The sequence below is a fragment of the Phycodurus eques genome, chromosome 3 (genome assembly GCF_024500275.1).
Source record: "Phycodurus eques isolate BA_2022a chromosome 3, UOR_Pequ_1.1, whole genome shotgun sequence".
Lineage (NCBI taxonomy): Eukaryota > Metazoa > Chordata > Actinopteri > Syngnathiformes > Syngnathidae > Phycodurus > Phycodurus eques.
The window spans coordinates 21,807,330-21,879,418 of record NC_084527.1 but is presented as its reverse complement, the minus strand read 5'-3'; the positions used below and the strand labels follow the sequence as shown (position 1 = coordinate 21,879,418).

The 72,089-nt window shown below is 41.5% G+C and overlaps 4 protein-coding genes and 1 non-coding gene across 10 annotated transcripts in view; 2 read left to right on the top strand and 3 right to left on the bottom strand.

Moving 5' to 3' along the window:
* The window catches only part of LOC133400160 (spermatid perinuclear RNA-binding protein-like), an 18,905-nt gene extending 13,705 nt beyond the window's left edge, over nucleotides 1-5,200 (bottom strand). Inside the window, 3 exon segments of the mRNA XM_061672483.1 lie at nucleotides 989-1,115; nucleotides 4,285-4,450; nucleotides 4,968-5,200. Coding sequence (XP_061528467.1) covers nucleotides 989-1,115; nucleotides 4,285-4,450; nucleotides 4,968-5,200 — 526 coding nt within the window.
* A 24,640-nt stretch (nucleotides 5,201-29,840) lies between these two features.
* LOC133400152 (SH2 domain-containing protein 3C-like) lies at nucleotides 29,841-58,377 on the top strand. Its single transcript, XM_061672472.1, is given in 13 exon segments — nucleotides 29,841-29,930; nucleotides 32,060-32,585; nucleotides 33,664-33,703; nucleotides 34,113-34,223; nucleotides 34,547-34,639; nucleotides 34,641-34,900; nucleotides 37,996-38,069; nucleotides 50,489-50,826; nucleotides 52,598-52,713; nucleotides 54,289-54,460; nucleotides 55,119-55,230; nucleotides 56,643-56,873; nucleotides 57,803-58,377. Coding segments are annotated over 13 exon segments (2,256 nt in total). The 5' UTR covers nucleotides 29,841-29,911; the 3' UTR covers nucleotides 57,967-58,377.
* LOC133400171 (UDP-glucuronosyltransferase 2A2-like) lies at nucleotides 38,850-44,180 on the bottom strand. Of its 2 annotated transcripts, XM_061672549.1 has the most exons (3): nucleotides 44,104-44,180; nucleotides 43,103-43,182; nucleotides 38,850-40,991 (listed from the first exon to the last, which is right to left on the bottom strand). In XM_061672549.1, exon 3 carries the CDS (start codon nucleotides 40,974-40,976, stop codon nucleotides 39,393-39,395), a length of 1,584 nt encoding a protein of 527 aa, XP_061528533.1. In that variant the 5' UTR covers nucleotides 40,977-40,991; nucleotides 43,103-43,182; nucleotides 44,104-44,180; the 3' UTR covers nucleotides 38,850-39,392. The 2 variants fall into 2 exon arrangements, with proteins under 2 accessions (XP_061528533.1, XP_061528534.1); XM_061672550.1 differs by lacking the exon at nucleotides 43,103-43,182 and having other exon boundaries at nucleotides 44,104-44,150.
* Nucleotides 54,989-55,060, bottom strand: trnae-cuc (transfer RNA glutamic acid (anticodon CUC)). The gene has a single exon. It is a non-coding gene; the product is annotated as a tRNA-Glu (tRNA).
* Nucleotides 58,378-63,133: 4,756 nt separating the features above from the next.
* Nucleotides 63,134-70,902, top strand: tor2a (torsin family 2, member A). Of its 5 annotated transcripts, none has more exons than XM_061672654.1 (6): nucleotides 63,134-63,341; nucleotides 65,900-66,165; nucleotides 67,480-67,655; nucleotides 67,941-68,068; nucleotides 69,647-69,902; nucleotides 70,296-70,902. In XM_061672654.1, the coding sequence occupies exons 1-5, from the start codon at nucleotides 63,221-63,223 to the stop codon at nucleotides 69,889-69,891; spliced, it is 936 nt and encodes a 311-aa protein (XP_061528638.1). In that variant the 5' UTR covers nucleotides 63,134-63,220; the 3' UTR covers nucleotides 69,892-69,902; nucleotides 70,296-70,902. The 5 variants fall into 5 exon arrangements, with proteins under 5 accessions (XP_061528638.1, XP_061528637.1, XP_061528639.1 ...); XM_061672655.1 differs by adding an exon at nucleotides 63,994-64,099 and having other exon boundaries at nucleotides 63,260-63,341; nucleotides 69,647-70,902; XM_061672657.1 differs by lacking the exon at nucleotides 63,134-63,341 and adding exons at nucleotides 64,369-64,381; nucleotides 64,532-64,660 and having other exon boundaries at nucleotides 69,647-70,902.
* Nucleotides 70,903-72,089: the final 1,187 nt, after the last annotated feature.

The window sequence follows — 72,089 nt, the reverse complement described above, 5'->3', positions numbered from 1 at the left end:
CAACATACAAGTATTAAGCATTTCCAGTGGAAAGCTTAAGTTGGGGATGAGTTTCCGGTGTCCATTGAATTCAACCTACTGGGACGCAATCTGGCAGAAAAACAAACAAATTCTTTAAATGTGTGGTAACGTGGGGCTGTGTAACAGGTATATTCAATAGCTCGGTGCTAGTACTTTTCCGAGGTAGAAAATGTAATAAACTCTTTTTACTTTTTAAAGACAAAGTTTAAAGTGCCCGTTATGTTTATTTTTGATTCACTTTTTACTTTAAACACATTTAACAGTGACCCGCTTCTACAAAGGAAACGGTCAAGTTAACATTTCCCGAGAAAATGTCATCAGCGCAACAACAAGAGTCTCGGCGGACAAAGCTCCACCCCCTCTTCCTTTCTCTCCCCTCGCTCAGGATTGCTTGGATCCAGCTGAGTAAGTGACTGCCAGCCGTCATGGAGCTCCGCTCGCTGGTGTTTGAGAAATTCTCAAGCCATTGTTCATCCAATATTGTTATTGTTTTATTATTTGTTGTATTTTATGTTTTCATAACCCCGATTTTGTTGTATTTGCGCCATACAATGACAATAAAGTCCTTCTATTTCGTATGTTCAATCGTTATGTACAGCACTTCATTACAGCTCTGTTTTTTTGTTTTTTTTAAAGTGCTCTTAAACGTATCATAACTGGAGTGAATTGTATGGTATCTCATCGTAATTGGATGGAATCTCATTCTATTGCAATGTTATTTTGAGTAAAACGTAACCCACCCTTATCAGACCGAATCGGATTTAATTGTGTCGTAATTGGAGTGAATCGTAACAAGGTCGTGGCTCGGTGAGACAAGCTGAGCGGGCGTTTTTAAGCACAGTCAGCAGCAGTTCTGAGATCAGTCATTGGCGACGCAGCACATGAACGAAAATGAAAAGAAGGAGGGGGGCGGCATATGTTTTACCAAGGAAACGTTGACAAACAATCTGGAGAGAAGGTACTGTACCTGGGGCCCTCATGTCCAAGGAGGTGAGGGTGATCTTCAGCGTGAAGCAGGGGGATTCGGTGCTAGACACCAGGATGGCCCCCTCGTCCACGCACGAGCGCACATCGTACTTGTCCTCACTCAATGCCTGTGATTTAATTATACATCATCATTCATTCCCTCTTTGTGTTGAAAGCAATTGTATACTGACAGTCCATGTTATTGGAGCGACCCGCATCAGCTGTGTGAATGCGGCTTCTGAACAAAATGACAATTTCCTCAACTTTTTGGGAAAACTACTTTTTTTCCCCACATTCTAGTAAAACTTGTTTTTCTTTTTAAAATGTATAAAAAAACTTCACCGTTGTACAGTAAAACTGTTCCGGCATAAAAAGGATCCAGAGTCTCCATTCTTAATGACCTAACAGCTGAACAGGACTGGTTTATTTAAACAACAACAATTGTTTTCTCATAATGTTTCTCTCACACATTTTCAAATTCTGTTTTTCCCCCACACATTCAACCCTTTCCTAGCAGTACAATTAAAAACAATTTAATTCTCAATATTTATTTTCATGTAAATTTTTCTAAATTCTCACTAATTGAAATTTTGTAATCATATATTTTTTTAAATAATACTTTCACGCAAAACATTTTTTTTGTTGCTGTGCAAAAAATTCTTCTCAACATACCATCTTTTAAAGCAAAATGACAAATTTGTTCAGGTAAAATTAAAAAAAGAAAACATTTTCCTTGTAAAATTACAACTTTTCTGAAATTACAATTACTTTCTTCACAAAATTAAAACTTTATTAATGTAAAATTACATCTTATTTCACATTCCGCAGTGTACAAATGTATTCTAATATTCAGTGTCTTCGCAAAATTATATTTTCTTTTACGTAAAATTACAGCTTCTCTTATATCATTGCAGAAAATGTGCGATTAAATTCGATTTTTTTTCTGCTGAAATTATTTTCCATTATTATTTTTTCGCAAAAATGATATTTTAAAAATAAAATCAGAACTTCTTTGTCGTATAATTTCAAACATCCGAACTAGGGCTGCACAATAGTGGCTATCGTTGGAGCATCGTCATCACGATGTACATGTGCGCAAATTAGTGATGGGCAAATGATAGCGAGGCTTTGGCGCTTGTGACACAGCGGAGTGCTTCGAAACGCTGTGTCGGCGCTTGTATCAAAACTCCAGCGTCTCGTGACCGATGACGTTTGAAGCTTCGAACATCATCGCTGTTTCTCTTCGCCCTTCATTCCTTCAAAATGTTTCAAAGCTTTTCATTGGCTCATGGCGTTTCAACGCATTCTGAGCCAATGACAGCTTGACAGGTTTGACAGATTTGAGTGATTTGGCGCCATTCTAGCAATGTAAGATGCATCATTATGCTTCAAAATGGGGCTTTGAGGAGACAGATTTGGAGAGTGAGAGTATTGTGGCAAGTCAACCATACAAGTCCCCAAATGGACAAACCATTATCTTTAAAGGGTTTTCTTAAAAACACCGCGCACACACACACACACAAAAATGTTTCTGAATTCACACACCATGATCATTTGCAAAGTCGGAATGATCTCTAATCCTGTTAGGGACTTTTAGTACGGTTTTTAAATCAAGCTCAAAGATTTAAATAAACCCTTAACCACATTTAACTTTTAATATAATTTGCATGTATTCTTCGGGTTAATCTGGAATGTGTTTTAGAGTCTGGGGGAGAGCATCTGCATATTTTTATTGTTATGACGATATAATCATTATTTGGTATGAATGAACAAAACACTTGAATGACCCTGCCGACTTTTCGGAACTTTTATTGCTGTCATGGGAAACAGTGCCAGTGCTTCAGTCGTGCTCTTTAGAGGTTGCTATGGCTTCAGTTGTCCACCAGATGTCACCGTCACTGAAGCCTTGAAGCTTTGAATCTTTTTCGGCACAATTGTTAGGAAAGCCTCAGTGCTTCATGACGCTTCACTTGCCCACCGCAAGCGCAAATGTCACACATCACGGGGTCCAGCAATGTTGGTGTATTGATATGCAGCAAATCAACTGTAATATTAATAAGCAGGGGTGAACATAATTATGGTCTGGTCACTTGTGTGCCCCTGTTAATAAGTGACCAGCAGAGGGACCGAGTTGGACATGCTCGTAAGACTAGCTCCGATGTTACGTTAAATTATAACTAGGCTTTACACGATCAGGATTTTTGGGGCCGATCACCGATCAGCGAGTTTAAAAAAACGATAACCGATCCGATCGCAAGATGGAGGAATGTGTCTATTTGAAAGACCTGTTCATTTACTGTATGTACTTGTGTACTTAATTGCTCAAAAAATTATATTTACAATAAATAATGTATCTTTGTTCCTCTATTTATGCCAGTGAGGCATAGTGAGAGACCGAACAAATGAATGGTCTTCTATTAGATGGCAGGAAGTAAATACAGTAATTAATGTATCCACTGTAGTAATTAAATTATTTTTAATGAAATTACTTCACCCACACTGAAACTTTAGAGCACGAGTCGACAGAACGGCAGCATGTTTACGTCCAACCGTTCGTGCTACCACTAGCTTGCTAGGCTACATAACACTTTAGTGCCTGCTTGCGAGCCGTATCGTATTAAAAGTACGTGAACATACCTCAAGCAAGCCTTAAACGAACGTCCTCTCCTGTCCTGAGCACTGGTCACCACCAACACACGTTTTCCCCCATTTTGTCCTTATAATACAGTCGGCGCGATCCACTCTCGTTGTCGTCGCCACGGTAACAAGTGTATCCGGTCACATTTGAGTTGACAAGATAAAGCCCAATGATTGTAAAAAAACGGGATGCGGTGAACGTAGGTGTACACAACTCAAATATATATACTAATGCATTGTAAAAACATGTGTAAAAAAAACTGATTAAAACAAATGGTGTTAGGAATGTGCTAATGATTATACAGTATGACTGGTAAACTGAAACCTATAACCTGCTTTATACTACAGTGCATTTACAGTATACAGGTAGATGTCATACAAATTACTCAGTACCCTTCTGTGCTCTACTGAGCATAGTTTCTTTCCTGCCGAAGCTATTAAACTATTCCAAATAATACAGAGAGCGAAAAACTGAAATGTGTGCAGGTCTCCACATCACGAGTATGTTATCCTGTGCTTTTTTTCACATCTCCATCTATATTGCAGCGTTAAAAACATTTGCAATGTCATTTTTTTCCAATATTGCGCAGCCCTAATCCAAATTTACCAACCATGCTCCATACTTGAATCTGTGTTGAGAATGGTCCGTTGTAATGGTACCTGTATTCTTTTGGGAAGGACGGCACAGATGGTGTAGAGCAGAAGCCGGGTGGGCTTCCATTGACACATGAGCACTAGCTCCAGGTCTGTGTCGCCCTTGATCAGTAAACCCTTGGATAGCAGACCCACTCGTGTCACGCTGCACAGTGTCGATGCCGTGTCCAGCCTGAGGATGTATGGATAGCACCGTCAAATCACGTCAACCCACCATCATATGGCAGTCAACCTGCCATTGACCTACCCTCAGTCCACCATCAATCCACTGCTAACCAACCATAAACCCTCCGTCAAAGCACAGTCAACCCACATCAACTCACCATCAACGCACTCCCAACCAATCATCGAGCCTCAGTCAAAACACAGTCAACCCACCATCAAACTACTGTCAGCCCACCATGGACCTACAATCAACACACTGTGAACTCACTATCAATCCACCGTCAACCCACCATTAACCCAGCGTCCATCAGCCCATCATCAACCACCAGTCAACCACCAGCGTCCAGCCTTAGGACCCACTGACACCACCATCAGCCGACCCTCAAAACATCGTCAACCCAACGTCTGTCCACTAAGCATCAACCCACCAGCAACCTACCATCAGCATATTTTTCACACACACAGCAACATCCGACTTTGCTCACCAGTTTATTTGCTGTGTGAAACAGGATACGGGGACTCACTTTGTGCCGTCAACGGCGTAGTGGACCACTCGGTCCGCACAGGCTTCGTCGATGGCAATGCTACCGGGGGAGCTGTTGAGCCCGTTCAGCCAATCGGAGACCTTCTTGAGGGCGGTTTCCACCGTGGACACCAGAGTCTGGATTGCCTCCAGGTTTTCAGGGTCCGGGTAGATGCTGGCGTGCTTGGCCATGACATAGCGGTCGTCACTGGCAAATGATCGCTGAGTAAACATGTAGTGTGCTATGTTAGCTTCCTAGCTGTTGACTGACTCACTGCTTTGCGTTAGTCACTTTGTCACACAAAAAGGTCGTGTTTTACGTTTTTTGTTTTGTTTTTGTTTTTACCGCCGACATTATCTTTATTGAGTTTGCAAAACTCGCAGACCCCATCTGTGTGAGAGGCTCACCATGTTCAGGCAGCATGTGTTGGTCAGGGGGTCTGGGTGAGGACTAGGGTCTCGCCACACGCTCTCGTCATGCAGTCTGTTTTGTTAGTTGTGTAACTGCAGCAGAAGTAGAAAAGAATGACACTATAATGAGTAAGACACGAGTCATTGGCATTGATCATATCACTTCAAAATGAGCATAAAATGGCTGCTTCAAATCAAAATTGTAGACTTTCTGTTTGTTTTACAGCACGGTTTCTTAATGCGTTATTAGGATTCCCACATAGTATCCAGGCAAGACACATCCAGCTGCAACATGATTGGCTTCTGTGTCGCAGGAAGGGCAGGCGACGCAGATGTAACAAGATGACCATCCCAAACGTATCACATTTGTACAAAATGAAAACAAGGAAGTTTGTTATGGTTTAGGATGGGTCAGGGTTAGTTGGACACATTAACGCCGCCACACTTAAGTCACATGCTTCTTTTCCCTTCTGGAAGCAGTAGCGCGTGTTCTGTCGGGATACTGTTGCCGACATCCTTTGTCTTTTCGCGCATGGATTCCTGTGACTTTTGGATCTACTCATGATAGACATGTCTACCACAGTTTATGTTGCCAAGTAAAAGTGGCTTTAGGGGCTCAATTTTCAAAACAATTCTGCGGGAGCAAGGATTGCTGGAAGTTACCCTTAAAATGGGTCTACTCATGCTAGGTGCTGTATGCCTACCAACTTCCACACTGTTAAGAAAAACTGTTTTTAGGAGCTGAACTTTCAAAGAACTAAGGAACAAAGAAATTTCAAGAGCAGGCCATGTGAAACGTTCAACATGCGAAAAATAGTTTGGTTTTTTTAGACCTTAACCGAGCTCCTGCAATTCTGAAAGGCTCTACGATTCCCTTCTTAATGTTAACATCATAATTTGTTTGTGACATTCAATAGTAATAAACCAAACGCCTTAACGCCAGCAAAGTGTGCTTAAAAGTCATAAAATGTGTCACTGCGCTGCTGTTCGGCGACATTTTACACGTTTTTAGTGGTAAAATGAGCTCGTCTCATTGGCTTTGCATCACACATATTTAGTACAGCAACAAGTTTTTCTTGGATGCTGGTACATCGATCACACCTGCTTCACACCATCATTTTGCTGAGTCATCAACATGAAGCACTGATGTTTGTTAATGGCTTAGGATGACAAGGTTTTGTTTACTTTTAAAAATAGCACTGTTGTCTCCCAGTATGCTCAGCCTCGCAATTTAGCATTATTCATCTGTGTCTAGTATACGCGATTCAAATCTGGTACCAATCGGACAAATATTCTAAGATGGAAGGAGTCCATCTTAGAATATGCTGGTATAGCGTCTGGGGACTTTTTTGTGGGTGCTCTCATGATAGGCATCAGAGTCCGACATGAAGCATTTTTGAGTGATGGCCAAGTTGTGGTTGCCCTGCTAGAACCAGTACCGCCCCCATGTATTCATGAAATACGTAATTTGTCACTAGGTCTTAGTGATTATTTCGTATTTGGCTTCTTTATATAGTACTGTATTATTTAAGCCCTTTTAAGAAATGATTAGTACAATTGTATTAATGGTTATTAAAATATTTACTTAGCACTGACATTCCAACAAGGCACATTATATATTTTTTCTTTTATTAAGGCAGTGGTCCCCAAGCTTTTTAACAACATTGTCTTCATGTGAAGAGATAGTTGTCATTGTTGTAGCTGTAGTTTACACCATAGAAATAAAACAACAACAACATTATATTCAATATCTATCATTTACACACGCCGGCCGTATGCCGTATTTCAACAAGTGTTATGACATTAACGACACAGTGCCGTAAAGTGTCATGGTGTTGGTGCCCGTTGTCTTACTTCTATGATGAATAGAGTTCTTGTCAACACGCTGTTGTTGTCCGCCAAGTATTGGACATAATAGTCTGGCGATGAAGCTTCACTTTGTGTCTCTGCCCTTGTTCCTCGCCACCATTTCATGGTCCTGTTGCCGCTGGTATGAAACTATTAAGGCTAGACAAGTTGGTCTTGAAACGACTCCTGAAATGTCCAAATTTACTCTAAAATGGCAGGCGAGCAGGTGTCTTTTAGGCAATGGCTTCCTGAGACTTTTTTGCGGATGTACTTATGATAGACGTCTCTCTCGTAGCGTATCTTGGTGTTGGATAAAACGGAATTTATTTCAGAAATAAATCCGCCGAAGGTGAACACCTGCGTTCACTTCCGGGTTAGATCGATTTACGGTTTAACGTCACAATCAAACTATCTTTTGTCTCGTAAAGGGCACCACGTCTCTTTTTTTATATGTGTAAAACTGATGAAAAGTGACGAAAAACGTTATCGGCCTCATAATCTGAAGGTTGCTACATTTATGAAATATGAGTCCTTGATTACAGAGGTTTCTTGTGACTCTTCTTGAGACTTAAAACACACACAAAACACAACAAGGAGTGGAATTTTATAGACTATTTAATGAACTCTATGAGGGATCTAAAGGGAAACACACAGAGGAGTGTAACGACAAAAAGAAAACTACTAGTAAGGCTAATAGAAAGAAACTGGCATAGGTAATGAAAGAAGGACATCGTGTGTGGCTGGAATAAAAATGAGCGTGAATAATTTATACCTTGTTGAGCTAGTACAAAGTTGGAACTTGTGTGAAGCTGCTGTTTTACCCCAAAATTAGGAACTAATTTTGTACATTCTGGCAACGATTGTTGTGCTACTCATGACCGTAGAGCAGCTGGTCTTTGGGGACGGTCTTTCTCCTTGCATCTCAGAAGTAAAACGAAGCAGGCTTGGTTGAAGAAGAAGATGCACAAAAATAAAACAAAAAGGCGGGAGAAGAAAAAGGGAAGTTATTCGTCACGCTTTCGGTGGGAGAGTACGACCGTTCCTCTTCCTGCCTTTTCTCGGGACCCGCAAGTAATTTCAGAGAGATCACGCTTGGGTGGAAGCGTATCTGGTACTTTTAGAGGCAACTGCTCTGATTGCCTAGCGGTGACCCACGTAGTTCGGGAAGCCAAAAGGGAAGGGGGTTGGCCGAGGCCAGCCCCGCCCCACAGCGGCTGTGTGGTTATATATTCATATAAAATACTCCCAACTTTGTACACTGACTCATAGATCAAGGATGTAGAATGATTGTTTAAACTTTAGTCTTTAGTCTATTGTTCAATACAACATTTCGTACTGTTTGGCTTCAAATCAAGACGAACAGTTCTCAAAGTCTCGCAGCTGGACCTGTGAAGCTGAAACAATGAAACAGACATCAAAGCACACATTTGGAATATTTCTGCAGAGTTCGTAAAATATCAAAACAGACATTTATCTTCAGTTAAAGAAACTTAGAATGAAGAGTCCACAGGTCTGCAGTAACTCTCAAACGCCAGCGGGTGTCGCCTGTGTCCCAGCAATTGTTCCTAGTGGGCGTTTGGCGGCGCCTTGCGTGCATGTTTTAATATTAAAACAGATAGTTCATTGCTGTATTTGAGTTCCTGAAAAAGGCAGTGATTAAACTTAACTCAAGGACCAGGTGTAATAGTTCAAGCTATGGCATAACCAACTAATAAATCTATCGTTGTCGATCTGTTCCAGCTTGGTCTTTTTGGAGAGGGAATCTCCCAACCTTTTGGTCGTCGTCAGTTCTGCACATCAAAAGGGTCTTTGATGTCTGGAATGCCATTCGACGGGGAGCTGTTAAGTAGTTTAGGGCCCAGCTGACATACACCATGCGTCCTTTGGTGGCAGTCTTGCACAGCGGGTCGGCTTGGAAGAATATAGTTTATCAAGTTGTTGGTGGCGTTACTGTGGCAACATATATCGCCAGAGCGCCTCCGCTACACTACCAAATTTCATTTCACTAAGGTAAAATAGCTTAAGTGGCTGAATTTTAAAAAACAAACCAAAAAAACCCACTAAACTCTCTCAGTGGAAAGGTAGAACATATTAGTCCCCGACAGTTTCATCAATTGACACTAAATTACATGGTCAATGCCTCATATTGAACAGAAAGTTGGCCCTTTTCGGTTTGAAGAAGCCATTTTGAGAGAATTCCAGGGCTTGGCAAACTCCTACTTGGGAATTCACCCAAATCGGAAGCAGATAATTGACCGATGGACAACGGGGCTAAATTGAAATGCATTTTCCCCCCAGCCGCTGGTTTCACAAGCAACAAATGGACTCAGCTGTAAATGTTTTAATTTAATATATTAAATTTAAATGTCATTTAATGTAAGACATAATTACACTTACTAAAAATGTTCATTTGGAAAAGGGAGGCGTTTATTTCTTAAGAATGACAAATTGATGAATGGAGTCGATTAGAGGCCATTATTTGTGGAAATTGGGTGCAATAAAGGGTGCGCGTTTGGAGGTTGCCTTAGTAAAAAGAAGCAGTCTTAGAATTAGTCTTTCACACTGTGCTACCTCCATGTGAAGTCCTCTCTTAGAGCATCAGAGGTGTATGCATGCTGGGAATTTTTCAATGTTGCCAGCGAACAAAACAAAGTCGCAATCGTTGCCAGTGTCAACATTTTTCCAGGAGCATTTGAAGTTTTTTTTCTTTTTCGTGTGAATTTGGTGGAGAGTAGCAGTGACGCAAGCATGTGTGCGGAGGAGGCAGCACGGCGCGTTCCCACTGGAAAATGCATTTTTCCGACACACTCTACAGTCCGACATGCATTTTTATTACCACGCTCAGTTGTAAAAGATGGGAAATAGGCCATAAACCAACATTAAAACCAAAAGTCCTTCAAACCAAAATGGCCAACTACCTGTGCGTTTCACAGTGCACATTCAATGTTGTTTTTCGTGCGTCCTGTCATGACGAACGTGTGCCGGATTTTGTGTCAATAATACCCACTGGTGCCAGATGCTAATATTTTCTAACACTCCAGTGGGGGTTGGGGCATTTCACGGTGAATCATCCAATCCCCAACTGCGAAAGTTCACGACATGCCATCTGTCTAGTACACCCAGTTAAAATTTAGTGACTGTTGAGTTTTCAGGTGGGACTCCAAAATTCCAGAAAAACAACAACTTTGAATCAAAATGACCGACCACCTGAGAGTTTCACAGCATAGCTACTTTATTGATCCTGTCACGTTAGATTAAAACCTGACAGCTCTTAGCATTTCACACACACATTTCTATACGCAGACATCTGTTTTCATAGCTACCTGTGGCAAAATCATCGTAATCATCGCTCAACTGGAAAGGACCGACTGATCGCCACAGAACGTAGCCCTAAACCGACAACTACGATTACAACCTGATAGCTGTTAGCATAGCTACATATTGACAAACACGTGTCTATTCTCCGACATACACATGGCATAATCATCGCTCGTCCAAAACAGCTAGTTGATAGGCACAGAATGCATCCTTAATAGACAATTCCCATTCAAATCTGATAGCTTTTAGCATCTGTGTTAGCATAGCTGCAGCCTACTAAGCAATACCAGCTGTGTAGTGTACAACCCATTCATAATTATCACGATGCCAAATCAAAGCGATGATGGTGGTCCTGAGAGGGCGTTAAACGCTACATGCTAACTCAAGAAGCACATCAAAGAAAGCGCCCTGCTTTGACCACGGACAACGCCTACAGGAGCGCTCCCTCGTTAAGCGCTAATGAACAACAAAACAGCAGGCCATGTTTATGCAGAGATTCATCATTAAGGAGGTAATCACATTCATACGCCGTTATGCAGCTGTTGGGCTTTGACAACAAAAGCTACAAAAAAAGTGGGTTTTTTTTCACTTTTACTGTCACATCTGTGCATTAAGTGCCAATTATTTGACACCAAACAAACATTTTATGAGATTATTCATGGCTTCTTCATTTGGGAAGTCAAAAAAAAAAACTAAAACATGATGGGGTACAGCTAGGTTAAGCCAAGCTTGTTGTTGATGTTTTGAATTGTTGATGTTCACTAAAAAAACAACAACAAATAAGTGACGTAAAACGTGCCTTTATTGCATTTTATTTTTAACATTGCATGTGGTGGACACGCATGTGGCAACCTAGTCTGCACAGAACCAGTACAAACAACAGTACCAAACAACAGAGTTATCTTCTGCTAACAATATATATCCTGATATATCTTTCCTTAAAATTACATGAAATTAATGGTAATTTTCTGTGAGCGTTTGACAGTATGTACTTTATAAGACGCTTTTTTTTTTATATAGACCACACAATTAAATGAATAAAAGATTAATAAAAATAAAATAACACATCCAGTGGCAAATGAATACCGTTCAAAATACAGTATCTGGTAGTGCAACCACTTTTCAAGGAATGTAGCAAAGTGGAAAGAATTAAAATAAATACAATACAGTGCATCACGTAACATTCAAGTGTGTCTACCGTTTATCCAGCAAAAGTATTATTACACGTACGAAAAGAAATGACAGCGTTCCCTAGGTACAGAAAATCTAACAGTATAAACAATAGCCGATTACATTGTACAATAGGCGTTTTCTATCCTATCTACGATATATGTCGTTCCGTTGAACAGCTCTAACCAGTACTGGTAAAAAAAAAAAAAAAAAAAAAAAAAAAGAAAAGAACCACCACCAAGCACAGCAACACCCGCCCCAACACAGATACCAGTACAAACAACAGTAACAGCACAACACCATCAACAGTACCAGTACCAATATTAGTACAAACGCCAACACCAGAACCAGAACCAATGTCAATACCAGCTCCGACCCAGGACCCAGAAATCAGAGGATTTGGACAATTTTAAATCAAAACAATGGCTCTAAACGATGACTTGATGATCAAAACGGTTGTTGATTATAATCGATTAATTGTGACATTAATTGTGATACAATCACAGTACCAGTAAAAAAAGAATACCAGAGCCAAGTACCAGGTTCTTCTTTTTTCATGGAAAATATGCCAAACTCAATTCCAGACGCTTATCATGTGACCAAAAACACATCACGTGACTCAAAAATGACCCCCGCCCCCCACAAGCACGTGTCACAAAGTGACAGGATCAACAGACATACAACATATTTCAAATGTATGCCAATGAATAAGTAGACTGCACAGTTGCTATCTGAGCAAATACATCCATTTTGAAACATATTTTTGAACCATATTTGCATTTATTGAAATGTCGTCAGTCTCGATCGTCAGGTGACCTCACCGTTCAGGTGCATGTTTGCTGACAAAAAAAGGCTTCATTTAGAGGATAAAATGGGACGATTGAACAATATTTTATGTCATTTACATCTTAGACTCATATCAAGTTGAAAATCGGCAGCAAAACATAACGTGAACTCACCTTTGGCGCGGTCAGGTGAGATCCGAACTTCTCTGAGTCTGTTCCCCCCCCAATTTATTCTTACCATATCGTCAACAAATTGAATGGCATATGTATTTAAAAGGAGAATGAGTTGAGTGGGGGGATTAATCCAAGCGAGACACGCACACGAAAAGGAAACTATTTTTTATTTGATTAATATTTTTTGTTACCTTCAACCAACACGGAGAGAAACAGCCACCCTTTGCTAACCTCGCTCTGGTTCTGGTACCGGTTTGTGTTCGCCGGACGAAGGAAGAGGACTTGGCCCCGGCGGGTGCTTCTCCTACCTGCCGGCTGCTGCTGCTGCTGCTGCTGCTGCTGCTGCTGCTGCGGCTGCTGTCTCCTCACCGCGGCACGCTGAGCTCAGCTGAGCTGGTGGAGGTGGGGGAGCGGAGGACGCGTCTGCGCATGCGCACAATTGCTGAGGATCCAAGATCGTCTATATGTGAAACGGGAGATTCTTTTTAGCATGCGTCCAACTGCTTGCTGCGTGCCTGAGGAACGAAGATCGTCTACGAAAAAGAAGTCTGTCTCGCTTGACTGTTGCTCCCGTTCAGGTAAGGACAACATTTTTGTGACGATACATACCATTTTCTGGTCATATGTTGCATTTATGTGTGGAAACTACGACCTACCAAGTATATTATATTTACGACAATATAGGCTACAGTACTTAAGAGGTTTTTATTTTTTTATTTTTTTGTAGATATCAGCTATATTTGCTTTGACTTGCAAACAGAATTTTGAGGTACTAGGCGCTGTATGATGCCAGTGAATTCAACTGAATTCACAACAAGCAGCAGTTTGGCAGATAGTGAACAATTCTTTAAAAGAAATAGGCTTCGAGCTGTTTATTGCCACTCCCAGTTGAAGTTTACTATCCAACTAAACATTAAAATAAAGACAATTATACACAATGTATTTCAAAATTCATAGCTTTGACTGATGAAAGGTTCGCTTAGCTTAATGCTAACAAACAAGTCAAAACGCTATAGACGGCCTAACGAAAAGCATCAGTGTCGCAGTCTTACAACAACAGATGTTTGAATAGAAATCGTGGAGCAACACATGTAGACAGACAAAATGCATGTCTGTGTCCTTGTGGACAAGCGGTGAGCGGTATTGATTGATTTTTGTGTTGCTAATTAATGTAAAACACTTTGGGTTGCATTTTCTCAATGAAAAGCACTTACAAATAAAGTTTCACTGATTGGTTGATTGATATTCTCTATCCATTGAGAAAAATGACTAATATTATTGCAGTTTAGCAGTTACAAAAGTGCTCTTCGTCTGTCTCTCTGTCTGCATTATACTGCCCCCAGGTGGCCAAGAAGCAGCATACTGGCCATTGAATTGAAGCCAGAACTGTGGAATTCTTTACATTCTAAAGAATTATGTCAGTACTGAATGGTATTTAAGGACAATATTATGGATTGCTATTTTCTTAAAAAAAAACTTTTTGCAATTTTATTTATTTTTGGGGTGGACCGGAATGGACTTATGGCATTTTCATTCATTTCAATGGCGAAAGATGATTTTGCGATGAGTGTACGAATGTCGTCACAAAAGGAATTAAACTTGTTCCTCAAAGCAAAACAGTATCGCATTTTTGTGGTTAAATATAACCTCTGTGGTCAAATGTTGCATTTCTGTGGGGAGACTGGCCAAATATTTTATTTTTTATTTTTTTTGGTAACTGTGTGCCACGTTTTTGTAGCAAAATGTTACTTTTTGTGGTGAATATTGCATTTTTTTGTGCAGAAATATGGCAGCATGTTGCATTCTGCTGGAAATCTATTTTGTGTGAGTACCATCCCATCATTTTAATGGCAAAATATTTTGGGGTCTAATATAGGCTTTTCCCCAACAATACAAAACACAACATTTACATAGCCTAATATAGCCTTTTTGTCATCAAATGTTTTGTATTATGGAAAAATCTAACATTTCCATGGCACGTTCCTAGCCAAATATATATTTTTTTGTGACAATCCATGAAAAAATACTACTTTTTGTGGTAAGCTGTGGCATTTTTGTGCGCACATATTGAAATTCTGTGGCCAAATAAAACAAATTTGTGGCAAATAGCACTTTCTTTGGAAGTCTCTCAGTTGGCATTTTCCATTACCACTGAGGGCGGTAATGGCAAAATATACATATTTTAGATTATAATATTTCTTTAATGTAAGAAAGCCTTTCGTGAGCAAAACGTGTTTTAATGGCAACATTTGTGCTCTTGTAGGAAACTGGCCTGTTTCAGCATAAAACGGTTATTTTAAGTGTAAAATACAATGCACTGTTTTTGCCTAATATAGCCTTTTCAAAACATTTTCAGCTACCTTTTTGTGAGTACATATGATGCTTTAATGCCCAAATGTACTTTCCCGGCCAAAAATATATTTTGTTCTGACAATAAACTGCCTTTCTGTGACAAAATACACCTTTTTGTGGTTAACGCTTGCATTTTTGTTACATATACATTCACATATTACACTTTTGTGGCCAAGTGAACTATTTTCCTGTGGAAAACAATAACAGTCAGAGCTGCAAAAATAACTGATTATAATAATAAGTAATTCCTCATCACCGGCTGCTCATTTTTGCATACAAAAAGAAGTGACGAGTGGGTCGCGTGTGAATGCTCACAGTGGAGGTGTGAACACCCAGCAACTTTTTCTCACAGCTCAGCTTTGTGAGCGACCATGTACAAAACAATGTGATTTTCATGTTTTGCCTTATTGTGAGCAAATATCGTGTTTTTATTGAAAGGTGTTTTTGTTTGTGGTCTAAGATAAGATTTTCCTGAACAAATGCATATAGTGTCTTTCCAGGCGAAAAAGAATATTTTCATCATCTAATGTAACCTTTTTGTAAACAAATATAGCGTTTGTATTGGACACCAGCCTGTTTGAGTACAAATCTATTAATGGCAAAATATGATCCCTTAAGGTAATTAATAATATTTTTGTAGCCTAATAATACTTTTTGTGAGCAAATATAGTATTTTTCATGGCAAAGCTCACATCCTCTTGAGACATTGGCCATTTTAAGGCAAAATATTATGTTTTGGTGGCCTAATCTAGCCAAAGGAGAAAGTACCGTTTCCTGGTCAAATGCGTCATCACAATGAGAATCATCTTTATTTGCCAAGTATGTCAGAAACACACAAGGAATTTGTCTCCGGTAGTTGGAGCCGCTCAGGTACGACAACAGACATAAAGACAAAAAACACAGTCACTGAGCAATAAAAGGTTACCAGTAATGTGGTAATGCCGGTACTTTTTTTGTGTGTGTCATTTTTGTGACAATATATGGGGAGTTCAAATGCAAATGCAGACATTTCCATTTTTTGTGAATTTGGTAAAAAAAAAAAAAAAAAAGTTTTTCTTAATTCAAAGGCTTCCTCGTAGAATCGGCGTACCTGCTCACAATCAATCAATCAATCAATCAACCAATCAATCAATCGATCAATCGATCGATCATTCAATCAATCAATCAATCAATATTTCTATAGCACTTTTCATACATACAAAGTACCCCAGAGTGCTTTACATGAGTTAAAATCAACCCCCCACCCGCAACCACTTGTCCTCAGGGACACAGACACACACATACATGCAGGTGCATACACACTCATACACATACTAGTAAAAACACTATACCTAAAATGACCTAAGAAACCTGAGGCTGGAGGAAGCATCGTCTCAAGGAGCCCTCTGTACAAAGGCGTTACCACAGGCCGTAGACACGGTCCACCAGCATGGAGCACCCAGTGCAGCGACGCAGAAAGTACCCGCACACACAGCAACCGGAGACCCCATGAGACGAAACCATGGCCACGGCCCACCGCAGTGAAGAGGGCTTCCTCTGGGGAAACACTGAAAGTATCAGAAACAATGTATTTCTTTTAGTCCCGTTTGGCTGTTAGGTCAAGCAGAAAGGAAGATCTGTATCCTTTTGATGCCAGAACAGTTTTACTGTGTCGCAGTGGACTTTTTAAGCTGTCACTGTGGTTTATTTGTATTCTGATGGATATTTATTGAGAATTAAAGTCTTTCAGTCAAACAGAACAACGTTTTTCAAGGATGGATAAGCTGACAGATAAGGTTAGACTGAAATCCCCATCATCATCATGATGTTCACAGATGACATTGTGATCTGCAGTGAAAGCATGGAGCAGGTGGAGGACCATTTCAAAAGGTGGACGCATGCACTGGAAAGGAGAGGAATGACGATTAGCCAAAGTAAGACAGAATATATGCAAGAAGAGAAGCCATAGCGAGAGTGGAGGACTTTAAATACTTGGGGTCAACACTCCAGAGCAATGGTGAGTGTGGTACGAAAGTGAAGAAACGGGTCCAAGCAAGTTGGAACGGGTGAAGGAAGGTGGTAGGTGTGTTACGTGACAGAAAAGTCTCTGCGAGGATGAAGGGCAAAGTTTATACAGGAAGACAGTGGTGAGGCCAGCCTTGATATACGGCTTAGAGACAACCGGAAGCAAAGCTGTAGGAGGCAGAAACGAAGATGTGTATGGCACTTGTTGGTTTCTGAAATAAAACCATTATTTATGACAAGTTTTACATCGGAGTTGTTTGGTTTTGCAGGGTTAGGAAATACAACATAGAATGATGCCAGGATCGGCAGTCTGCTAGTTGGCGTGGTTTTATTTTTGTCGAAATAGTGCTTGTCTGCTTATCTTTCGTTGAGCTTTCACTTGGAATCTTAAAATGATTTCTGTTTTAAATTATTTTCAATGGGGAAAATACCTTTTCTTCTTGTCTTCTTGGATTTTTTTTCACAAATTCACACTTTTTTCTCACACACAGGCATTCACACACACACACACACGCGCACACACACACACACACACACACACACACACACACACACATATGCCCCAGTAACCTTGCACTTTGCTGATGCAGCACAGTCGCAGGTGCTTGCTCTAAACAGAATTTTGGCAAGATAGACGTCTGTGTCAGCTGTGTGTGTGCGTGTGTGTGTGTGTGTGTCCATGTGAATGTTACAAATCAGTAAATTGACTGCAGCCCGCCAGCAAGGTCAAAGTGTTTTGTTTTATTTTATGGGTCTTACTGTATACAGGCAAGTCCGATTTTAGAGTTGGACACCTGATGTAGCATATTTAAGAGCAAGAAGAAAAGGCAGAGAAGGTCCCCAATTAGTACAACCCCAATTCCAATGAAGTTGGGACGTTGTGTTAAACATAAATAAAAACAGAATACAATGATTTGCAAATCATGTTCAACCTATATTTAATTGAATACACTACAAAGACATTTAATGTTCAAACTGATAAACTTGATTGTTTTTAGCAAATAATCATTAACTTAGAATTGTATGGCTGCAACAGCGTTCCAAAAAAGCTGGAACAGGTGGCAAAAAAGACTGAGAAAGTTGCGGAATGCTCATCAAACACCTGTTTGGAACATCCCACAGGTGAACAGGCTAATTGGGAACAGGTGGGTGCCATGATTGGGTATAAAAGGAGCGTCCCTGAATTGCTCAGTCATTCACAAGCATAGATGGGGCGAGGTTCACCTCTTTGTGAACAAGTGCGTGAGAAAATAGTCGAACAGTTTAAGGACAATGTTCCTCAACGTACAATTGCAAGGAATTTAGGGATTTCGTCATCTACGGTCCATAATATCATCAAAAGGTTCAGAGAATCTGGAGAAATCACTGCATGTAAGCGGCAAGGCCGAAAACCAACCTTAAATGCCCGTGACCTTCGATCCCTCAGGCGGCACTACATCAAAAACCGGCATCAATGTGTAAAGGATATCACCACATGGGCTAAGAAACACTTCATAAAACCAATGTCAGTAAATACAGTTCGGCGCTACATCCGTAATTGCAACTTGAAACTCGACTATGCAAAGCAAAAGCCATTTATCAACAGCACCCAGAAACGCCGCCGGCTTCTCTGGGCCCGAGCATCTAAGATGGACTGATGCAAAGTGGAAAAGTGTTCTGTGGTCCGACGAGTCCACATTTGAAATTGTTTTCGGAAATTGTGGCTGTCGTGTCCTCCGGGCCAAAGAGGAAAAGAACCATCCGGACTGTTATGGACACAAAGTTCAAAAGCCAGCATCTGTGACGGTATGGGGCTGTGTTCGTGCCAATGGCATGGGTAACTTACACATCTGTGAAGGCACCATTCATGCTGAAAGGTGCATACAGGTTTTGGAGAAACATGTGCTGCCATCCAAGCAACGTCTTTTTCACGGACGCCCCTGCTTATTTCAGCAAGACAATGCCAAACTACCTTCTGCACGTGTTACAACAGGGTGGCACAGTAGTAAAATAGTGTGGGTACGAGACTGGCCTTCCTGCAGTCCAGACCTTTCTCCCATTGAAAATGTGTGGCGCATTATGAAGTGTAAAATATGACAACGGAGACCCCGGACTGTTGAACAGCTGAAGTTGTACATCAAGCAAGAATGGGAAAGAATTCCACCTACAAAGCTTCAACAATTAGTCTCCTCAGTTCCCAAACGTTTATTGAATGTTGTTAAAAGAAAAGGTGATGTAACACAGTGGTAAACATGACCCTGTCCCAGCTTTTTGGAACGTGTTGCAGATATAAAATTCTAAGTTAATGATTATTTGCTCTTTGAACATTAAATATCTTGTCTTTGTAGTGTATTCAATAAAATATAGGTTGAACATCATTTGCAAATAGTTGTATTCTGTTTTTATTTATGTTTAACACAACGTCCCAACTTCATTGGAATTGGGGGTTGTAATAGTTGTTTCCACAGAGAATAGAGAATACATCATGTGGTAGTTGTATGCTCCGTTTATGTGTTGCTGCTCCATGTGTGCTGCAGTAAAGCAAGACAGCTGTGGATCAGTCGGTTGAGCAGGTCGTGCAGGGAATGAAGGATCACTGGTTCGAATCCTGGCTACGACTGTCCGCATGTTGAAGTGTCCTTGGGCAAGACACTGAACCCTAATTTGCTCCCAGTGGGCCTGGCAGCACCTTGTATGGCAGCAGTCAACCGTTGGTGTATGAGTGGGTGAATGTAAGGCTTTGTAAAGCGCATTGGGCACTGTGATGGTGTAGATAAAGTGCTATATAAGTGCAGTCCATTTAAAGTAGCAGTATTTTAAAGATTTATAATAACCCTAACTTCATGGCTAATTTGTGGTAGCCCGTCTATGGCATAGTACTTCACGTTATCATTAAGTTAGCAGACTTTCCATAGACGAAATGATATAGTTTGGGTGAACATTTTGGTGTTTGTCTTGTCCAGGATGAGGATGGAATGAGGATCTCATTGCAGAACTGAATAACAAGTCATGTTTAATGGATGATCATCCATGTTAGCTTCCCCAAGAAGAAACAAAATATCATAAATTAGCGACTTGGCAGATGGCGATGATGGCAGCTCAGCTCAGGGAAGCGTTTGAGGTTTGTTCCAGCAGATGTCCCTGCCTTCCTCCAGAATATCCACATCGTGTCACAGGCGTTCTGCAGATGGCTCGGCCCGGAAGTGCTGCAGACATTTCCAAAATATAAGCAGGACCTAGACCAAGTTGTAAGGAGACACTCTGATTATCCAAGGAACATCTTGTCGACATCTCAATGGACAAAAATCTCACGAAAATCTCACTGGATATTTCTTATCTAAATCTCTCCCGGTCTAAAATCTCAGCGGACACTTCCTGCCTAAAATCTCTTCGAATTGAAAATCGTAGCTGACATTTCCTTCCTAAAATATTATCCTGCCTAAAATATCAGTGGACACTTCCTACCTAAAATCCCTTCCTTCCTGCTTAAAATTTCCCCCAAAATATCAGGGACGCTTTCGCTTAAAAATCTCACTGGCCAGTCCCTACCTTAAAATCTCAGTGGTCAATCCCAGTCTCAAATCTCAACAACACTTTCTGCCCAAAACCTCTTTCTTGCCTAAAATCTTTGGTCACACTCCTCCCTTAAAACTTACTGAAATGCGAGTGGACACTTCCTGGTTAAAATCTCCCCAAAATCTTAGGAACTTTTCCTGCTTAAAATCTCATCTGATATTTCCCTACTAAAATCTCTTCCATCCATCCATTTTATCCTCACTAGGGTCACGGGCGTGCTGGAGCCTATCCCAGCTATCTTCGGGCGAGAGGCGGGGCACACCCTGAATTGGTCGCCAGCGAATCGCAGGGCACATATAAACAAACAACCATTCACACTCACATCGCCACCTCCACGAACATCTCTTCATATCTAAAATTTTAAAATTTCATCCGACAATTCCTGCCTACGAACCTCCTAATGGAGTGTCTTTGAAACTTCAACTGGCAGCTTGAAAAGGACACTTTCACACCCAACAACTACCCAGCAGCACCACTGACGACCACCATCACACCTCTGACCCCCCCTTCTGCTTTGACCATTCACGAACAGGATGTGAAACGTGTCTTTGAACAGCAAAAGATCAAGTCTGCCCATACCAGCTAGCTCCAGTTTTCACACAGATCTGTGTGAAGTCCCACCATAATCTCTGTCCCCAAGAAATCTGCAATTTCAGGACTGAATGACTACAGACCTGTCGCCCTGACATCTGTGGTCATGAAGTCCTTTGAACGCCTCGTGCTGGACCACCTCAAGAGCATCTCAGGACCCCCGCTGGACCCCCTGCAGTTGGCCTTTTGAGCAAACACGTCTGTGGATGACGCAGTCAACATGGGACTGCCCTTCATCCTGGAACACCTCGACAGTGCAAGGACCTAAGCGAGGAACCCCAAACTCCTCTCCTCCAAAATTCTCCAGCTCAACATCTCGCCTGCCATCTGCCAGTGGATCTACAGCTTGCTGACGGGCAGGACACAGCAGGTGAGGCTGGAGGACAACACCACCACATGCACCATCAGCACTGGAGCCACCCAAAGATGTGTCCTCTCTCTGCTGCTCTGCTCTCTTTGCACGAACGACTTCACCTCAAAGCACATGGCTGTCAAACCCCTGAAGTTTGCAGATGACACCACAGTCATCGGCCTCATCAAAGACAGTGACGAGTCTGCATATTGACAGGAAGTGGAGTGGCTGGAGCTTTGGTGCAACCAGATTCGTTGCACTATTAGTCACTTTAAATTGCTTGAGAACAATTGCCATGATATCAACATCACAACATCCATGGTACACTTTCCGCCTCAAAATCTCAGTGGGCATTCAATTTAAAATCTTAGTAGATACTTCCTGCCTAAAATAACCTCTTATGTAAAGTCTTCATGGACACTTGCTCCCTAAATTCTCCTCCTACCTAAAACCTCAGTGGACACCTTCTGCGTAAAATGTTGGAAGATACAATCTTGCTTAAATTCTCTTCTTGCATAAAATCTGAGTTTACACTTCTTACCTAAATTCTTCTGCCACGTAAAGTCTTAGTGGACACTTCCTACATAAAATCCAAGGGACACTTAAAGTGCCACTGAACAGGCCCAAAAAATGTTTTGTAAATTCAACACACCACAGAAAAGAGTAATGTTAACAAGCTGGACAATGAATGAATGGATAAAAAAAACAACCACACAAAGTATGCGAAATCAGGCTTCAAAATGGTCAAGACACATTGTTTGAGCTTCCAGACACTGTGGGTGTGTCGTTGGATGCTCTGAAAATACCGCCTCCAGCTGTCAATCAAATACTTCTTCTATCGCGGCTCCCGGAGCGATGCATATTGCACACGCTTTCACAGGCCGCAGAGAGTCATTCTGCCCTTTTGTTTCCGTTGAAGTTCAGCGGTGGGGCTGGCGGACCGCCCTGGGTCCCTCGGTGTGGGACGTGTCCCGTCCGGCGGGCTGGTCTCGGGTGGACTCCTGGGTCCGATCCCGCCTCTCGATTCATTGGGTGGGGTCCTCAGCCACCGCGGTGCAGGCACAGCAATTACAGGACACTTTTGCCAGTCATTGTGGATGCGAACCAGTGTCAATTCACTTGCAAGCGTCCGCAGGCACACACTCCTGGGACTTTTTTAATGGGTGTTGGGCCACTCACTTATTGCGACAAATAACTCATGAATATGTGAGTTGCTTGTGTATCCCCTCACTCACACTCTCGTCCTATAGACTTTTATAATTTACATAGTCACTCCCACCACACTTCAATTGTACAGCCGGGTACACGACCCTTGTCCCGCATGCTTCTTCTCCTCTCCTATCTTATTCTGTCCTTCCCTCACAGGGTGTAGCACTACCGCCCATAAAACACTCATATCTAATGTTTCATTGTTCTAAATATGTAATGATTTACTTTTCTCATCTTGTTTACAATTAGTGCTGTGTCTTTTGTCTTCGTTGCTCACTCCCCTCTAGAAACTTTGTTCTGTTCGACTGATCGACTCTGATTCTCAATAAATATAAATTATACGAAGAAACCACAGTGACAGCTTAATAGCTCCACTGTGGAAAAAAAAAGAATCAAAGAAATTCAGCGGGCCATGAGTCTACAGAGGGACTTTCCAGCTGCGACGTGTCTCAAGGAGGCGGGGGGTGGTGGTGGTGGGGACATCCATGGTGCACACAGTGCCATTGGCCTGTGTCCACCAAGTTGCAGACTTCGGCGGCAACATCAAGGTGATTTTTTTCCCCCCGTCCTCCTCCATGCCCACGATGCGAGTGTCTGACAAGTCCTCCTTGGATTTGAGGTGCTGACGGACCTTCGTCGTGCACTCTAACCAATGTCAGGCTGGTGTGGGGACAAAGGGTGGCGGATCCTGTGTGGTTCACCGCTGCCTCGCTACGCAACGTGGGGGCAAGATGGCAGAGACATTGTAGCCCAAATAACACAAAACACATTCCACTTCAGGGAAAATGTGTGTTTTTTTCGAGTTGTGGGCGTACTTTGATGGCTAGCTTGCACGCTATACTGGTAGAACTGGGTCCATTATGAATGAGGAAGTGGCCATTCTACCGAATGGCCACTGCATGGAATAAGGGCGCATGGTGTTTATATAGTGGGGATGGAACTCATGCCAAAAAGTATACGCCCAAACCTTCTGACATCACGAAGATCATTTTTAGCCCTGACCACAAAATCAGGAAGATTTAGAAGGTGAAAAGGAGTCTTAAGCTATACCTCAACAATTCAGTCCTATATTTTCCTCAGTCGTTGCACATGATTTCAGCACTTATCTTCAACAGTCCAAAAGTCATCTCCCCAGAGTGTGAAAACTCACTAGTTTGATGATTGTGAGTTAAAAACAGTTGACTAACTCAGTAAGAAAGACCTGGTTGGTACCATACATAGCAAGATTTGTGTTAGACGCACACACTCAATAGAAGGAAAGAAAGAAGTGGGTCACAGCCTGCAGCCGCAGTTGTTGTGTGTGGTTGTGTGGTATGTGACCTCTGAAGTGAGCACAACTTGATGATGCTATCGTTTCTCAAAAACAGGAAAAAGTTGCAAAAGATGCTGTGAAAGATTATATCTTATATCTCAACGTCAAGACTCTGAATGCATCCATCTGTATATATGCAACTTTGTTTAACTTTGTTTACAGTATATAACTTTGTTCAACTTTGTTTACAGTATATACACACATGAAAACATGAACACAAAAACGACTATGTCCTATCTAACCGGTACATCAATGACTACATGCACAACTACATACAGTATACAACATGCCATGCATGACAATATATGCAGCTACAGAATGTACTGTACATGAATACATAAACAATTAAGTACAAATAAAACATGACATCTTTTGTTGGACCGTAACAATCACAAATAGAACACCATACCTACAGTGTGATACCTACAACTGAGGCCTCCCACAAAATGGAGGAAATTATAAACAGTTTGTAATAGCAGTCAGTGTTAGCACCAAACCTTCAAGATTCTGCTTTAAGGCAAAAAACAAACAAACAAACAAACAAAAAACATCAGCAAAAGCGTGCTAGAACTGCTTCATTTTATTTGGGGTTAATCAGAGGCACTTGATATTGTGGCAGTTTAGTGACTCCCATTTACATGAGTTTGAATGTGATTGGTTAATTCCAGGCGGCACGGTGAGCGACTGGTTCGAGCGTCAGCCTCACAGTTCTGAGGACCCGGGTTCAATCCCTGGCCCCGCCTGTGTGGAGTTTGCATGTTCTCCCCGTGCCTGCGTGGGTTTCCTCCCACATCCCCAAAACATGCATTAATTGGAGACTCTAAAATTGCCCTTAGGTGTGACTGTGAGTGCAAATGGTTGTTTGTTTCAATGTGCCCTGCGATTGGCTGGCAACCAGTTCAGGGTGTACCCCGCCTCCTGCCCGATGACGGCTGGGATAGGCTCCAGCACGCCCGCGACCCTAGTGAGGAGAAGCGGCTCAGAAAATGGATGGATGGATGGTTAATTCCAAACAGTCACATCTCCTGTTATAGGAGGGTGTGCACACTTGTGCAACCACATTAGTTAACTTGTTTCTTTTGACTTCCCCTCTCAAATAGATTGTTTTAAAGTTTATCATATATTTTATCATATTAATAGTGGAAAAAGTTTTGAAATGATTTATCTGCGTCACATTGTTTTATATCACAAAAATTTGTGGCATTTGAACAGGGGTGTTTAGGCTTTCAAAATGCCATGATCCAAAGAAATTCAAGAACAGAAGAGAAAAAAGTGATTGACATCTATCAGTCTGGAAAGGGTTTCAAAGTTAAAAAGCTTTAGGACTCCAGCTAACCACATTGAGAGGCATAATCCACAAATGGAGAAAACATGGAACAGTGGCGAACCTTTCTAGGAGTTGCTGCCCGACAAAAACGACCCCAAAACCACAGCTCACCCAGGAGGTCATAAAGGAACCAAGGACAACATCTAAAGAACTGCAGTTTGTGTCTGTGTTTATGACTGAACAAGAAGGAAGAGAGTGGGCAAAATAGCATCCATGGTAGAGTTCCAAGGCAAAAAACCGCTGCTGACCTAAAAGAACAGAAACACTCGTCTTACTTTTACAAAAAAAAAACATCGGAATGATTCCCACGACCTTTCAAGAATAATCTATGACTGATGAGACAAAAGTTTAACTTTTTAGAAGTGTGTGTGCCTCGTTACATCTGGCGTAAATGTACAGTGGGTACGGAAAGTATTCAGACCCCCTTCAATTTTTCACTCTTTTTTATATTGTAGCCATTTGCTAAAATCATTTAAGTAACATCTTAACATCAGTAACATCAAGTACAGAGAAGGTCAGAAGGAGCTACATTGTGTCTTTGTAGATCTAGAGAAAGCCTATGACAGAGTACCCAGAGAAGAACTGTGGTACTGCATGCGGAAGTCTGGAGTGGCAGAGAAGTATGTTAGAATAATACAGGACATGTACGAGGGCAGCAGAACAGCGGTGAGGTGTGCTGTAGGTGTGACAGAAGAATTTAAGGTGGACGTGGGACTGCATCAGGGATCAGCCCTGAGCCCCTTCCTTTTTGCAGTGGTGATGGATAGGCTGACAGATGAGGTTAGACTGGAATCCCCGTGGACCATGATGTTTGCAGATGACATTGTGATCTGCAGTGAAAGCAGGGAGCAGCTGGAGGAACAGTTAGAGAGATGGAGGCATGCACTGGAAAGAAGAGGAATGAAGATTAGCCGAAGTAAAACAGAATATATGTGCATGAATGAGAGGGCTGGTGGGGGAAGAATGAGGCTACAGGGAGAAGCGATAGCAAGGGTGGAGGACTTTAAATACTTGGGGTCAACCGTCCAGAGCAATGGTGAGTGTGGTCAGGAAGTGAAGAAACGGGTCAAAGCAGGTTGGAACGGGTGGAGGAAGGTGTCAGGTGTGTTATGTGACAGAAGAGTCTCTGCTAGGATGAAGGGCAAAGTTTATAAAACAGTAGTGAGGCCAGCCATGATGTACGGATTAGAGACAGTGGCGCTGAAGAGACAACAGGAAGCAGAGCTGGAGGTGGCGGAAATGAAGATGTTGAGGTTCGCTCTTGGAGTGACCAGGTTGGATAAAATTAGAAATGAGCTCATCAGAGGCACAGCCAAGGTTCGATGTTTTGGAGACAAAGTTAGAGAGCGCAGACTTCAATGGTTTGGATACGTCCAGAGGAGAAATAGTGAGTATATTGGAAGAAGGATGATGAGGATGGAGCTGCCAGGCAAGAGAGCTCGAGGAAGACCAAAGAGAAAGTTGATGGATGTCGTGAGGGAAGACATGATGGCAGTTGGTGTTCGAGAGGAGGATGCAGGAGATAGGCTTACATGGAAAAGGATGACGCGCTGTGGCGACCCCTAACGGGACAAGCCGAAAGGAAAAGAATTTAAGTAACATCTTTCCACATTAATGTACGCACGGTGGCCGACTGGTTAGAGCGTCAGCCTCACAGTTCTGAGGACCTGGGTTCAATCCCCGGTCCCGCCTGTGTGGAGTTTGCATGTTCTCCCTGTGCCTGTGTGGGTTTTCTCCGGGCACTCCGGTTTCCTCCCACATCCCAAAAAACATGCATTAATTGAAGACTCTAAATAGCCCGGAGGTGTAACTGTGCGTGCGAATGGTTGTTTGTTTGTATGTGCCCTGCGATTGGCTGGCAACCAGTTCAGGGTGTACCCCGCCTCCTGCCCGATGACAGCTGGGATAGGCTCCAGCATGCCTGCGACCCTTCTGAGGAGAAGCGGCTCAGAAAATGGATGGATGGATGTACACACATCACCCTATAGTGACAGAAGAAATGGAATTGTTGAATTTTTTGCAGATTTCATTAAAAAAGAAAAACTGAAATATCACACAGCCATAAGTATTCAGACCCTTTGCTCAGTATTTAGCAGAAGCACCCTTTTAAGCTCATACAGCCATAACTCTTTTTGGGAATGATGCAACAAGTTTTTCACAGCTGGATTTGGGGATCCTCTGCCATTCCTCCTTGCAGATCCTCTCCAGTTCTGTGAGGTTGGATGGTGAACGTTGGTGGGCAGCCATGTTCAGGTCTTTCCAGAGATGCTCAATTGGGTTTAAGTCAGGGGTCTGGCTGGGCCATTCAAAACGGAGTTGTTCTGAAGCCACTCCTTCGGTATTTTAGCTGTGTGCTTAGGGTCATTGTCTTGATGGAAGGTGAACCTTCGGCCCAGTCTGAGGTCCTGAGCATTCTGGGGAAGGCTTTCGTCCAGGATATCCCTCTACTTGACCGCATTCATCTTTCCTTCGATTGCAACCAGTCTCCCTGTCCCTGCAGCTGAAAAACAAACCCACAGCATAATGCTGCCATCACCATGCTTCACTGTTGGGACTGTATTGGACAGGTGATGAGCATTGCCTGGTTTTCTCCACACATACCAGTTAGAATTAAGGCCAAAAAGTTCTATCTTGGTCTCATCAGACCAGAGAATCTTATTTCTCACCATCTTGGAGTCCTTCAGGTGTTTTTTTTAGCAAACCCCATGCAGGCTTTCATGCGTCTTGCACTGAGGAGAGGTTTCCGTCGGGCCACTCTGCCATAAAGCCCCGACTAGTGGAGGGCTGCAGCGATGTTTGACTTTCTAGAACTTTCTCCCATCTCCCGACTGCATCTCTGGAGCTCAGCCACAGTGATCTTTGGGTTCTTCCTTACCTCTCTCACCAAGACTCTTCTCCCCCAATTGCTCAGTTTGGCCAGACGGTCAGCTCTACGAAGGGTTCTGATCGTCCCAAATGTCTTCCATTTAAGGATTATGGAGGCCACTTTGCTCTTAGGAACCTTAAGTGCAGCAGAATTCTTTTTGTAACCTTGGCCAGATCTGTGCCTTTCCACAATTCTGTCTCTGAGCTCTTCAGGCAGTTCCTTTGACCTCATGATTCTCATTTGCTCTGATATGCACTGTGAGCTGTAAGGTCTTATATAGACAGGTGTGTGGCTTTCCTAATCAAGTCCAGTCAGTATAATCAAATGAAGGTGGACTCCAATGAATGTGAAGAACCATCTCTCGGATGATCAGAAGAAATGGACAGCACCTGAGTTAAATATGAGTGTCGCAGCAAAGGGTCTGAATACGTATGGCTGTGTGATATTTCAGTTTTACTTTTTTAATAAATCAGAAGAAATTTCAACAATGAAATGTGTTCTGTCAATATGGGGTGCTGTGTGTACATTAATGAGGAAACAAATGAACTTAAATTATTTTAACAAATGGCTGCAATATAACAAAGAGTGAACATTTTAAGGGGGTCTGAAAACTTTCCGTACCCACTGTAATGCAGCATTTCAGAAAAAGAACATCATACCAACAGTCAAACATGGTGGTGGTAGTGTGATGGTCTGAGCATGCTGGACAACTTGTTGTGATTGATGAAACCATGAATTTTGGCCTTTACCAGAAGACACTTGGGTTCTTCCAAAGGTCAACGATCCAACACACACCAGCAAGTCAACTTCTGAATGGCTTATAAAAAACAAAATGAAGGTTTTGAAGTTGCCTAGTTAAAATCCGGACTTGAATCACTGTGCTGTGGCACGACCCTAAAAAGGCCTTTGAAAACTCTCCAATGTTGCTGAATTTAAAACAATTCTGCAAGGAAGAGTGGCCCGAAATATCTCGACAGAGGTTTAAAAGACTCATTGGCAGTTATAGAAAATGCCTGACTTCAGTTGTTGCTGCTGAGAAGGGCCCAACCAGTTATTAGGTTTAGGGGGTCATTAACCTTTCACAAAGGGCCAAGTAGCTTTGGATAGTTTTTTTTCTTTATAAAATCACCATTTAAAAACTGCATTTTATGTCTACTTGGGTTATCATTGGCTGATATTTACATTTGTTTGATGATCTTAAACATTGAAGTGGGGTAACTATGCAAAAAAAAAATAATTTGATCAAGGGGACAAATACATTTTCATGGCACTGCATAACTATACAACTCCACAACTGGCTACATGTATGTATTACTATATACTACATACGATACATACGTACATAACAGTGATACATACATACTATAACTGCAGCTAGAGCTGCATAGGTGACTGACTACATTCATATCAGTTCACTTTCTTCCAATAGACGTTGACAGGAAGTGTTGTGACAGCGGCCACCCTTGTGTGTGTGTGCATGCGTGCGTGTGTCAGTGTGACAGGAAAATGAAGCGCGAGCAACGCCCGCCCTCTGATTGCGCCAAGTCAAATTTAAGGGTGTGTGTGACAGGAAGTAGACTCATTCTTTGAGTGTGCGTGTGTTTGTGTGTGTGTGTGTGTCTGTGTCAGTGGATGAAGAAACAGTGTACTGTAGTATGAATAGAAACCGGCATGAAGAGATACAAACATTGTAAGTTTGATTTCACTGAATATTACCTTTTTAATTTGTATTATATATATATATATATATATATATATATATATATATATGGGTTTTCTCCGGGTACTCAGGTTTCCTTCCACATCCCAAAAACATGCATGGTAGGCCATAGGTGTGAGTGTGAATGATTGTTTGTCTATAGTGTTAGGTTACTTCTATCACTCCAAATAGAAATATGTTTTTATCAACTTATTTTGTATTTTTCTTCTATTTTGAATTATTACCTGCCTCATTATATCTTCTGTCATTCTTAATTTAGTGCTCATCAAATACCGATGTTTTGACAGTAAAGCTGACCTTGAAACGTTCATTAGACAATAATAGTAATCATATTCATAATCATATGAATTATTTAATTGATTTAAGGCTTGTCACGCTTTTCAAGATTGAAATGAATGACTTTAGTGATGTCTGGTGGGTAAAAATCTAGTTGAAGACGAGGGGATGTACTGTACACTGACTTACTGTTTGGCTTTTCAATCAACAACACCACTGTGCAATGCTTACAATGACCCACAAATGCTTGTACACTAGCGCACGCACACACACACACACACACGCGAAACACACGCACATTCACACATACAATATGAGTATATGGAATATAGCCATCCATCCATTCAGTCAGCTGGGATAGGCTCCAGCACGCCCATGACCCTAGTGAGGATAAGCGGTAAAGAAAATGGATGGATGGATGGTTCTAACTTGTAAGTATGCACACGCCTGTGTGGAGTTTGCATGTTCTCCCCGTGCCTGCGTGGGTTTTCTCCGGGCACTCCGGTTTCCTCCCACATCCCAAAAACATGCATGAATTGGAGACTCTATATTGCCCGTAGGCACGACTGTAAATGCGAATGGTTGTTAGTTTCTATGTGCCCTTCGATTGGCTGGCAACCAGTTCACCCCGCCTCCTGCCCAAAGATAGCTGGGATAGGCTCCAGGACCCCCGCGAACCTTCTGAGGATAAGCAGCTCAGAAAATGGATGGATGGACGAATGTACATGCATACATACATACATATAGTAAGTTGTACTCCATATGGTGTGCCGGTATTCTTTTAGTTGCTAAACGGAGAGCTGCTAAACTGTGCTTTATTGTTTGTGCAACACTATGACAATAAAGTCTATTCTATTTTAGCGTTTCCTCCGTCAAAGTCTAGCAAATCTAAATTTAAGTGAGGCCCAAAATATCTGCGTGTATTCCCAGAGTGATTGGTCCCCAGAGGGGTTGGAAGTTAAAGCAAACATTGGCGGTGGGCAGTTTGGGAACAGAATCCATGAGACTTTCCATCAGGAGAAGAACAACATTCCTAGGATGTCTCCCACACACAAGTTGTGTGTTTTCTCTTTTCTTTGTTTTCTCCACCTTGCACAATAAAAATCGATACAACGACAATACGCACGGTTACGCATGAGCACATATTCGCACACAATGTACACAACCTACGCGATGGCTCCTCTCACCAGTTATTCATGATATGATATGATTGTTATTTGTACTGCCACCTTAAACAATAGAAATTAACACAACAAGAGAAATGAGTTAGTCAAAAAAGATCTGCAGCACGCTCAGTAATTTACAGGCAAACGTATGTGTGAAATTGACTTGTCATATAATTGTTATTCATGATAACTGGCCAGCTTCCACAATACCAATCACCAGAATGACCAGAAAGAATCCAGTAAAAACAGATGTGGCTTCAATATATATGTCATATGACTAATGTGATCGCTTCTCTCGCCAGTTATCTATGATATCCGGCACTTCACACAATAGAAATCAACAGACTGACTGAAATAATGCAGTAAAAACAAATTCATACACAGGCGCATTAAGTCATATGATGTATATGATCGCGCCTCTCGCCAGTCATTAATGATAATCATTCACCTTGTACAATAGAAATCAACAGAATGTCTAGAAATCCTAACATGTTCAGTAACTCACAGGCACATCATGTCCTATGTTTGTTATCCATGAAAACTGCCACCTTCCCCAATAGAAATTAGCAGAATGACTTTTCATAATCCATTCAAAACAATAGAAGTTGCCTGTAAAAAAACTGTCTCGGCTAACAAGCTTATCTTCCCGAATCGCAGCCTCCGGATGGCTGGGGAGCCTGTCCAACCTCTCCCTCCGCCGCCCGTCCTCCCGGCGCAAGTCCGCCGCCTCACCGCAGGATTGGAGCAGGACCTGGGCCGCTGATGACAAGGAGGCCGGCTCCCAGCCGTGGGGCTACGCCCGCTCCGGTGCCATCTACACCCACGTGGGAACGGTGCCTCGCAGAGACAGGCAGCAGAGCCGGATAAACATGGGGGATGAGGAAGAGTGGGAGGAGGCCACGGGGGCAGACCATGTGCGGGACTCCCCCCTGCTCACCGCTCTGTCTAGCTTAAGCCTCAACACTCTGGAGTGGCCCAGCTGTGCGCCGGCTCCAACGGACGGGTACCAAGGTGCTCCGGCTCCGCAGGACATGTACAAAGGTGATCCGGCTGCATTGGACGTTTACAAAATTACTCCGGCTCCACAGGACTTGTACGTGCACATGGATGCCGTAAGCGATGCGGTTCGCACGCACAAAACCACAAAGACCTTGCAGGAAGTGGAACAGGTGAAGTGGAACAGGTGAACGTTTATCATTATTATTACTATTATTATTATTATTATTATTATTTAGTTTTTCCAGAGAGCTAACCATTGGAACCTTTTTTGATACGTACACTGAACAAAACAACATACTGATTAGACCTAATTCAGTTCAGAAAACTAACTAGCGCAATAAATGACTCACTTACTAACTCAATACAATTACTCACTAAATATACTCACGCAATAAAAAAAACTCAATAATCAAAAAAGTAAAGAACTCAGACACTCAGAAACTAATTTGCTGACTAACTAAATAAACAGACAACGAACTCAGTCACTAACCAAATAAATATCTTTGATAACTCGCTTACTAAATCCACTCAATAAATTATTCACTAACTCAGTAAATAACTCACTGAAGAAATACAACAAAAATACAGCTAACTAACTAACATTCAACAAACATTCAACAAATAAATAAACTTAAAAGCTAACTAATTAGTTAACTAACTTGTCCATTCACTAACTAACTTGCTTAACAAATAAGAAAACATTATATCTCACTAATGAACTCGTCAACTAACTCACCCACAAACCAACTAACTGACTAACTGACTCACTCATTCATTTAACAAATACCTAAAAAAAAACTTACTGGCTAACAAATTTTGGAACACATTCACTCACTAACAAACTGAAAACCTTAATAACTAATGAATTCACTCGCTCACTTCCATTATTACAACTCTATTGAGTACAAAAAATGAATGATTCAATAACAAAGCCACTCACTAAATAAAACTTCTTTCTCATGGACTTCACATCTGTTGTTGCTAACATGGGAGCACAGCTGTGTGTGTGTGTGTGTGTGTGTGTGTGTGTGTGTGTGAGTGTTATGTGTGTGCCATAAGAATGAGGAAGTGTTGTAAAATGAATGCTACTTGGGGGACTTCCTGTGTTGGATGTTCCCCCAAGGAAGTTAAATCACAAATTAGCATGCGTGACACAAGCATGTCAGTTTTTACAAATGGTAAAAGGTCGTTTTTTTTGTTGTTTTGTTTTTTACATGTCAGACACATAATAACCTTTTGATTTTATTTTTGTTTATTTTCAGTCCGAGTGACACGACTGATGAGGGTGGCGAATACGTCAAGGTGAGAGTTATCTCGCTTTTTATTCCTCTTGACTCGTACGGTGGTAGCAGTGACACTCACAATCACACACACACACACACACACACACACACATACACACTTTACAACAAAGCACAGAGGGGTAAAGGACATGAGAACAACAACACTGTGTGCGTGTGTGCATGTGTGTGCATGTCTGTCTGTGTATGTGTGTAAGGACACAAAAGCCTCCCTGAGTGATGTCCCCTTTCCTCAATCACGTTGCCGCGGCGACCAGGCCAATACTCCAGTGTGGAGGCTCTGCCTATTGAGGCCCCATTGGCATCCGCCCCCTACATCCAGTGTGGATGCCAACTGTGGGTCCAGAAGAGAGCTGCTTCTGGTGGTTGTGTGGTTGAGTGTCGGTTTACTCACTGTGATGTCCTCCAAGTTCTCTAAGGACAAGAAGTTGTGGCTGGAGAAGCAGCTTCAGGAGGAACTGAAGCTGAGCGCAGCCAACCTGAAGAGTCACGCCTGGTACCACGGACCCATCCCGGGACAGGTAAGATGACCACGCAGTCTCTACTTTGTCTCTACAATAAATTGAGTTTCTCTTTGTCATGGTCAAGAAACAGTTGCCTGTTGTTGTACCTCAGGGCTGAATGCTATAGAATTATACTCCACTGTTTCCACTTTGCTACCCTTTGCCCTCAGTCTTCCCTTAAGTAAAATCAGTCTCGTTACCAGCAACCAATAGCAGAGAGGTAAATCTCTCATCCATTGCGCTTGGACGCTGCAATATTATACTCAACTCTCTCTACTTCGCTGCACTTACAGTGGTCATCAACCACATTTTAAGAAGTAAACACACACTTGTCTCCTCAGGTGTCCGAGAGCCTGGTGGTGAACCAGGGCGACTTCCTCATCCGGGACTCCGAGTCCAGCCCAGGCGACTTTGTTCTGATGGCCCGCTGGGACCGAGAAGACCACTCACTTCCCTGTCCAGGCCTCGGTGGTGCGCTACGGGGTTCACTACAGCCTGGACCAGGAGGTGTTCGATTCACTGCCTGCGATGGTGCGCTTCTACACGGGCAGCAGGGCACCGCTGACCCGCCGCAGCACAGCCAGGATTCACCGGCCGGTCAACAGGACGGTGCCACTATGCTACCTGGAGAAAGTGTTTGGTCCGCCGCCATGCCAGCGTACCACGAGCCAGGCAGAGGAGGTCTGCCCCAAAAGGTTTGTAATTTGGTCATTTCTAGGGATCCTTGACTCCTGGAAATTCCTTTTTAAAATTCAGCCCCTGAAGCCAGTTTGACCTAGTAACGTGAAATTAGGTAAGAATGTCTATCATGAATAATAATAATAGTAATGATGCATTGCACTTATGTAGCGCTTTTCTGTGCACTCCAAGACAATTTCACACCTCAGTCACAACCTCCTGGTGGTAAGTTATTTGTGTAGCCACAGATGCCCTGGGCCAGTCTGACGGAAGCATGGCTGCCATTCTGCGCCTATGGCACCTCCGACCACCACCAAACATCTAACTATATTCATTCGTAGGGAATGTTGATTAAGTGTCTTGCCCAGGAACACTCTGGTTGCAGGGTGTACTCTTACCCTCTGCACCACACCGCCCACAAGAGTATGAATAGATCCACAAAATAGTCTTAAGAAGCCATGTCTGAAAGCACAGGAAGTCTGTCATTTTATCTTGAAGCAGACATTTTGGTGTCAACTAGGCCTCAATTTAACAAGAATTGTTTGAAAATCCAGCGCCCGAAGCCAGTTTGAATTACCAACATGAAATCTGGTAGGAATGTCTATCATGGGGTGGCACGGTGACTGATTGGTTAACACATCTGCCTCACAGTTCTGAGGACCTGGGTTCAAATCCGGCCTTCCCTGTGTGGAGTTTACATGTTCTCCCCGTGGTTGCATGGGTTTTCTCCAGTTACTCCAGTTACCTCCCAAATTCCAAAAACATGAATGGTAGGTTAACTGGAGATTCTAAATTGCCCTTAGGTGTGAACGTCAGTGTGAATGAGTGTTTGTCTATGTGTGCCCTGCAATTGGCTGGCGACCAATTCAGGGTGTACACCGCCTCTCGCCCAAAAGTCAGCTGAGATAGGCGCCAGCGCGCCAAAGACCCTAGTAAGGATAAGCGGTTCATAAAATGGATGGATGGATGGATGTCTATCATGAGTAGACGCCCCAAAAAAGTCTCAAGAGGCCATGCTTGAAGACACAGAAAGTCAGCCATTTTGGCTCACAGCTGACATTTTGGGGTCAACTAGGCCTCAACTCAACTACAAGAAATGTTTGAAAATGTAGCCACTGAAACCAGTTTAACTTCGCAACATGAAATTTGGTAGGCATTTCTTATCATGAGTAGACCCACGAAAACATCTCCTAAAAGCCATGTGCAAAAAGACACAGGAAGTCGGTCATTTAGGCTTGGAGATTTTAGGGTCAATGTGGCCACAACTCAACCATAATATATATACAAACTCAATTCCAATGAAGTTGGGACGTTGAGTTAAACAAATAAAAACAGAATACAATGATTTGTAAATCATGTTCAACCTATATTTAATTGAATACACTACAAAGACAAGATATTTAATGTTGAAACTGATAAACTTTATTGTTTTTAGCAAATAATCATTAAAGTAGAATTTTATGGCTACAACACGGTCCAAAAAAGCTGGGACAGGGTCATGTTTACCACTGTGTTACATCACCTTTTCTTTTAACAACATTCAATAAACGTTTGGGAACTGAGGACACCAATTGTTGAAGCTTTGTAGGTGGAATTCTTTCCCATTCTTGCTTGATGTACAACTTCAGCTGTTCAACAGTCCGGGGTCTCCGTTGTCGTATTTTACGCTTCATAATGCGCCACACATTTTCAATGGGAGACAGGTCTGGACTGCAGGCAGGCCAGTCTAGTACCCGCACTCTTTTACTACGAAGCCACACTGTTATAACAAGTGCAGAATGTGGTTTGGCATTGTCTTCCTGAAATAAGCAGGGGTGTCCATGAAAAAGACGTTGCTTGGATGGCAGCATATGTTTCTCCAAAACCTGTATGTACCTTTCAGCATTAATGGTGCCTTTACAGATGTGTATATTACCCATGCCATTGGCACTAACACAGCCCCATACCATCACAGATGCTGGCTTTTGAACTTTGCGTCCATAACAGTCCGGATGGTTCTTTTCCTCTTTGGCCCGGAGGACACGACGTCCACAATTTCCAAAAACAATTTGAAATGTGGACTCGTCGGACCACAGAACACTTTTCCACTTTGCATCAGTCCATCTTAGATGAGCTCGGGCCCAGAGAGGCGTGTTGCTGATAAATGGCTTTTGCTTTGCATAGAAGAGTATCAAGTTGCAATTACGGATGTAGCGCCGAACTGTATTTAGTGACATTGGTTTTCTGAAGTGTTCCTGAGCCCATGTGGTGATATCCTTTACACATTGATTTCAGTTTTTGATGCATTGCCGCCTGAGGGATCGAAGGTCATGTTGGTTTTCGGCCTTGCTGCTTACATGCAGTGATTTCTCCAGATTCTCTGAACCTTTTGATGATATTATGGACCGTAAATGGTCAAATCCAAAAATTCCTTTCAATTGTATGTTGAGGAACATTGTCGTTAAACTGTTCGACTATTTTCTCACACACTTGTTCACAAAGAGGTGAACCTCGCCCCATCTTTGCTTGTGAATGACTGAGCAATTCAAGGAATCTCCTTTTATACCCAATCATGGCACTCGCCTGTTCCCAATTAGCCTGTTCACCTGTGGGATGTTCCAAACAAGCCAAACAAGTGTTTAATGAGCATTCCTCAACTTTCTCAGTCTTTTTTGCCACCTGTCCCAGCTTTTATGGAACGCGTTGCAGCCATAAAATTCTAAGTTTATGATTATTTGTGAAAAACAATAAAGTTTAGCAGTTTGAGCATTAAATGTCTTGTCTTTGTAGTGTATTCAATTAAATATAGGTTGAACATGATTTGCACATCTTTGTATTCTTTTTTTATTTATGTTTAACACAGCGTCCAAACTTTATTGGAATTGGGGTTGTATTTATATTTTAATTACATTCCCCAAAACCTGCTTCACTTAGCAACCTGACATTTGGTAGTCATGTCTATTACGAATAGACCCACAAAAAAGAAATCATGTCGTAAAAAAACACACAGGACCTCAGCTATTGAGTGTTTGAAGTGGTCATTTTAGGCACATTTTGGTCATTTCCAGGGTTTGCAGAAATTTAAGTGTGCGTGAATAATCATTACTCATAATGATCTTCTCTCTGCATGCAGTCCCTCATCTTTGCTCTGGCGAGACCATCACCAACCTGAGCGTTCTTCCTCCACTGATGACATCAGTGACATCAGTGAGTTCCACGCACGGCATCGTATCATATGAGACTCATCTGTCAGTCAATCCCATTTAATGCAGAGAAAAAAGACTGAAAATAGGGTCATCGAATAATTTTTATTAAAGAAAAAAAATATACATTTAAAAAAAATAATTTTTCTTAATTTTTAAACTTTGTAACAGGTCAGTATGACCCATCACATGTTTTAGTCACTTGAACATTGTAAAACTAATTCAAAATATTAAAAAATATACTGTGTGTGTATTATACAAAGAAAAAAATGAAAAAAAATAAGGCCATGGACAACTTCTTAATCTTATTGTAGTTTTATACCCCTTTTCTACAATATTTCTTCGGATTTTTTTAAAAATAATTTTATTTTTATTTTTTACTTTAAAATGTGCCTCTTTGACCTGCTGCATGTTTTAATAATTTGACCTTATATAGCAAATAAAAAATATATATTTAAAAAAATATGTATGTAAACAATTATAAGAACAAAAATAGGGCCATGAAAGAAATGGTACAGTAACCTTATTTTAAAAAGTTTTTAATTAAATAAAATCTATTTGTAATACAAAAAAAAGAAAAGAATGAAAATCAGGCTGTTCTTTGTTACATTGTATAGTGTTGTATTTTCTTGATTTCTAAACTATGAAAGAGGTCAATATGCATGTTTTAGTAAATCTGACAGTATAAAATAAATGTAAAAAAAAAATTTGAAGAAAGAATAAAACAAATATAGGTCCAAGAAAGACTTTCTTTAATTTATGAATTGATTTTTCTTCTCTCAATTTTTAAACTTTGAAATGGGTACATTTGTCCAGTAATAATTTTTTGGGTTTAATAATTTTTTTTAAATGAAATGATTTTTACAAGGAAAGCAGAAGTACAAATAACTAAAATAACAAATCTATGGGCTAAAATATGTGCCACTAGAAACAGAATTTGAATCATTTATATTTTACTTTGAATTGCTAAACTTGAATAATTGCATTAAAAATATTTTAATTTCATAATTTGAATTTGTATTGTTTAATTTCAATCATTGCATTGAAAACCTGAATCTGAATAGTATAATTTGAAATTGTATTTATCAGTTTGGAACTGAACCCCAATAAACTTTCAAATGAACGTACGATTATGTGATCCTCAATGAAAATTAAAATCTTTTCACCTGCAGTCTTCCCAATTCACATTCAGTTAATTGAAATTCATTTTTAGTTAGGCAATTTGAATTCAAATATAAATGATTCAAATTCTGTTTCTGGTGGCACATATTTCAGCCCATAAAAGTCAAAGCAAACAAAAAGAAGAAAAGAGGGAAGAGTGGGGGTATCATTCTTTTTTCAGCTTGCTTCGGTAAAACAAACATCGCCATATGAACTTCAGCACCGTCACACAGATGGCAGCAACCGTTACGATCACGGCCATCAGGAAGGCCGCTACGTCCAAGCAATAGTACTGGACAGTGGACATCTTGTATGACTCGGTCCTCAGGTGCGCTGCCCCCTTGTGCCTCATGACGAACTCGATCCAGAAGACGGCACGTTGCAGAGGCGGGATTGGCTGGTCTCGGTGCAACACTGACAACCGCTGCATCTTGGTGCCGTACGACGGTTGGTGAATAACCGTCTGTATGGCCTCCAGGAAGTTCTCCTGGTTCACCGTGGCAATGTCCAGCACCTTGGCTACCCCCCTGGCCTCCATCCGGAAGAAGTTGTCGTGCTGATCGAACATGAGCGGGAGGCCCACCAGGGGTACACCATGGTAGATGGCCTCCTGGATGCCGTTGGTGCCGCCGTGCGCTACAAAAACTCTGGTTTTAGTGTGGCCCAGGAGGTCATTCTGTGGAAGCCAGTCCAGGAGAAGCGTGTTGTTTCCAAGGGTGGATGGACGCTTACCCTGGTGTCTCCAGATCACCTTTTGGGGGAGTCGGGCGAAGGCGGCAGCGATTCCATTGGTGATATCCTCGGGGAGGTCTGCCACAAGGGTTCCCAGAGTCATCACTACCACGCCGTGCTCCCCAGAACTCTGCACAAAGTCCTCCAGCTCGGCGGGGAGTGGCCGGGCCGGCTTGCACTGGAACCCAGACATGTAGACCACGTTGGGCATGGTGGGCCGCGGGAACTCAAAAGTGAAGTCGTTCCTCATCAGCCAGATGTCCGCTGACTGGAAGAGTTCCATGTAGTGTATGTCCGGGCCAAAGTACCGGTGGACAAAGGGTTTGTAGATGGCATCTGACACGTACCAAACCTGCCAACGCGTGAACAAGTAGTACATGACGTTTTTGAGACGCTCCCCGAATGTCATTTTATCTGTCAGCTTGGCTCCCGGAATGGGGACATAAGACAAGGGCGTGGGCGCGATGGCCAGATGCGCCTCCCCCTGGACAGTCCAGCGGACGTTCAACACCAGGGGGAGACCAAGACGGCGAGCCAGCAAGACGCCACCACCCATCGCTGGGTCGGCGAGGACCACCTCGTAGTTGGCTTCCTGTAGGTTCCGCATGATCTCCTGGTCCTCGAACACATTGGCCAACATGTCCACTACATGCTGGTTTATGTAGTAGAATTGGTTGACCACCTCGTACTCCAGCGCCAGCCGCTTCCACAAGGAGGCGCCTTCCCGCTGCATGTGGAGCATGCTGGTGACGAAGGAACCGAAGCTGATCTCGTCAAACCCGCTTGAGAAGTGCAGGGTGATGGTTTTGTAGAGCTGCGACTCGGGTTTGATGTACCAGCTGTCAGAGGGCCGCACCACGGTGATATCGTGGCCACGGGCGTGTAACTCCTCGATCAGGACCTTCATGTTGATCCAGTGGCTGCCGTCAATGGGGAAGACCAGGATCTTTCCACCTGCCACACCACCACTAAACGCGTAGATCAGCGTCACCAGCGTCAGCAGCGTTGGCTGGGACATGTCTGAGGCGGGATCCTGTAGAAACGATGTTGGGATTAAATTCAATTATATTAGTCAGAAAATCACTGCTGCTTATTGGCAAATGTCACAAACTTAAACTCAAAAGCCATCATGCCAGTCAGCTGCTACGGTTCAGTAGGATTTAGTAAGTTATGGTTTGGTACAGTTCGATATAATTACGGTTCTATAAGATTTTGTAAGATTTGATTCCGTAGCATCGTGTATGTTACGGTTCTGGTCTGGTTTGATATAATTTTGAACTATTCTGTACGGTTCAGTATAATTTGGTTCAGTAGTTTTGTGCAATTCTATATGATAAGGTTTGGTACGATTCTGTCCGATGTGGTTCAGTATGATTCTGTTGGGTAGGATTCTGTACGAAACAGTTCGGTATGGTTTGATTTGATTCTGTACAATAGGGTTTGGTGAAACACTTTACAATATGGTTGTGTATGTTTCTGTACGGTTCAGTACGGTTTGATTCATAACAGTTTGGTCCAATTCTCTACGATATGTTACGGTATGGTTCAGTGCCATTTGGTATGATTCAGTACAATTCGTTATGGTGTTCTACGATTTTGTACAGTTAGTTGCGTTTTGTTACATTTTGTTATGGTTTGATTCAGTGCAGTTTGGTACGTTTCTGTAGTATACGGTTCAACACATATTCACAACCAGCATGTACACGAATACAAATTTTATAGCCTGTGCGTTGCGAAGGGCTGAGTTTTGATTTTGACTTTTGACACATGCACAATAAATGTTCTCAAAATTAGATTATATTTTATTTTACTTAGTATTTTAAAAATCAATTTAGCTTTACAAAAGGACCATATAACCTGCTATTTCTTGCAATGTGTCATCTTGTAAATAAAACGGTCACATTATTGCATATTTAGCAGTTTAGTGCCAAGATATCATATTGAATAAATCAAAACTGAAATTAAAAGTAAGTTAAACAAATAACATGTCAATATTTTGTCACTCAATATGATCCAAAGGGAGGGGGGGATCTCAAGAAAATATTAGCATTGTTCAGACTTTTTCTGGTGACGTGTGTTTGTTTTGGCTGAGAGGCAACTGTTCCTGACAAAATCAAAATGTTTGTAACAAAATATACAGAATGTTACTGAGAGGTGATGATAGGGCTGGGCATCTCTGGATTCAGTTCAGTACGGAATCGCTACAATTTGGCATGGGTTATTATGGTACGGTTTGTTTCAGTATATGGGTTCTGTACGATTCTGTACGATATGGGTTAAATGTGGTACTTTATAGTCCAGTGTGGTTCAATACAATACAATACGATATGAGAGTTACGGTTACAGTGCAGTACGATTTGGTACAGCACAATTCAGTATGGTCAAGTATGATTTAGTTCACTTTAGTGTTTTTCAGCACAGTAAGATATGGAAGGGAAGATATGCTTTTTTCCATCTTATTTATTTAAGGAATTGTCGTTTTTGACGCTATTCTGGTCCTGTGATGTCACGCAATTTACACCATCCTACCTGTAGTATATACTGCAGAGAACTGCACACACATGCACGTGCACACACACGCGCACACACACACACATTTCCCACTGTAATTCCTTGTATTTTTAATTGCATAACTTCCCGATTGCGCAACGATAACAATGGGAGGGAATGGCAGGGCACGAGATCCCACAAGGCCTCTCCGAGTTGTTTTCCTTTTCACGCTCCTCTCACGTTACTCCACAGCCCAGAGCCTAACCCTTTATCGAGGCCCCAAGCCTAACCTATTACCGGGGTGTGAAGGTCAGAGAGCCGCCCGGGTCATTGATGTCACTAATAGTAATGAGCAGCAGTCACATGTTCACGAGTGACAAAGGAGTTACACTCCAAACTTAAAGTAATACACCTTAGAACGTTCACATGTTGCCTGTTAAGAGATATACATATTATTATAAATAAACATAAATGCAATACAAATATTGATATTAAACCATTTTTTTTTAAAATCAACACATGCATGTGATAATGAATAAATAAATATCTGTATTTAGGTGCAATATTGGACGACTGGTTAGTACATCTGCCTCACAGTTGTGAGGACCCGGGTTCAAATCCGGCCTCCCCTGTGTGGAGTTTGCATGTTCTCACCGTGCCTGCTTGGGTTTTCTCCAGGTACTCCGGTTTCCTCCCACGTCCCAAAAGCAAGCGTGGTAGGTTGATTGAAGACCCTAAATTGCACATAAGTGTGAATGTGAGTGCGAATGGTTGTTTGTTTATGTGTGCCCTGCGAGTGGCTGGCGACCAGTTCAGGGTGTACCCCGCCTCTTGCACAAAGATAGGCCCCAGCACACACACGACCCGAATGACGATAAGCGCTAGGGGAAATGGATGGATTGATATCTGTCTTTATATAAATAATAATACACATAATATATATTTTAATGATATGTTATAGATCATAACATATTTAAAACAAATATAATACATAAATACAAATAAATATGAATAATGATATTACCACATTAAAAAATTATTTTAAAATGAAGAAATATATAAGAATAATAATAGTCTATACAGAAAATGGATGGATTAATAATAATAATAATACATCAATACATAAATAATACATCCATCCAACCATTGTACCGCTTCTCCTCACAAGGGTCACAGGCGTGCTGGAGCCTATCCCAGCTGACTGCGGGCATGAAATAAAAGATTGTCTTGATTTGTAGACTTTTTTATAGAAGTAAAATATGAGGAAAGAAATATGAAAAATGTATTATCCTTGTATTTTTTCGTGAAGGTTGCAGAATTAAATTATGAAATAGTTTGTGAACATTTTAAAAGGGCGACAATTTAACACTTGAAAAATATATTCATGCCTCCCAAAAATGTTTTTTTTTTTCTTTTGTGTTCAAGAGGAATTGTTGTACATTGCATGTAATCACTGACTCTAACACATGCATGAACAGGATGATTTAAAACACTTGTCCTGACCAAAAAACCCAGATTTTTCGGATACATTTTCTGTCAAACAAACAACAACAACAAACTTTAAAGCAGAACTGGGGTAAAACGGAAAACATCTGGAAGCCGCAGAGCTCCTTCCACATTTAACTGGTGTACAGCGAAAAGATTGTTTGACTTACCGAGAGCGAGCGTCTGTGCAAGCACACGATGGCCTTTGTGGATCGAATGAACGTTACCAGCAGAAAGCGCAACTCGCTTTACTTTTTGCACTGGCCACATGACCCGTATTACATAAGTGCCAATTGTAGATAAGTAATTACAGTGTTGGCATGTGCTTGTTTCAAACGCATGAGTTTCACAATAGGAAATGTCAGCTTTTAATAATGAAGATAAAGCCAATAAAACAAATGGTAATATTAGCAGAGCTAGTGTATTCACAAATCCCATTATTCTAAAGGAGCCAGATACCGTTCTTGAATTGGATCAAAACTTGCCTCGTAAAAATGACTCAAAACTGTAGATACATCTCGTATATTGTTCTTGAATTGAATTGTGCGATAAATGTGACAAATATTGTTTTGAATGAGTGAAATTAAATTTTTTTATCAAGTTTTATTCTTGTAACTTAGATTTAGAATCAAATTGGAATTAGGAAAACCAAAGGGATCATAATGAATCGCAACTGTATTCGTACATGCATGCCGTGAATCAAATCATATCATATTGTTTTAGATGAGCCAAGTATTCTTCTTGAATCTAGTTTTATTGTTCTAGATTAGCCATATATCCTTCTTGAATCAAATCGGAATCTGGGGGAAAAAAATGAATCGCAACTGATGAAAAACTGGTGAAATATATTGTTTGTTACCTGAATTCTATAGTTTTAGTTGAGCCAATTATTGTTCTTGCTTTTAATAGGATTAAATTGGCAAGTTCTAGATGAGCCACGTATGATTCTAGAATCAAATCATATTGTATACAGTGAGACGAATATCGTTCCTGAATCCACTTGTATCACTGTAAAGAGACTAATACAGTATCTTTCTTAACTCTAATTGTAATATTCTAGATTAGCCAAATATAGTTCTTAATTTGAATTTTATCATATTGTTAAATTCCAGATAAGGCGAGTATCGTTCTTAAATCTAATTATATCGTTCTTGAATCAACTTAGAAAAAGAAATCAAATCATATGAATGAATAAAAGAATGAATCAGAACTGTAAAAATATATTGTTCTCGCTGCAAATAGGAAAAATATTGTTCTTGAATCGAATCGTATTGTTCTAGACTGCCCGATTATCATTCTCAGTTTGAATTGTATCATATTGTTATTGTCATAGGTTCTAGATGAGCCAAGTATCGTTCTTCAAAGGAATTTTATCGTATTGTTCTGGGTAAACTGAAATTTCTTTATTGAATTCAATCATCCATCCATCCATTTTCTTTACCGCTTATCCTTACAAGGGTCGCGGACTGCTGGAGCCTATCCCAGGTATCTTCGGGAGGGAGGCGGGGTACACCCAGCCAATCGCAGGGCACATAGAAACAAACAACCATTCGCACTCACATTCACACTTACGGGCAATTTAGAGTCTTCAATCAACCTATCACGCATGTTTTTGGGATGTGGGAGGAAACAGGAGTGCCCGGAAAAAAATCCACGCAGGCACGGGGAGAACATGCAAACTCCACACAGGCGGGGCCGGGATTTGAACCCCAGAACTGTGAGGCAGATGTGCTAACCAGTTGGTCACCGTGCCGGTGGTTCAATCATATCACTGTAAATGTGGCACATATATTGGTGAATCAAAATTGAACTTGGAAAATCGAATGAATCAAAACTGTACAAATATTTTGTTTGTAAATTAAACGGTATCATATTAGGCGGCACCGTGGCCGACTGGTTAGAGCGTCAGCCTCACAGTTCTGAGGACCTGGGTTCAATCCCCGGTACCGCCTGTGTGGAGTTTGCATGTTCTCCCCGTGCCTGCGTGGGTTTTCTCCGGGCACTCCGGTTTCCTCCCACATCCCAAAAACATGCATTCATTGGAGACTCTAAATTGCCCGTGGGCATGACTGTGAGTACGAATGGTTGTTTGTTTCTATGTGCCCTGCGATTGGCTGGCAACCAGTTCAGGGTGTACCCCCCCTCCTGCCCGATGACAGCTGGGATAGGCTCCAGCACGCCCGCGACCCTGGTGAAGAGAAGTGGCTCAGAAAATGGATGGATGGATGGCATTATATTATTCTAGGTGAGCCAAATATCGTTCATAAATCAAATTGGAACTTGAAAATTGGAATCATAAAAATGAATCACAGTAGATTAATTAATTAAGTAATTTATGTCGTATATCGTGAGATATACGACATAAATTCATCATCATGAGAGAATAAATAAACAAATCATGAGAATAAATAATGTTCTTGCACGGAATTAAATCAGTGTCCTGATTAAATGCAATTATTTTTTTCAATCAATTTTAAAATCAAATGCTTGCTGACTTTGAATAAGAGTAAGATTTTTTTTTACATTTAATCAACTGAGCAGAAAACAAGACTAACATTGAACCTAATAACACTTAAAGGTTATCAGTGTGTGTGCGTGTACGCGTGCGTGTGTGTGTGTATGTTTGTGTGGCGTAAGTTGAAGGTCTCCTGCATGTCGTCAACCTGCCTATATTATTAAACCTTAAAGGCACAGCCTGAACAAACCTTACACACTTACACTGACCATTGAAGAAGGTGGTGGACTCCATGTAACACCAGTGTGAAGCAGTTGGTTGAAACAGCACTTGTACATCTTAGTTCAGTGATTCATTGTCATTTTCCTGCGATAAAGGCTTAGATGACCAGTGTAAACGAAGCTTCTGGTTTATGGCAAATAATTTACACCTATTTGCATTGAGTCCCCCAACTTCTGGACTTGAGGCATGTAGTCCAATGGTCCTCCACCTTCTTAGATGGACAATGTGATAAAAGGCTACTGTTTCTGAAAAATGCTTCACACCTTTGAAGCATGCAGTCCCCCACTTTCTTAGATGCTGAATGTACAAGAGGTTACCAGTTCCTGGGACCTGCTTCACACCTGTGTTGCATTGAGTCCACCAACTTCTTAGACAGCCAGTTTAAGAAAGTCTACTTTTTCTAACAACTGCTTCACACCTGTGTTGCATGAAGTCCAACACCTTCATAGATGGCCAGTGTGGAAGAGCCTACCAGTTCCTGGGACCTGCTTCACACCTGTGTTGCATTGAGTCCACCAACTTCTTAGACAGCCAGTTTAAGAAAGTCTACCTTTTCTAACAACTGCTTCACACCTGTGTTGCATGAAGTCCAACACCTTCATAGATGGCCAGTGTGGAAGAGCCTACCAGTTCCTGGGACCTGCTTCACACCTGTGTTGCATTGAGTCCACCAACTTCTTAGACAGCCAGTTTAAGAAAGTCTACTTTTTCTAACAACTGCTTCACACCTGTGTTGCATGAAGTCCAACACCTTCATAGATGGCCAGTGTGGAAGAGCCTACCAGTTTCTGGCAACTGCTTCAAACGTGTTGCACAGAGTCCACCAACTTCTGGACTTGTGTAATGTAGTCCAATGGTCCTCCAAACCTAAGATTGCCTGTGTGAAAGAGGCTACCGGTTGCTGACAACGACTTCACAACTGTGTTGCATGAAGTCCAACAACTTCTTAGATTACCTTTTGTGAAAGACAAATACTCTTTCTGACTGACTAATTCTATGTTCCACCACCCTCTGGAACTGTGGCATGCATCCCAGTAGTCCTGTGCTTGAATTTGCAGCTGGTGGACTTCATGCAACACAGATGTAAAGCAGTCACCAGAAACTGCGCTTATACAACCTAATAATAGTTCAGTGATTCATTCATTGTCATTTTCCTGTAATAAGGCTTAGATGGCCAGGGTGAAAGAGACTACTGGTTTCTGGCAACTGCTTCACAACTGTCTTCCATGGCGTCTACTAACTTGTGAACTTGTGAATAAATCAATAAAAAATCAGTGTATGAAATAATATATGGAAGAGCAAAAAAAAGGAAGAAGAAATGCCAGATGCAAGGAGAATAACAATAAAAAATCAATAAGCAGTAAACAACATCCGATTGGTCCAAACTGGCTTAGAAACGGAATACAAAAAAATGAAAGTCCCAAGCACGCCCTCCTCCCATTCCTATTTTTTGCATAGTTTCCCCATTTTAATGTTTAAGATCATCAAACAAATGTACATATCAGACAAAGATGAAGCAAATAAACATAAAATGCAGTTTCTAAATTGTGATTAAGTTTAAAAAAAATAATAAGCAAATCTACCTGGCCCATGTGAAAGAGTAATGGCCCCTAAACCTAATAACTGGTTGGGCCACCCTCAGCAGCAACAACTGAAATCAATCGTTTTCTATAACTGCCAATGAGTCTTGGACATCTTTGTGGAGACTCTTCCTAACATAATTATTTTAATTCAGCAACAATAGAGGGTTTTCGTGCATGCGCAGCTTTTGAAACAGATTCAAGTCTGGACTTTGACTAGCCCACCCAAAAACCTTCATTTTGTTATTTTTAAGCCACTGAGACGTTGACTTAGGATTGTTGTCCTGCTGCAGAACCCAGAACTTCAGCTTGAGGTCACAAAATGATGCCCAAACGTTCTCCTTTAAGGATTTCTGGTAAAGAGCAGAATTCATGGTTGCAGCCATCACAGCAAGTCGTCCAGGTCCTGAAGGAGCTTAGCAGCCCCAGACCATCACACTACCACCACCATGTTTGACTGTTGGTACGATGTTCTTTTTCTGAAATGTTGTGATACATTTATGCCACATGTAACGAGACACACTCCTTCCAAAACGTTCAACCTTCGTCTCGTCAGCCCACAGAATATCCTCCCAAAAGTCTTGGTAATCATTCAGATGTTTTACGTTTTTTCTTTTTATTTTTTTTTGCAAAAGTAAGATAAGCATTTATTTTCAAATAAGCATTTATGTTCATTTTGGTCAGCAGTGGTTTACGACCTTGGACATTTCCCATGAATGCCTTTTTTGCCCGTCGCTTCCTTATTCGTGAGTCATGAATACAGACCTTAACTGAGGCAAGGGAGACCTGCAGTTCTTTAGATGTTGTCCTGTATTCCTTTGTAACCTCTTGTATCAGTCATCGCTGTGCTCTCAGGGTACTTTTTTTAGGCTGGCCACTCCTGGAAAGCTTCATCAGTGTTCCATGTTTTCTTCATTTGAGGATAATGGCTCTCACCATGGTTCGCTGGAGTCCTAAAACTTTAGAAATGCACTTTGCACTTTATTTCTTGTTTGTTCTTGAATTTCTTTGGATTGTGGCATTTTGTCGCACTCATTTGAGAGCTTTTGGCTGACTAAATTTTTTCAAACAGGTTCTACTTAAGTGATTTCTTGATTGAACAGGTCTGGAGGTAATCGGGCTTGCGTGTGGTCAGTGAAAATGAGCCCAAAATAATTATTAGCCTCAGTTAATTCATGATTTCTCAAGGTGTGTTTGTGTGTGTGTGTGTGTGTGTGTTTATGGGAGGTGGTGGGGTGTGTGTGTGTGGGGGGGGGGGGGACATTACTTTTTCAGACAAAGCCAGGTAACTTTGAACAGCATTTTATGTTTACCTGGGTTATCTTTGTCTGATATTTACATTAGTTTGATGATCTTAAACAATAAGGTGGGGAAACTATGCAAAAATGTACGAACTTGAGAACGGGGCCAATACGTTTTCATGGCACTGTATATTGAAGTGAAATTCTTTGTTCGGGCCCTCACCAACTCACTTAGGCATTTGTCCAAAGTATCGGGCTCGGCTCTCTCAAATTGCGGCAAGAGAAAGCAAACATAATTTCGCAGTTGAGGATATCTAAAAAAATGACTGGTGGTCAAAATGTATCTTGTAATTATTGAAATGACATAAAGGTGTCCTTAAAGTACAGACCCCAAATCCAATGAATGACTGGGACATTGTGTACAAACGTAAATAAAAACAGAATACACCGATTTTCAAATCCTGTTCAACCTATTTTCATTTGAATACACTTCAAAGACAGTATATTTAATGTTCAAACTCATAAACTCTGTTTTTTGTTGTTGCAAATATTTACTCATTTTGAATGTAATGCCTGCAACGTGTTCCAAAAAAGCTGGAAAAGGGGAACGTTTACCACGGTGCTTTCCTTTTAACAACACTCAATAAGCGTTTGGGAACTGAGGAGACTAATTGTCGTAGCTTTGTAGGTGGAATCCATTCCCGTTCTTGCTTGATGTACAACTTAAGTTGCTCAACAGTCAGTGGTCTCTGTTGTCATATTTCGCGCTTCATAATGTGCCACACGTTTTCAATGTGACACTAGTCTGGACTGCTGGCAGGCCAGTCTAGTTCTCACACTTTTTTTTTACTACGAAGCCACACTGTTGTAACACTTGCAGAATGTGGGTTGGCATCATTGTCATTGTCCTATAATAAAGGCTTAAACGACCAGTATGAAAGAGGCTATTGTTTCTGTTAACTGTTTCACACCTATGTTGTAATTCTTCCTTCTGCAGCTCTTCAGTCAGTCAGAAATTTGGATCATTCTCTTCCTGAACCCGACCAAGACAGCGAGCCTCCAGACTCGGATAGCAGCTGCTACACAGAGCTCTACCCGGGCCCCCAGAGCTATGCGAAGAGACTCCGTGCCGAGGAGGGTCCGAGAGCAGTGGACGTTTTTCTCCCTCCCGCAGTGGAGACCGTGTCGTCGTTCACGCCCACCAGTTACTGTTCGCCACTGATGCCCGGGGAGAACAAACCCCTGGAGGTGGGCATCCTGCAGCGGGTGAAGGAGCTCCTGGCTGGGGCGGACCCCCAGACGGCCGCCCAACACATCACCAAGTGGGACTGCACGGTACTGACCCTGCAGATAGATAGATAGATAGATAGATAGATAGATAGATAGATAGATAGATAGATAGATAGATAGATAGATAGATAGATAGATAGATAGATAGATAGATAGATAGATAGATAGATAGATAGATAGATAGATAGATAGATAGATGGATGGAGGTTGGAACAAAAATAAGAGTAACACTTAGGGATTCAAATACATTTAAATGTAATCTGAATGAGCAAAACTGAAGAGTTAGATGCAGAGTTGGGAGTAAGTCACATATGTGCAAGTCGCAAGTCACTGCAGTAAAAAAATCAAGCGAGTCGAGTCGAGTCGCGCTTAAATTCAAGTCATTACTTGGTTCAAGCAAGTCGCAAATCAAGTCATACGATCTTGCTCCAGTCGCAACATATATATTGGAGTGGTAATAAAATGTTTTTCACAATTTTTTTCCCCCATAAACCAGCCGACTAGCCGACTCAAAGTCTCAAAGCCCGCTCTGCCCCCTCTACCTCTTCTGTTCTCTGCCCACCTGAACTCTGAACTGTGACGCAAACATGTAGCTGCACACACACTCACGCACACACAATACACACACGCACGCGCACACACGCACACACTCACAGTAGACTCAGGGTTGCACCAGCCACTTTAGCTGCATTGGGGTTTTGGCATCTAATTTATAAATGTCTTATTTGCCTCAGTTCTCTGACCTTGACTATGCTGCAGACGTCACCTGACCTTTGATATTTGCACATTCAATTAATACTTCTTATACTGTATATACTATAGTTTATTTAGCTTTTATTTTAATGTTATTATTTGTACTGTCTTTTGTAGCACTGCGGGCCCTTGAGTACCGTAATTTCAACCCCTTGTATGTGTGACGCATATAGAAGAATTGGCAATAAAAGTACCTTGTACCTTGTACAACATAATGCTTAATAATCCATAATCCAAACTGTATGATCTTTGGAGGCTATGTCATACTGGCAAGTGTGCAACGACGCAGACTGTATTGCCAGGTTGGGGCAAATGACCCCCCCCCCGAAAATTGTTTCTTACTTCCAGAAAAAAAAGAAAAAAGCAAACTGACTCAATTAAAATGCAGATTTACAACTCTAAACGAGATGACATGTCAAATCATGTAGTTCAAGCTAAAGTCAAATCAAGTCTCTTGGCTACCAAGTCAAAGTCAGGTCTTTCAGAATCAGAATCATTTTTATTTGTCAAGTATGTCCAAAAAACACACAAGGAATTTGTCTCCGGTAGTTGGAGCCGCTCTAGTACGACAACAGACAGTCAATTGATAGAGACATAAAGACATTGACAAAAAAAAAAAAACAGTCACTGAGCAATAAAGGGTCGCTAGTTATCTGGTAATGCCGGTACAAATTTTTTATTTTTTTTTGTTTCATTAGTATTTGGCAAGCAAGTCGCAAGTCATAAAACTGGCAACTCGAGTCGACTTCAGTCAAGTCATTTGACTCGAGTCCCCCATCTCCGACCTCATCACAGTACAGAATCAGCACTTTTCAGAGTGCTAAATGATGAAATGGTTCAGGTTCAGGTCCTGCTTGGAAGGATTGAGTTATTTTGTCACCATTGGAAGTTTAGAATCGAATTGAATGGCCATGACATATGAGGTTCCTCAAGGGCCGGTTGTTGAACCCGTTTTGTTCAGCCTGTCTATGCTATAAATACGTGATAGAAATAAAGCTACCTTGCCTTGCCTTGCCTATGGTAAGTGAAATGATGATGACTTGGCACTTTTTGTCTCTAATAGGTTGCTCGCATCCTGGAGGTGCAGCCGGAGGCGCATAGGATGATGGGAGTCAGCTCAGCGGTGGAGCTGCTCACACTGCCGCATGGACAGCAGCTCAGATTGGACCTGCTTGAGAGGCAAGTCGCACCCAGACACACAAACTACTTCGCCTGACAACATTTTGAAGGCTTTCCCATAGGCACCTATATGTTTGTGACTATGTAGCACCCCCAGAAAAGTAAAAAAAAAAAGAAAGATTCAGTCCCCAAAGCCAGTTTTACTTGGAATCATGAAATTTGGTAGGCGTGTCTATCATGACTACACCTACAAACAAGTCTCAAGACTTTGGCCTCAACTTAACCCAAAGAATTGTTTGAAAAATCAAGCTCCTGAAGCCAGTTTCACTTAGCAACATGAGGTTTTATATACATGACTATCGTGAGTCGACTCATGGGAGTCTAGAGAAGCCATTCACGAAAAGACACAGGAAGCATGCCAACTTTGTTCAAAGTGGCCATTTTAGGATCATTGTGGACATTTTTCTAGAGATCCTTCAAAGATTGTTTTGAAATTCAGCCCCTTAAGCCGTTGCACTGAGCAACATGAAATGTAATATCCGCGTACATCACGAGAAGAGACAAAAGTGTGTCAGGAAGCCATATCTGAAATCCACAGGATGTCTGCCATTTTGGGTCAAAGCGGCCATTTTAGGGTCATTATATACCATTTCCAGGGGTCCTTAGCCTCGCCTGTGTGGAGTTTGCATGTTCTCCCCGTGCCTGCGTGGGTTTTCTCCGGTTTCCTCAAACATCCCCAAAACATGCATGGTAGGTTAATTGATGTCTCTAAATTGCCCATAGATGTGAATGTGTGTGCGAATGGTTGTTTGTTTCTATGTGCCCTGCGATTGGCTGCAACCAGTTGAGGGTGTACCCCGCCTCCTGCCTGATGATAGCTGGGATAGGCTCCAGCACGCTTGCGACCCTAGTGAGGAAAAGCGGTACAGAAAATGGATGTCTGCCAAATGTAGACCCACAAAAAAGTCTCAATAAGTCGTACCCGAAAAGGCATAGAAAGTCTCTGAATTGTGGTTTGAAGCCACCGTTTTGTGGTTATTTCAACCATTTTCATACGTCCTTCAAAAACTTACTCCTAGATGCTAAATGTCTGAATACTACCGAACTACGACACTGAATTATGCCAAATTTGAGTTTTTATCACAGAATTGACCTTAAAATGGCCGCTTCAAACCAAAACGGACAACTTCCTGTGTCTATTTGGGCATGGTTTCTTGAAACTTTTTTGTGCGTCTACTCATGATAGACATGTCCACTAAATTTCATGTAGCAAAATGAAATTGCTTTTGGATGCTGTCTTTTCAAAAATCTGTTGGCCAAATTTGCTTTCGAAGAACCCTAGAAATGGCCCAAAAACTGTTTCATTTATAGCGACATGAAATTTGGTTGAATGTCTATCATGGGCATACCCATAAAAAATTTTTTTTTTTAAAAGTCTCAAGAAGCCAGATAGATGGACAACACTGAATTGTGACACAATTAGTTTTCATCAAAAACCCAAATGGCCAAATTGACCTTAAATTGTCCTCCTTAAACCAAAATGAATTTTCAAAAGAAATTCCAGGGGGCAGTGATCCCTATAAAAAAAAAAATTACGTCAAACTGTCTTACTCTTCTGGTGTATGTGTCACACAGGCTGCACACGATGGCCACCACGTTGGCCGTCAATGTTTTAGGGTGCACCGGCACCATCGAAGAGCGAGCCTGCGTTCTGGACAGAATGATCGGCATTGCCGCCGAGCTCAAGAGCAACATGGGCAACATGTTCGGATTCTCTGCCGTCATGAGAGCGCTGGAGCTGCCTCAGGTAAACTGCGCTTAGTAAAGCCCCATTTACAGTGTGAAAGCAGGCCTTTTTCTTTGCCGCTGCTCTGTGTCTAATGTACTCACACGAAATTTTTTTTTTTTGCAAAACATGCTCGTGTATAAAGCCCCTTTCACACTTCCTGTGTCCTGTGTGAAAGGTACTGATATGGAATGAAAAGGAGGATTTCCACAGCAGCTGCATAAGAAGGGTAGCTCCCCGGCCGGGAACCGAACCACGAGATCACCAGGGATTGCGTTCATGTTAAGTTACTGTGGGAAAGGCAGCAATCACTGAGTTCGCTGCAATTTGTGTGTAAACTCTGAAAGGGGCTCCTGGCTGGCTTTTCCCACAGTTCCCATTCCATCGTGATACCTTGAATGCAGGACGAAAGGTCCCCATAAGGAATGAGAAGCGCTTAAGTCAAATTGTCATGTGTGATATTGGGCTTTTTTTTGCACAAACTCCTGTGAAAGGAGCTGCTGACGGAAAGATTTAACAGTTATCCACAGCTGTTGCATAGCGTCACGATTCCCTGACCGGGAATCGAACCCGGGCCGCGGCGGTGAGAGCGCCGAATCCTGGCCACTAGACCACCAGGGACAGAAAGGCATGGTTGATCACAACCAGGAATCTGATATAAACACCGACCACTATCCAGGTGACTCGTCTGGAGCAGACGTGGACGGCATTACGGCAGCGGCACACAGAGGACGCCGTTCTGTACGAGAAAACTCTACGGCCCTTCATGAAGAGTCTGAACGAGGGCCGAGGTACACCACGTTTAGACACCATACACTCACTGCATGTCTGCTTCATAATGACGTGTCCAACGCCGCAAAATATGTCCCTCTTAGGCCACAATTAAGTGGAGCAACAAGTTGGAGAATGCGGGCATTGATCCCACGACCTCTCACGTGCTAAGCGAGCGCTCTATCATTTGAATTATGGCTTGTTCCCTCGGCATGAACTGTCACTCAGCAGAGTACTTCATTTGCTCAGGCTACAGGCTTGAACCGTTTTATTTTGTCAAACGTCAGGAAAACGATATATTACACCGCAAAAACAGTATTTTTTGCCATGAAAGGCCAAATTTGGCTGTTGAAATACTGTATTTACTCACAAAAAGACTACATTAGGATATAAAGATGTATATAAAGAATTATTTGTTAAGAAAAAGGCTGTATTAGGATAAAAAAAACAAAACATTTTGCCATTCATATGAAAGAAGATAATCAAATGGGGTAGGGTCCCATGTAAGTACAATATTTACCAATCAAACACTATTTGCTTACAAAAAGGTGATCGATCACGGTGTTTGAAAAGGTTAGATTGCAATTGAAACACGACATTTTTTTCACAAAAAGGCTACATTAAGCTATTAAAATGTTATGTTTTTTTGCCAACATTTAGCCATTAAAACACTACTGTATATTTGCTCACAAAAAGTCTAACAGTACAAGTCAAACGAACAGTATAGGTCCTTTCCCCTGAGTATTAGACTGGAAGTGCTTGGGAATAAACCTTGGAGCTTAGTGATTGGATAAAACTCAAAACATGTTTACTGGCCAAGAGCTAACTGTATGGGAAATTACCTCAAATGGTAGGGGGCTCGCTTAGCATGCGAGAGGTAGTGGGATTGACAGGCTGGGACGAGTTCCTGTTTCTAATGGATGGAAAAAGCAAAATTCTGTATGCAGCCACCAATGCAATGATTATATATTGTCATAAAAACACTATGATAATATGAATTTGGCAAGGACACTGGTAATTTTCGATGGAAATGCAACAAAATGTTAGACCACAAACTAAACTTAAAAAAGATGTTAGTGTTCCATGTAAATGGGATATTTGGTCATTAAAGACATTAATACCGGCAGCCCACAAAGAAAACACATTAGAAAAAAAACATTTACTCAAAATGGAACTAGTTGTAAGCATTAAACCACTATATTTGTTTACAAAAAAAACTACAATAGGCGATGAATTATTATTCTTTTTTGCATCAAAAACGCTGTCTTTTTATAAAAGCCGATATTAACCCACAAAAACATTGGATTTTTCAAAAACTACACCTCGCTATTTGTTCACAAAAGGTATTTTATGAAAATGTTGTTTTGCCTTGAAAACATTATTTGTTGACAAAAAGTCTACACGAGGGCCGTCCTGTATGTGTGCAATACAGAAAGCTGCCCTGCGTCCGGGACCACCTTCCCTCACGTCCTGCCGCTGCTGTGTCTGCTGGAGAAGGGCGCGGCTGTGGGCGAGGGGGCTGACGAGCGTGAGGGGGGCGAGGCACGGCAGATGGCGGAGGCCGGCGTGGACGTGGACGTGCTCATGTTCCACTTGGCGGCCGCCAGGAGCGCCGCCCATCTCGGTGCCGTCTACGCCGCCAACGCCCGCAACAAACTGCAAGGTAGGAAAAGACCAGTCAAAAATAAAACATATACTGTTAAAGGCATTAGCAAATAAATATGAATAAAGTATTTCAATGTGTAAATCACCACCATTTTGTTGAAAGTTATACATTGTTTTAACTCATTAATGTAGATCAAATCAAATAAAGGTTTTTTGTTTGTTTTTGTAATGTACAAATAGTCATGCATGAATTCCACTTGAATCTTGAAGAGGGTATTTTAATGTAGTTATTATTCATAAAAATACTCTTCATTTTTTTTTAAATGAATTTTAAAAATCTGATTGTATTGTAGTTTGAGTTTTACTATTTTGGGAGTATAGAATTTCTCAAAACATGATTTAATTAATGAATGCATTGAAATGCACTATTTTAAACTAATTTAAGTGTATTTTGGAATAAAGTTGTCGTAAAATATTATGATTCACCAGTTTATTTATGTAAATAAGTGTACTTAATTTAAACATTCAATGAAAATATCTTTCGTGGCATGGTTGTAGTTTGCCATGGTTATTAGGTTCATTTAAATTAAAAATGGTAATTATGAAATGATTGAATTTGAAATAGGTTTTAAATCAAATATTTTCATATGGTTATTCATGATGAATTTGAAAATGATGAAATATGTAATATATAGTATAAATATGAATACATTTTGTAGTTGGCAGTGGTTTATGATATAAAATGCAAATAAATGAATATTGCTACGCATGTGGTGGTCAGTTGGGTGCGGGTATCTCTCCAATATGTCTGTCAGAAGTGGAATTCAAACCCACAGCTACAGAGCAGACTACGACCTGAACGTAGCGCCTTGACCTGGACCGCAGGGCCATCCTGACGTGCGCAGGCACGGCCACCTGCCACAATATTAGGAACAACTGACAGTATGCTGCAGCGCAGCGATCCATGAGAAATTCTTCCTGTTGCAGACTTCCAGGAGCGGTCAGACATCTCGGAGGTCTTCCGCACGGACTTCCAGATGCGGCTGCTGTGGGGGAGCAGGGGAGCGGTGGAGAGCCAGGTGCGGCGCTATGCCAAATTCAACCAAGTGCTGAGCGCCTTGTCCAACAGGCTGGAGCCGCCGCTACACTGAGAAACGAAACCCTACAGCTAAGACGTGGGCCATGTTTCCTTGGGCATTAGCTCAATTGGTAGTGCATGCGCTTAGTGTTTGGGAGGCAGCGGAATCATTACCTGCATTCTCCATTTGGCTGTAGTGCTCATGCAGCAAAGCCTAAGCTATGTCACTGAGAGCTGTAGATTTTGTTTCCTAAAATTGGTTCGTTGAAATGTTGTCATTACATCTTTTAAATGTAGGGCTTTATTCATTAATTTATTATGAAAAAATATTTCAAATAATGAATTCATTTATTGTTGATCATACATTTTAAAATAGTCAAATAAAACATGTTTACAGTACATACATGGATTGTTTTATTTATTTTATTAATCAACTGGTTACTTGATTTGTGGTCAATAATAAAAATAAATATTCATAAAATAATATTGCACAAAGCACACATTCATTTTCATCATTACATAATTGGCATATATGTTATAATCGAATTGATTTTTTTTTAAAAAGCGAATGGATATATTTTATATTTTTTTTACCTTATCTACAAACGACCTGGCCATTTGTCCTTTTTTAAAATTGCGTTAGAACATATGTTTTAAATGATTTTAACTGTCAAAAATAAGTTTTAACCAGTGTAATTTCATATCAAAACATCAAAACAATCAAACAACTTGTCATTTCTTACTATAAACTGTCATGCAAGTGTAAAAATAAGCCTTTGGCCCCCAGACACCTTCACTGCCTCACAGACAGTCGGAACTTATAGAAATTGAGCATATAGAACTTGTGGTTCTATGAATTCATGGTATTAAAAACTGAAGGTGGGACCTCCATTACCCTGTTATCATGTGTCCATAACACATAAGAGTAACATTTTCAAACGTTTACTTTGTTTAGTTTTTGTTTTTTTTTTAACTTTAATCATCTGGTACAATGTTTTTCTTTTCTTTGTAAATCAATTGGCTTATATAATGACCGAGATAAGTACATACTGTAAAAACTACTAATATGTCTACCAGCACATTCAGATGTACAGTATTTACTGTCTGTATAAATGAAATGTATTAAACCTGGACTATGTTTTTTTTATGTTGTGTTTCACTTGATGAATATATAGTCAATTTCATTCACAGTTGAAATGTAATTTTTGCTAATTTACACAAACCTCTAACAAAAGTCAACATGCGGTCCAAACATTAATGCAACCTAATTATGATTTGACGCCTTTGGCCTTTGATGTATTTCAAAATGTATCAAATTGATTCGTATTGGAGTTATTCTACTCATTTGAATTGTAATGCCATTCATCCATGTTCCGTACCGCTTCTCCTCACTAAGGACACGGGCGTGCTGGAGCCTATCCCAGCTAACCTTGGGCGAGCGGTGGGGAACGCCCTGACTGAACTGGTCGCCAGCCAATCGCAGGGCACATATGAACAAACAACCATTTGCACTCACATTCACACCTACGGGCAATTAGTCCAATTAACCCACCACGGATGTTTTTGGAATGTGCTGCCTTAAATATAATGGTTTTAACGAATTTGAATTAGCATTTAACAGAACGCAATTCAAACCTCACCTGACAGCTAAGCACAACTCAATAAATAAGAATGGTGTCAGAAACATAACTTAGTTAGATAGTACAATTCAAAAAGTGAAAGTCTTACTGTATGGAATCCGATTTGTGCCAAAAAAGAATCACACAAAACGTTTTAAATCGCAAACAAAAAAAGAAGACTAGCAAACTATGGAATCAGATTTGTGCCAAATTCATATATTTTTTCAATATATATACACTATGTATAAGTTTGATGATTATATTGCAGCAGGAAATGAATACCCAAAATTCACCACCTCTAGAAATTAGAATATTACATAACTAACAAGCCAGAAACAATGGAAATGATTTCTAATGTAGAAATTAGGTAGGAATTTAGCCTGCGAAAAGTCCCAAGTATGTACTGAATCTATATAATGTATGTGTACTGAACTAAGTGAAGTTTTCTACTTTACTTTAATTTATTGAGATGTACCTGTACTCCAATTAATATTCATAAATGGAGCATTTACTTGTGAAAATGCTCCATTTATGAATATTAATTGGAGTATTAATTGAATTCACAAGTGCTTGTGAAGCACTTGTGAATTCATTTTTCCATTGATGGTAGCAAGCTGTCCAGGCCCTGAGGAAGCAAATCCCACCCATACCATGATGCCCCCTCCACCACGCTTCACAGTTGGGATAAAGTTTTGTGCCATTTTCCTCCAAACATTTGTTTGTGTGTTCCTCTCAAACAATTTAACTTCGATTTCATCTGTCCGCAGAATATTTTTCCAGTCGTGCTGCGAATCATCCAAGTGCTCTTTGGAAAACCTCAAACATGCAGCAATGTTCTTTTAGACAGCAATGGCTTCTGCCTTGGTGTTCTCGCATGAACCCCATTCTTGTTTAATGTTTCACGTATGGTAGATTTGTCAACAGAGATAATGCCTTGCACCAATGATTTCTGTTCGTCTTCAGCGGACACTCTAGGGTTCTTTTTTCTTCTTTTTTTTACCTCGGTGTGCATTCTGCGCTGTGCTCTTGCAAACATCTTTCCAGGATGGCCACTCCTCGGAACAGAAACAACAGTGCTGAACTCTCTCCATTTATAGACAATTTGTCTAACTGCGGACTGACGAACGTCACGACTTTTACAGATACATTTGTAACCCTTTTCCAGCTTGATACAAATCAACAATTCTTAATCATAGGTCTTCTGAGAGCTCTTATACGTCAGCAGTGGCGTAGCCCCAGATTATGGCCACACCCACACATCACCTTCTCGGAGGGCCCCCCTCCACAAATGTTTCCTTACACAAATGATTTGGCGACGGGGAGTTGCCGGACACGCAAGGCCCCCCCCCCCCCCCCCCAAATGCTCAGGGCCCATGGACAGTTGTCCACTTTTCAGCCCCTGTTTAACACCCCTGCACATCAGGAAACGTCCTGACAAGGGACAATGGTGTGAATTCTACTGACCAGAGCAGCTTTAAACGGTCTCCAATCTTGTCTCATGGATTGGACACCAGGTTGGCTCACACCTGACTCTGAATCGCTCTCAGAGAATCTGTGGCCAAGAGGTTCACTTTTATTTGCATAAAAAATATGATCAAATATATGCTTATATATGTTCCGTTTTAGCAGATTATGTTTGTTTATTCTTGTGATTTAGATGAAGATCAGACCACATTTTATGAGCAATTTATGCATTAAAGAAATTCCAAGGGGTTCACATACATTCAGGGGTGTCAAACTCATTTTAGTTTGCGGGCCACATCCAACCCAATTTGATCTCCAGTGGGCCGGACCAGTATACCCGTGGCCTTATTAGCTGTAAATAACGACAATTCAACTTTTTTTAAAAATTTTTTTGGGGTGCACACAATTACATTTGGGAAAATATTCATTTTGTTGCCAATTTTGTTTCAAATCAGATGAGCAATCTCAAATGTCATCACAAAAATGTTATGAATCAATGTTTTCATTCACAGTTGCAATTTAGAGATCACAGTAGATCTATAAACTGTATGTAACTTTAATAAAACTACCTATATAGAAATCTTTTTCAATTTACATAAATCTCCACATCCATCTGGAAGTCTTAAAAACACTCAACTGACTCATCACACCATTCGAACTAAAAGTGGGAACTTTTGAGAGTGAAATTTGCCTTGTAAATGTATACAGGCAGATTGACAGAGTGGAACAACAAAATGAAAACAAAATAAATGTATTTGCTATGTCTATTAAGGACACATACCCACAGTAAGTGCAAAACAGAAACTCAAGCGGGCTCCTTATTTAATTGTGACTCAGTAGCTTGCCATAAGAGCTGAGGACAAACAATGAATTTATATGAGCAACCACTCTCCTACTATTAGCATGCATCAAATGATCTTGTAGTTTACATCTCACTAAAGAAGTGTTTTCCAGCTTTTCCTTGTCAGGGGGTCGCTACCAGAGGCAGTCACTCGCATGATTTGTTTGTCTGACGCAACTCTAACCATGATTATCCAGGCTTAAAAAAAAACCATGTTCCAATTGACTTCACAAACTCATTTTGAACTGCACATGAAATTACTGAACAAATAATACATGATATGATACATATCTTGGCATTCCTTCACACAAAGTCACACTCTCTTACTGCATACTGATTGGAGACGTGCCCCACTAGGCCAATCTTTTTTCTCTCGGCTCAGCTTCGTGCATGTCACGTCACGAGACTAACGGCACTTCCAGTTCTATTGTACAAAATAAACGTGTGAGTTTCAAAATAAGAGTCTATATGTATAAATGAGGCGGCACGGTGGACGTCTGGTTAGAGTGTCTGCCTCACAGTTCTGAGGACCGGGGTTCAATCCCCGGCCCCGCCTGTGTGGAGTTTGCATGTTCTCCCTGTGCCTGCGTGGGTTTTCTCCAGGTACTCCGGTTTCCTCCCACATCCCAAAAAGATGCATGGTAGGTTCATTGAAGTCTCTAAATTGCCCGTAGGTGTGAATGTGAGTGCGAATGGTTGTTTGTTTCTATGTGCCCTGCGATTGGCTGGCAACCAGTTCAGGGTGTACCCCGCCTCCTGCCCGATGACAGCTGGGATAGGCTCCAGCGCTCCCGCGACCCTTGTGAGGATAAGCGGCTCAGATAATGGATGGATGGATGGATGGATGTATAAACGAACAAAAACTTGAGCGATGGGCAGAACAGTGCCCGCGGGCCGGATAAGACCCCCTGACTGGTCCGCGGGCCGTACGTTTGACACCGCTCGAAGCTGTCGTGTGGAGTAAAATACCATCATGAACCTGGAGCTTTTACACATTCTTTTAACCCTTTCGCTTTAAATGTATAATTCAAGTCCATAAAGTACAGTTAAACCCACCTTCAGCGGTAGGTACAGTAAGCAATGTTTTGTTCAGATATCAGTGCAGTAAACCGTTTTTTGTCATCTTTATCTACAATACAATTTATACAATGATTTAACATCCATGCAGTGCAATGTGAAAACACAATATAGAGTAAACTTGATGCAGTAAACTTTTGTTTCTGTTTTTTGTGTAGTCAACTCAAGAAGTCAAACGTTGCGATGACGTCAGATTTCAGAGCATGCGTGCCTTGCGTGACGCCACGTCATCCAGGAAGTCCAACAACTGACCGGCTGGCTGGCAGTGGTTGGGCGAGCAAATGGCGTGGGGCTAAGACGCCAAGTAAATCCGAAAACAAGCGAAAATGTTAACCCTTTTACCCGTGCTGCTTCTATGTGTTTGCGCGCCGGCCCGCTGCGTCTTCCAGACGCTTTACTGCACCATCGCGGATAGCTGCGACTGCGACTTTAGACCCAACGTCAGAGGTAGGGCAGTGCTTCCGGGGTTAGCTTAGTCGGCTAGTTGTTGGCTAATGTTAGCGTCAGCAGCGGTCTGTGTTTGTGTGGTAGATACGAGCGCGCTAACGTTCCTAAAAGAGACATTAAATGGTTAAAAACACACGAACAGTGACAACCGGTAATGCTGAATCACACACTTTGCCAACAGTAAGTATAGAACTTCGGGTTGCCTAATAACCCTTTAACTTGCTGCTCGGCCAATCGGTAGAGCACATTAACAAAGTAAATGCAGTGAGTTCCCGCATATTTGCAGCTTGGCATGTGCGGATTCACCTATTCGAAATTTTTGGGTGGAGCCTATATCCATTTTGTGCTGAAAACTCAATTATTTTCTTCAAAATCAAATATTTATATTACAATAGGAAGTTAAAGTTTAAACTTGCACATATAAACCGTTTAATTAATTAATAATTAATTAACAATAATTAATTAATATTAAGTCAATTGGGTTAGTTCCACACACATTGCGTTTTAGTTCATAGGTTTGATATTGATACTGGTTATAAAGAACCCCGAGTCAAATGTTCTTTTTAGTCTATGCTGCTGCCGGCTAAGAAAATGGATGTTCATAATTTGGACACCCTTTTATTTTTTAACCATGCAAACTTTTTTGACCCAGCCCCCTAAAACAATCGTAATCGAGAATCGTATGGAGCCAGAATCGAAATAAGGAACTGGTATCGGAACCGGAATCGCTCAAATGCAAACGACGCCCAACCCAAGTGGTAGGTTAATTGGTGTCCAATTCGCCCGTAGGTTTGAATGTGAATGCGATTGGTTGTTTGTTTCTATGTGCCCTGCGATTGACTGGCGACCAGTTCAACTGTTTTTGACCAGAAGTATTTCCTTTAGTTCGCCGTCCAGGCACAGTGTTGGGGGGGGCACTGGTCCTTCGCACCAAGAACCGCCATTGCATACAGGTTCATGATTGAAGTCTTCACTGACCACTGCCCAATATGAGGGCATGTATGGCATCACTCGCAACGGCTGCAAGCTGAAGTTTAAATGTAAACAAACGACTGCAGTTTTCTATCAGCCCTCAGTCTGTTCATTGGCGAGTAACACACGCGCAGAAGGAATGGTTCAAAGTTCCTGTCCCATTTAGTCCCCTCTCTCGCCTCGCTTCCTTAAGTGCCGGCTCTCGTCCCTCTCCGTAGGTCCTCCGGGGTGTCGGCAGTCCATACCCGTTTCCCATTGAAAATGTGTGGTGCTTTATGAAGCGCAAACTGTTGAGCAACTGAAGTTGTATATCACGCAAGAATGTGAAAGAATTCCATCTACAGTGGGTACGGAAAGTATTCAGACCCCCTTAAATGTTTCAGTCTTTGTTATATTGCAGCCATTTGCTAAAATCATTTAAGTTCATTTTTTCCTCATTAATGTACACACAGCGCCCCCATATTGACAGGAAAAAACGAATTGTTGAAATTTTTGCAGATTTATTAAAAACGAAAAACTGAACTATCACACACCCATAAGTATTCAGAGCCTTTGCTCACTATTTAGTAGACGCACCCTTTTGAGCTTATACAGCCATGAGTCTTTTTGGGAATGATGCAACAAGTTTTTCACAGCTGGATTTGGGGATCCTCGGCCATTCCTCCTTGCAGATCCTCTCCAGTTCTGTCAGTTTGGATGGTGAAGCCATTTTCAGGTTTCTCCAGAGATGCTCAATTGGGTTTAAGTCAGAGCTCTGGCTGGGCCGTTCAAGAACAGTCACGGAGTTGTTCTGAAGCCACTCCTTTATTTTAGCTGTGTGCTTAGGGTCATTGTCTTGTTGGAAGGTGAACCTTCGGCCCAGTCTGAGGTCCTGATCACTCAAGTCCAATCAGTATAATCAAACACAGCTGGACTCCAATGAAGATGTAGAAACATCTCAAGGATGATCAGAAGAAATGAACAGCACCCAACTTAAATATATGTGTCACAACAAAGGGCCTTTTCTTTTTTCATAAATCTGCAAAAATGTCAATACATTTTTTTTCTGTCAATATGGGGTGCTGTGTGTACATTAAAGAGAAAAAAATGAACTTAGGATTTTAGCAAATGGCTGCTATATAATATACAATAATAATATACAATATAACTGAGGCGCTGTCTTGTGGCATCTTGGTGCCATTGAACTATGTTGAAGTGAGTTAAGGAGTTCCATTCAGACAAAAGTAGTTATTTTGCAATAAATAGTAGAAGAAAAAAACCCAAATAAATGAGGGATCGGTTAATAAAAGTGGGAGATTGGGTAAAGAAAACAAATGTGAATAAGCGGGTATCAGGTAAAAAACAAACAAAAAAACACAAGTCTAGGATAATGTTAAAAAATGTGAATAAGCTGTGTTTTATATGGTATGAAGACAATTTTTTAAAAGATCATAAATCAAAAAAGTGATGAAATGAATGGAATATGAAATAATGACTCAAAGCAGTATTGATAAGACATTTGGCATGTTGAAATAATGTGATATAAATAAATATATAACTGTAAAAGTAAATTGGGTAAGAAATGTGAATGATGGTTTTTGGTTCAGAGTTGGAGTGGGACCTGTACAAGAACATCTATGGCCAGCACCTCGCCCAGGATATGGTCTCCGAGGAGGTGGACCGCTTCCTCGCCGACAAAACACCTGAGAGGCCGCTGGTGCTCTCGCTGCACGGCTCGTCAGGCACGGGCAAGACGCTGGTCACTGGCATGCTTACGCGGTACCTGTACGGCTCGGCCATGAGCAGCCCCTTCGTCCACCAATTCATCCCCACGCTGCACTTCCCTGTAGACGGACACGTGGAGTTGCAACGGGTAGGAAGATGTCTCAACATTTTTGCAGCTGACAATAACAAAAAAGATATATATATATATTCTATAGATATTCTGCACATTGATATTAAATATAACAATTTCAATTGATTACAAAAGTTTAAATGTAAATATTAATAACGTGTTTATTGTGGTCATGGTTTGCAGTGGTTATACAGTGGAATCTCGATACAATGGACCAATAAGGGTGGGGGGCTGTCCCATATAGCCGATTGTCTGGTACATTGAATCCCTTTTTTTTTTTACATTTTATTTTATTTATTTATTTTTTTGAGGCCATAGGTCCACGTATTACTGTACACAGCAAAATTATTGTTTTGTAGTTTTTTTCCGTGGCCTAAAACGCCAAGTACCGTACAAAGTTATTGTAAATAAAAATATTAAAAAAGCTTGAAAATGTTTGAAAAGTTTCACATTTCATCCAAACTTACCACGCCGGCTTGCTTGGTCATGGTGACATTGTTGACGTACAGTACCCATCATAGGTGAGTCGCTTTCATGATCCGTGAGGAATTAGTGTGCTTCCTAGTTCCAAAGCCGTTGCCACAGGCAAACCGCTTGACAAAAAAAAACTCTTAACTGTACCAAGAAAAGCATGTTCCAGACTCCAGAGACTTGTTTTGTTTTCCTCAGAGTTAACACCGCAGCCGTCTCTCGCTCTCGCTCTCGCTCTCTCTCTCTCTCTCACTCTCACCATCTCTCTCTCCCTCCACTGTGAGTCTATGTACATACAATAGAAATATTCATCATGACATGGCTGCCATGTCAATGCCCCACATTCAACGTGGCTGCCACAGAGGCATGGGAGGCACCTCTTTTTGAATTGGCGGTGTACACCCTGAACTGGTTGCCAGCCAATCGCAGGGCACATAGAAACAGACAACCATTCGCACTCACAGTCATGCCTACGGGCAATTTAGAGTCTCCAATTAATGCATGTTTTTGGGATGTGGGAGGAAACCGGAGTGCCCGGAGAAAACCCACGCAGGCACGGGGAGAACATGCAAACTCCACACAGGTGGGGCCAGGGATTGAACCCGGGTGCTCAGAACTGTGAGGCTGACGCTCTAACCAGTCGACCACCGTGCCGCCCCACTTAATACATTTAAACAAATTATTACTGAAATTTTTTTATTATCGTAGCTGTAGTGTGTGCTGGTTTTAATTGATAAATGATTTTACGATGACAAAAATGATTTTAATAATTGAAATTAAAAAAAATAGATTTAAATAATTCAAATAAAAGTTTTTAAAAACACACACAATAAAAACAAAATAAAATATCTTTTTCTCCAGGAGCAGCTGAAGTCTTGGGTCCAGGGCAATGTGACTGAGTGTTCTCGCTCTGTCTTCATCTTCGACGAGATGGAGAGAATGGCGCCAGGGCTGGTGGATGTTCTGGAGCCACTCCTGGGATCCTCCCACGTGGTCTTCCGCACCAACTACCGCAAGGCCATTTACGTCTTTGTCAGGTGAGCGCTCCACATTTAACGCCCGAGACATCGTGTCCAAAGCCACTTGTCACGTCTACAGTGGATATGAAAAGTCTAAACACCCCTCTTCAAATGCCAGGTTTTTGTGATATACAAAATGAGACCAAGAGCAATCATTTCACGTTCTCCATTAATGTGAACTTTAACCTTGGTACTCTTTAATACCCCTTAGGTATTAAAATGTCACTTGTTGCTAGGCTAGGCTAGAATTTATACCTGGGCAAGTTGTGTCAAAGAATTTTTGTTTTATTTGTGTGTGTATAGTACTGCAGGTGCGGAGGTGATCAACAAGGCGGCCCTGGAGCAGCGTGAAGCCGGGTTGGACCGAGAGGAGATGACTTCGGCCGAGCTGCAGGACGCCATCGCTGAGGCCGTCTACGACAACCCAACCAGTGAGAGACGACATTTGTTTTGTTGATTCACTTGTCAAATAAAGGTATTGATGAGGGCTTTCCAGATCTGTATTTACAGTGTCCTCCAAAAGTATTGGAACGGCAAGGTCAATTCCTTTGTTTTTGTTCTATACTGAAGACATTTGGGTTTCAGATTAAAAGTTGGATATGAGACAAAAGTTCAGAATTCCAGCTTTTATTTCATGGTATTTACATCTAGGTGTGCTAAACAACTCAGCACAGAGCAACTTTTGTTTGAACCTATGCACTTTTCAAGTGAACAAAAGTATTGGAACATGTGACTGATGGGTGTTTCTAGTGGCTCAGCTGTTGCCTTCTAGATTGATTGCTTAAACATTAGCTAGTGCTTGTTTTTGGCTTTGGGTTTCACCTGTGAAAACTGCATTTGCTCTTAAGCAAACATGAAGACCAGAGAGCTGTCTATGGGAGAAAAGCAAGCCATTTTGAAGCTGAGACGAAGAAGAAACAAATCGATCACAGCTATTGCACAAACATTGGGCATAGGCAATACAAGAATTTGGAATGTCCTGAAAGAGAAACTACTGGTGTACTGAGCAACAGACATTGAACAGGTCGGCCAAAGGTATCAACAGCAGTTGATGACAGAAACATTGTGAAAGCTGTGAAGAAACACCCAAAGACAACAGTCAGTGACATCACTGCCAACCTTCACAGGCCAGGGGTGAAGGTATCACAATCCACTGTTCAAAGAACACCGAGAGAAGAAATATTCAGGCCATACCACAAGATGCAAACCACTCATCAGCAAAAATAATCGGAAGGCCAGATTGGATTTTGCAAAGAAATACAGAAATGAGCCACAAAAGTTTTGGAACAAAGTTTTATGGACTGATGAAAGCAAGATTAACCTCTACCAAAGTGATGGAAAGGCCAAAGTATGGAGAAAGGAAGGATCTGCTTATGATCCACAACACACAAGCTCATCTGTGAAGCATGGGGGAGGTAATGTCATGGCTTATTCACTTGAAGTTAATTGAACCATGTCTATTCTAATACTTTTGCTCACTTGAAAAGTGGGTGGCTTCAAACAAAAGGTGCTCTGTCCTGAGTTGTTTAACACATCCAGATGTAAATAAAAGCTGGAATTCTCAACTTTTGTCTCCTATTCATCGTTTGATCTGAAACCCAAATGTCTTCAGTATACAACAAAAACAAAGGAATTTACCTTACTGTTAAAATACTTTTGGAGGGGACTGTATGAGGTAGTGACCCTTCAAATGCAGTGCGTGCATCAAATGTGGCAAAGTCTTTCCAGATTTGTAGTTATTCTTTCAATATACGCTCAAATGATGATACAATGTCCAAAAAACCTTGAGGCACCACCTGCATTAAATGTTGACTGGGGTCAAAAATTAATTTGCAACAATCCACATCATGACATATCTCAAATTTTAGGTCTTCACAAGAGTGTTCCAGATCTGTAATTATTTTGTCAATAAACCCTGGTATGATGACGCCTTAAAAAAAAAAAAAAAAAAAGAAAATCATGAATATGTCACTATTCAACCAATGTACCTGACTTTTCTCCTGCCCCAGATGGTCTCTACAACTCGTCCATCATTCGTCAGAAATTGGTGACCGCCTTCGTGCCCTTCCTCCCGCTGTGCCGCCACCATGTGGAGCAATGCGTGCGGGCGCAGCTGTGCCAGCGCGGCGCATGTGGGCGCGACGACGTGGCACGGGCCGTGGCGGCTGACATGACGTACGAGCCTTCGCCGGGGCACTACTTTTCCACCAGCGGATGCAAAAACGTGGCCGCCAAAATCAACCTGTTCTTGTGAGGGGCCAGCAGGTACTGCAGTGGTTTGGAGTACTGTGTTGCCCTGGTGACTCCCATTTTTATTTTTATTTTTATTTTAAATATGTCAGCAGCAAACCTCACAAACAGAACTACTAAAAGGGAAAGCGGACATTTTTTAGTATTTATTTGTGAGAAAATGTGACTGGACGCAGGAAGTCCCAAATGTTCTCACGTCGACAACCAGAAGGATTTTTTTAAAAAGCAAAAGAAAATATTTTTCGCCATTAGCCTTTTTTTTGTTGTTTTTTTTGTTTTTGTGGGGGAGGTTTGTATATCCCTGCTCCTGCCGACAGGTGGTGCTAAAGAGCGCCTGTGGCGCAAATGTTTATGCAGATACAGATATCCATCCATCCATCCATTTTCCATACTGCTTATCCTCACTAGGGTCGTGGGTGTGCCGGAGCCCATCCCAGCTGACTCCGGGCGAGAGGCGGGGTACACCATGAACTGCTCGCCACCCAATTGCAGGGCGCGGGGAGAACATGTAAACTCCACACAGGCGAGGCGGGATTTGAACCTGAGTCCTCAGAACTGTGAGGCAGATGTGCTAACCAGTCGGTCGCCGTGCCGCCTACCATGCTTTAATCCTTCTACAGCATCCTGTATTATGTAGAATATGTAATTTATTTTAAATTATGCAACTAATATGTCAAATCTCATCATGTGGACACTTCTTTAAGTAAACTATGTAATGACATCCAATGCAAAAGAAAAACAAAAAAAGGTGCCTTTACAAAGACGCTGTTCAATTATTATTATTTTTTTAATCAGTTGTGATGTGTATTGTACTGTATCACACTGATTGCAGCTCGAAAGAAAGTGTTCATAAACGCATACTTGCGTATTTCCTGTGAGTGAGGAGGGTGGGTTGGCGTGCTGAGGCGCAAGCTGGTGTCCTTGAAACGCTTAGAAACGTTTTAATTTCAGGCCACCAGATGGTGCTGTTTTGACAAAATAGAAAATTGCAATCTCAATAAACTTTTGTCATTTTTGTGTTGTGTGTAAGTCTTGATTGAGTTACTGTGCAGAAGTGTTGTGCAGCAGATTGAATGCGAGAAAGTTGATCACGTACAGCGTGAAGCTCCAGCGGCGAGGTAGCCAGCAGGCTAAGTAGCAGAAGGCTAGCTGGAAAGGCGGCAGCTTGGTCCGGTCCGCAAAGATTGAGGGCGAGTGCAAAACCGACCTGGGATTCTACCTGTAGCCAAGGTACGGTGAGGGATCCTGGCTAAAGTAAGCCATTTAAAAGTAAAAGAAAAATGCTGTGGCTAAAAAAACATCAGTCAAAATGTGCCAGCGTACTAGATTATTTTCAAAAGATGTAATTCGATTTTTGATTTGTTGGACTATTGTTTTGGAATAGTACGAGGAGTAATGATTCTGTTGTGATTCGCTAGTCATTCGTTACTCTAAATACAAATGATGATTAGGGCTTTAGGGGGCGAGTCCCAGCACGAGTGAATAGCTACGTTTTGTAGTAGTGTTTGTGTATAAATGTGTGGTAATTGTCTAGTGTGTTGTGTTTTTAGTTTTGCAGTGGTTGTTGTGAATATGTTTTAGTTGTGTCGTTCTGTAGCAGTTGTGTATTGGTTGTTTACACTAATATGTGGTGTCGTGTAGGTGTGGTTATTGTGTAATAAATGTGTCATGGTTGTGTAGTAGATGAGTGTTTGGGTTGTGTGGGTTGGTCGTGGTTGTGGAGATGTTTTAGTTGTGCAGATGTGTTGTCGATGTGTGTTGGTTGTGTTGTGGGTGTATAAGATCTGTATTGTAGCTGGCGTTGTGTAGTGGAGGTATAAATGTGTAGATGTGGTGTTGTGTAGATCATGTAAGTGTGTCATGCTTGTGTCGTAGATGGATATTGTGTCGATGTTGTTTTGTATATACGTGTTAGCTGTGTTGTGGTTGTGTAGATCTGCAGTACCCCCATGGTTCTGTAGCAATTGTGTAGTGTTTGTGTGTGTGTGTGTCGTGTAGATATGTGTGTTCTGGTTTTGTGGTGTGTAGTTTTGTAGAGGTTAAATTGATATGTTGTTTTTATGTTGTTTGTAGTTTCGTACTGTTAGTGGAGATACATTTTGTTATTGTGTAGTGACTGTGTAAATGGTAAAATGATATGTTGTGAGGTTCTGTAGTGGTTGTGTAGCTGTGTCATGGGCTGTAGTGGTTGTTAAATAGTGG

Coding starts and splice junctions, on each gene's coding strand:
- LOC133400171 (XM_061672549.1), bottom strand. CDS start 40,976: ATGTCCCAGCCAACGCTGCTGACGCTGGTGACGCTGATCTACGCGTTT.
- tor2a (XM_061672654.1), top strand. CDS start 63,221: ATGTTAACCCTTTTACCCGTGCTGCTTCTATGTGTTTGCGCGCCGGCC. Junction 63,342..65,899: donor CTTTAGACCCAACGTCAGAG/GTAGGGCAGTGC, acceptor TTTTTGGTTCAG/AGTTGGAGTGGGACCTGTAC. Junction 68,069..69,646: donor CGTCTACGACAACCCAACCA/GTGAGAGACGAC, acceptor CTCCTGCCCCAG/ATGGTCTCTACAACTCGTCC.